This window comes from Diceros bicornis, chromosome 20, assembly GCF_020826845.1.
Source record: "Diceros bicornis minor isolate mBicDic1 chromosome 20, mDicBic1.mat.cur, whole genome shotgun sequence".
In the NCBI taxonomy this organism is placed as follows: domain Eukaryota; kingdom Metazoa; phylum Chordata; class Mammalia; order Perissodactyla; family Rhinocerotidae; genus Diceros; species Diceros bicornis.
Genome location: NC_080759.1, coordinates 34076512 through 34147605, shown reverse-complemented (window position 1 = coordinate 34147605; position 71094 = coordinate 34076512). Strand labels below are relative to the sequence as shown.

At 38.9% G+C, this 71094-nt stretch overlaps 4 protein-coding genes across 5 annotated transcripts in view; 3 read left to right on the top strand and 1 right to left on the bottom strand.

Annotated features, from left to right (window-relative positions):
• TTC23L (tetratricopeptide repeat domain 23 like) overlaps positions 1–8887 on the top strand; it is a 50843-nt gene extending 41956 nt beyond the window's left edge. The window contains exon 9 of the mRNA XM_058564262.1: positions 8768–8887. Coding sequence (XP_058420245.1) covers positions 8768–8854 — 87 coding nt within the window. The 3' untranslated portion in view covers positions 8855–8887. The remainder of the gene's footprint in view (positions 1–8767) is intronic.
• A 14222-nt stretch (positions 8888–23109) lies between these two features.
• RAD1 (RAD1 checkpoint DNA exonuclease) lies at positions 23110–30888 on the bottom strand. 2 transcript variants are annotated; one of them, XM_058564260.1, is made up of 6 exons: positions 30799–30888; positions 29551–29815; positions 28468–28576; positions 26855–27113; positions 24586–24684; positions 23110–24248 (listed from the first exon to the last, which is right to left on the bottom strand). In XM_058564260.1, the coding sequence occupies exons 2-6, from the start codon at positions 29743–29745 to the stop codon at positions 24065–24067; spliced, it is 846 nt and encodes a 281-aa protein (XP_058420243.1). In that variant the 5' UTR covers positions 29746–29815; positions 30799–30888; the 3' UTR covers positions 23110–24064. The 2 variants fall into 2 exon arrangements, with proteins under 2 accessions (XP_058420243.1, XP_058420242.1); XM_058564259.1 differs by lacking the exon at positions 30799–30888 and adding an exon at positions 30301–30501.
• Positions 30570–40140, top strand: BRIX1 (biogenesis of ribosomes BRX1). Its single transcript, XM_058564258.1, has 10 exons — positions 30570–30771; positions 33688–33799; positions 34899–34942; positions 36983–37053; positions 37336–37385; positions 37486–37559; positions 37724–37774; positions 37917–38018; positions 39311–39439; positions 39685–40140. Exons 1-10 carry the CDS (start codon positions 30613–30615, stop codon positions 39952–39954), a joined length of 1062 nt encoding a protein of 353 aa, XP_058420241.1. The 5' UTR covers positions 30570–30612; the 3' UTR covers positions 39955–40140.
• Positions 40141–43596: 3456 nt separating this feature from the next.
• Positions 43597–68821, top strand: DNAJC21 (DnaJ heat shock protein family (Hsp40) member C21). Its single transcript, XM_058564257.1, has 12 exons — positions 43597–43830; positions 51255–51348; positions 52880–53003; positions 53314–53436; positions 53812–54116; positions 54902–55053; positions 57274–57361; positions 59900–60058; positions 60467–60509; positions 64410–64582; positions 67733–67808; positions 68335–68821. Exons 1-12 carry the CDS (start codon positions 43734–43736, stop codon positions 68497–68499), a joined length of 1599 nt encoding a protein of 532 aa, XP_058420240.1. The 5' UTR covers positions 43597–43733; the 3' UTR covers positions 68500–68821.
• The last annotated feature ends 2273 nt before the right edge of the window (positions 68822–71094 follow it).

Genomic DNA, 71094 nt, shown 5'->3' with positions numbered 1-71094 from the left:
AAAGCAGCAGCAATTGACATCTTTGTTTGTTCACATGCCACATGTGAAGGATGATGATTACACATTCAACCCAGTTCCAGAGAAATGTTCTGTTTATAAATGTCAACATAGATAATCCAGGCAGAAGGTGAGGTGCAGTTCTTGAGGATGCCAGCATAACTACATCTCTTCACTCCCTCTAAAGAAAGCACATTGGAAAGTCAAATGAGTATAGCAATGTTGTTCTATGAATAACTTCCAACATATACTTAATTTTTCTCTAAATCATATGCTGTATAGTAAGTAGTTAAGAGTGAGAGCTGGGCTCAAAGACAAGTGGCCTGGATTTTAAAAAATGTCAGTGTTATGAAAGAGAAAGGGCAGGAGAACTGTTACAGATAAAAAAGACTAAAGAATCATGAAAACTTAATGCAATATGTGATTTTTGACTGGATATTAGATTTTTAAAAGTTATAAATAACATTATGGGGACAATTGGGAAATCTGAATATGGAGCATATATTAGTTAGTAGTAGTATATCACTGTAAAATTTATTGAGAGTGCTAATGTTATTGTAGTTATATAGGATATGTCCTTGTTCTAAGAAGATACATGCTTAATTATTTAGGGGTAAAGTATCTTAACTACAACTTATTTTCAACTAAAATATATATGTGTATGTATTTATATATATGTAAAATATTATCTATAATATAGATAATATTATATACATATAATTTTTTAGAGAGACAGTGCAATAAAGCAAATGTGGCAAAATGATAGGCATTGGTGAATCTAGGTAAAAATATTAGGGGTATTCATTCTACTATTCTTTTAGTTTCTCTGAATGTTTGAAATTTTTAAAAATAAAAAGTAGTTTTAAAAAAAAGAGCAAGGGCTGTGGAATTCAGACTGTCTGGTTTGAATCCTATCACTGCCAACTATAGGCTGTGTGATCTTGAGCCAGATGCTTAGCTTTTATTAGTCTCCATTCTTTCATCTATAAAAAGAGTATAATAATAGTTCCTGTCTCACAGGGTAGCCATAAAGATTAAATAATATTATACATATGAATTAACTATTATTATTAATTATAAGCTTGGAATTTTAACTCCTCATAGAAACAAATTACTTAGGCGACCCATCACAACCGACTGATCCTGGTGGGTTATGTCAGTGTGCTGTAGGACGCCTCCTACATAGAGCTCATGGAGTAGCACTGGCATGCTCCTTCAGAATTGCCAGCATGATTTAATTCTTTTTTTCAATCCCCTAGGAGGCTTACAGACTGCTAAAGTCTTCATTGAAGTCTCAGGTCATCAGCTATGGTGACTGTAGTGAAAAAGTGGCTGATACTTTTTATAACATGGGCATGATTTGCTTTGCCAAAGGAGAGCTCAGAAAGGCAATTCAGCTGCTAAGGAAGGTGAATACTGGCTGGTTTTGTAATATTTTCTCCTGGGCCTGTAAGCACAATGTGAAGAGTGATGTATGTGTGTGTATGCATGTATGTACAGTATGTATGTATGTATATGTGTGTGTATTTTCCCTTCCCTTCCCTCTCTTCTTTTTTTCTTTTCTTTTTTGGTGAGGAAGATTAGCCCTAAGCTAACATCTGTTGCCAGTCCTCCTCTTTTTTTTGCTGAGGAAGATTGGCCCTGGGCTAACATCCGTGCCCATCCTCCCCTACTTTACATGTGGGACACCTGCTGCAGCATGGCTTGATAAGTGGGACGTAGGTCTGTGCCTGGGATCTGAACCCACGAACCCTGGGCCACCTAAGCAGAGTGCACGAACTTAACCACTACACCACCAGACCGGCCCCTCTTTTTTTTTTTTAAAGTCTTCTATTTTGAAAATTCTTTGCTTTCTTAGATGTGCTGAGGGAGAACATGATATAGAAACTTTTGTTGCATCCATGCCTGGGCCAGAGTCTTAAAAGAGTAACACTGTCATCTTGGAATCTAGGTATGGCAATGGCAGAATCTTGTGAAAGTACCCAAGGTTTCATGGAATCAGGAACATCTTATATAGCCATCCTTACCCAAGTACTGATTCCCCTTCCAGGGAGCTCAGACAACCCTGGAAGTTCATTCCCTAGCAGCAGGATGTGGCAAGAGGTGTGACCAAACAGTTGTTCAACCAGTCAGTATACTGACAGACCAAAGCTAAAGACTTGGTAAGATCCATAGTGATGTTTCTACATAAAATCCAAGTTTGTTCAACATCAGAGGAAAAGTTGGTAAAGATCAACCAATGTTCAAATGAAGAGTCAAAAGCAAACCACACATGTACATTGGCAAACATCAGGTCTGAGAAGAGATTTTATCTCACTTCAAGTTAACTAAATGTAATCAGAAAATAAGTATGAAAATAGTAAATAACAGGAGAAAGGGGACTTCATTTTGAAGATTCAGAGAAAAAGAAAACCTTATGAAAATAAGGTACAGTCATGTGTCACTTAATGACGGGGATACATTCTGAGAAATGTGTTGTTAGGTGATTTCATCATTGTGCAAACATCATAGAGTGTACTTACACAAACCTAAATGGTATAGCCTACTACACACCTAGGCCATACAGTACTAATCTTATGGGACCACCATCTTATATGTTGGTCCATCATTGACCGAAAGGTCATTACGTGGCACATGACTGTATAGGGATCAGAATAGCATCTTCAAGGGAAGCATGAACATATGCATGGCATCTATGTAATAGGATCAGAAATCTATAAGGAGAGAAAACTTTAAAATGAAAGGATGACAGTCAGAGGCCAAAAGATGAGATGAAATTAAAATGCTAAGAGTGAAATAAGAAAGAATTTCAGGGAAACAACAAATCTAATAAAACTCAAATCCACATTGAAAATAGCGAAGAGAGTCTTAACATGTCGTAGTGATGTTTTTTTTGTTTGTTTGTTTTTTGTGTGTGTGAGAAAGATCAGCTCTGAGCTAACATCCATGCCAATCCTCCTCTTTTTGCTGAGGAAGACTGGCCCTGGACCAACATCTGTGCCCATCTTCCTCCACTTTATATGGGACGCCACCACAGCACGGCCTGACAAGTGGTGCATCGGTGCATACCTGGGATCCGAACCCTGGCCACCAGCAGCGGAGCACGTGCACTTAACCACTATGCCATGGGGCCAGCCCCAATGTTGTAGTGATGTTGAGCAATATTTCCCAAATCTAGAATTGCAAGAGTCAGTAAAACACAAAACAAAAAATAAAGCCAACAAAAAAGATTCCTGAGTCCTACCCCAGATCATCAAATCAGAAGTTCTAAGAGTTGTGTCCAGAATCTATATTTTTAATACTTCTAGAGGTGTAATATCCTGCCAGTTTTAAGAATCAGTGATTTATATGACAAACTTGAAAAGCTCTCCTAGAATGCAGAGGAAAAGGAGAGAGGGATATAATGAGAAAGTAGTTGATGTGGAGGACAGAGCAGAGATTCAGCCAAAGAATTGTATGTATTTTTGAAGAGGAACTATAATACTTGGAATAGAAACAGTAATCAAAGAGATCATTAAAGATAGCTTTTCTGAAATGAAAAAAGACCCCAGCATACACATTGTAAGGGCTTCCTCAAAATCAATGAAAGGAGAGCCCTATCTAGATTTTATCTAGCAATGAACGTTTGATGGCATGGCTACATCCTCCATTTGGAATAGGGAGTCAACTTGGAGATTTAGGATACTGTAAGGGTAGGGAGGGGCTGCATCTTTGTAATCAGCTTTTATCCTTGGGGCTTTAAACATGGCCCAACTCCAATGTCCCAGCCCAGAAAGGAGGAGAGGAATAGAAAGGCATTCTGACAGTAGGGCTGTTGTTTGGAGGTTTGAAAACCATCCTCATGCTGGATATCCACTAGCAATGGGACGCTGGTGATGAAGTTTCTGAAATAGACTATGCAAATGGATGCCCTTCTAGGGGTAGGAAACTGCTCCTGGAACTAAAAAGAAGTAAGAGACCTCAACAAAAGTTGATGCTGAGGGGAAACCCCTTTGGCAGTCAGAATACAGCATAAAGAAGGTCATGCATGCATAATCCCAGTGACATGTTTGGCTTTTTCTCTTGGGTAGTTCAGGTTTCATGTAAAAAGAATCAAAGTTAAATGTAGTAGGGTGGGGGTGAGAAGATATAGAAAAGACAAACATTAAAAAGGGATAATCTGGCCGGCCCCGTGGCTTAGCGGTTAAGTGCGCACGCTCCGCTGCTGGCGGCCCGGGTTTGGATCCCGGGCGCGCACCGACGCACTGCTTCTCTGGCCATGCTGAGGCCACGTCCCACATACAGCAACTAGAAGGATGTGCAGCTATGACATACAACTATCTACTGGGGCTTTGGGGGAAAAAAATAAATAAAATTATTAAAAAAAAGTGATAATCTGTGATGAAATAATTTTTATTGGCATACAATAAACTGCACACATTTTGAAGTGTGCAATTTGATCAGTTGTGACATCTCTATTCTATTCACCTGTGAAACCATTACCACAGTCAAGATAATGATTATATCAGTCACCCCCAAAAGTTTCATCATGCCCCTTTGTAATTAATTAATTCCAATCCCTCCCCCAACCCCACCGCCCAGGCCACAACTGATCTGTTTTTGTCATTATAGATACATTTGCATTTTCTAGAATCTTTTATAGGTAGAATCATATAATTATATGGTTACAATGGTTCTTTCACTCAGCATAATTATTTTGAGATTCATCCATGTTATTGTGTATCAGTGGTTCATTCATTTTTATTGCTGAGTATTACATTGTATGGACACCATAATTTGTTTATCCATTCACCTGATGATGGACATCTGGCTGTTTCCAGTTCAGCTTTATTACAGATAAAAGTGCTATGAATGTTCATGTGTAAGTCTTTGTATGGATACATGCCCTTTTTTTTTTTTTCTTCGGTAAATCCTTAGGATTGAAATGGCTGAATCAGGGGCCAGCCGCATGGCTTAGTGGTTAAGTACGCGTGCTCCACTACTGGCGGCCTGGGTTCGGATCCCGGGCGTGCACCGACGCACCGCTTCTCCAGCCATGCTGAGGCCGCGTCCCACATACAGCAACTAGAAGGACGTGCAACTATGACATACAACTATCTACTGGGGCTTTGGGGGAAAAAAAAAGGAGGAGGATTGTCAATAGATGTTAGCTCAGAGCCGGTCTTCCTCAGCAAAAAGAGGAGGATTAGCATGGATGTTAGCCCAGGGCTGATCTTCCTCACAAAAAAAAAAAAAAAGAAAGAAAGAAATGGCTGAACCATATGATAGGTTATGTTTACCTTTATAAGAAACTGCCAAAGTTTTCCAAAATAGTTGTATTATGTTATAGAATCCCACCAGCACGACATGAGAATTCCAGTTCCTCCACTTCTTCACCAATATTTAGTGTGGGCAGTGTTTTTCATTTTAGCCATCCTAATAGGTTTCTAGTGGTATCTCATTGTGGTTTTAATTTGTGTTTTCCTTGAATGTCTTTTCATGTACTTATTTTTCATCTGTGTATTTTCTTTGGTGAAGCATCTGTCTAAATCGCATGCCCATTTTTTATTAGTTGTTTGTTTTCTTATGACTGACTTTTAAAAGTTCTTTATATATTCTAGATACAAGTTCTTTATCAGATATATGATGTGCAAATATATTTTTTATATTTGAAAATATATAAATGATTTCTCTCAGTCTGTAATTTGTCTTTGCATTTTCTCAACAGTCTTTTTTGAAGAGCAGAAGTTTTAGAATTTAATTAAGTCCAGTTTATCAATTTGTTCTTTTATGGATTGCACTTTTGGTGTTGTATCTTAGAAATCTTTGCCTAACCCAAGTTAGAAAGATTTTTCTCCTATGTTTTCTTCTGGATTTTTCATAATTTTAGGTTTAACATTTAGGTCTATGATCCATTTGAATCAATTTTCCTATATGGTATGAGGAATGGATCCTAGTTGATTGTTTTTGCATATGGGTGTCCAGTTGTTCCAGAACCATTTTTATTGAAAAAACATTCCTTTTTCTACTGAATTATCTTTGTGCCTTTGTCAAAAATCAGTTTTGTTTGTGGGTGTATGTTGGTTTATTTCTAGACTCTCTTCTGTTTGTCTCTCTTTATGCCAATACCATGCTGTCTGGACTACTGTAGCTTTAAAACAAGTCTTGAAATGAGGTTTTGTTAGTTCTTTGACTTTGTTCTTTTTCAAAGCTGTTCTGAGTATTCTAGGTTCTTTGCATTTCCATAGGAATTTTAGAATCATCATATCAATTTATACACAAAACCTTGCTGGGATTTTGATTGAGATTGGATTGAATGTATAGATTAGTTTGGGGAGAACTGACATCTTAACAATATTGCGTCTTCACTCATGAACACATTGTGTCACTCCATTTGTGTAGATCTTCTTTAATTTCTCCCAGTAATATTTTGTAGTTTTCAATGTACAGGTCTTGTGCATCTTTTCTTAGATTTATCCTTAAGTATTTCATATTTTAATGCTATCTTGAATGTATTATTTTTGACTTTCAATTTCTGATTGATTGTTGCTAGTATACAGTAATACAACTTGATTTGTGTGTGTGTGTGTGTGTGTGAGGAAGATTAGCCCTGAGCTAACATCTGTTGCCAATCCTCCTCTTTTTACTGAGGAAGACTGGCCCTGGGCTAACATCCAGGCCTATCTTCCTCTACTTTATATGGGATGCCACCACAGCATGGCTTGACAAGTGGTGCATCGGTCTGTACCCTGGAGCCAAACCAGCGAACCCCAGGCTACCAAAGCGGAGCGCACAAACTTAACCACTATGCCACCAGGCCAGCCCCACAACTTGATTTTTTAATATAATAATCTTGTATCTCATGACCTTGCTAAACTCATTTGTTAGTTCCAGTGGCTGTTTTGTAGATTCCACCATATTTTCTACATAGATGATCATGTCATCTGTGAATAAACAGTTTTACTTCTTTCATTCCGATTTCAATACCTTTTATTTCTTTTTCTTGCCTTATTGCACTGGCTAGAACATCTAGTACAATGTTGAATAGAAGTGATGAGAACAGGCATCCTTGTGTAATTCCTGATTTCAGGGGAAAAGAATTTAGTCTTTTATAATTAGGTTTGATGTTAGCTGTGGATTTTTCATAGATATTCTTTATCAGGTTGAGAAAGTTCCCTTCTACTGGTTTTCTGAGAGTTTTTGTTTATTTCTTTCTTTTATCAGTATTGGATGTTGGATTTTGTAAAATTGGATGTTTGATATTATAAAATTATTTTTCTGTACCTGTTGAAATAATCCGTGATTTTTCTTTATGGATAGTTCCTATTACTGTGTCTTCATTCATTTTTTCTTCTTCAATGCCAAACCTGCTGTTAATCTCATTCAGTGTGTTCTTCCTATCAGATTGTGATTTTTATCTCCAGAAGTTTGATTTGGGTCTTTTTAAAAAATATATTTTCCATGTCCCCACTTAACTTTTTTAACACATGGAATAAAGTTACAATAACAGTTTTAATATAGTTCTCTGCTAATTCTAACATCTGTTTCAGTTCTGGATTGGTTTTGATTGATTTTTCTCATTATGGATCACACTTTTCTGCTTCTTTTTATGCTTTGTAATCTTTGGACACCTTGTTGGGTGTTGAATATTTTGTATTCCTATAAGTATTCTTGAACTTTGTTCTGGAACTCAGTTAAATTACAGTTTGGTCCTTTTAGGTCTTGCTTTTAAGATTTGTTAGATGGAACTAGAGCAGCATTTAGTCAAGGGCTAATTATCACCCATTGCTGAGGCAAAAACCTTCTGAGGAACCCACCTGAAGCTCCATGAATGAACAATGAGGCTTTCCAGTTTGGCTGGTGGAAATAAGCACTACACCTGGCCCTGTATAAAGGCCAGGCACTGTTCCCTCCATCTTTCAGATAATTCTTTCCCCAGCCTTGAGCAGTTTTCGCACATGTGTTAATCAATACTCTGCTGAATATCTGAAGGGGATGCACTGAAGATATTCCTGTACTTTTTCTGTGCAGCTGTCTCCTGTTACTCTGCCCTGAGAGTCTCCTCAGCTCCATATTCTTAATTCAGGGAGTCTGCTGAGCTCCACTTTGTCCCCTTCCCTACATCATGGCCTAGAAATGCTCTCAAAGCAGTAACTCTGGGGCAATTGTAGGGTTTATCTCACTTGTTTTTCCTTTCTCAGGGATCATGGTCCTTTGTTGCCTGAGCTTCAGTGTCTGGAAGATCATTTCATATATTTGGTCTACTTTTTCTTTTTTCGGTTGTTTCAGGTGGGAGGGTAAATCTGGTCCCTATAATTCCATCTTGATTGGAGAGAGAGGTCAGCAACAAAATTTTAAATGGAAAACTGCCTAATAAAGTGATGTAGCATGAGAATGCAATGCAAATTTGGGACACATATATAGATTTCATTTCTATCCATCCATTTGGTTACAGCTATTTAGAAAATCCTGATGGAAACCACTATGGCACCATGTTTTAAATAGGGATGCTGTCAGCTTTCGCCCCAGTTACTTTGGTTATCCATAGCCATGGGGCAGTGGTAGGTGCAGTGAAGTGGAATGATACACATACAGCATGAAGGGTACAGAGCCTTCACTTCAGACTCCTTTTCCTCCTTGGTAGGGAACCAGGAAGAAATGTAGTTCAGGCATTTAAAATGTAAACTTGTGATGTCTCAGTTCCATTGGTGCTCTCCTGAGTCTGGTTTATAATTAAGGTGCTTACTACCTGATTCTCATTAACCTGTTATGTTTCTCAACTCTCCTACAGTGTCTGATGATTCAAATCCTTTTATATGGAAGTGAGTACAGTAGAAGCAGAGACACAAAAAACCTCCTTACTCTATTGCAGAGGTGAGTTCTGGCCCTGACCATCAACCAGGTCATCAGTGTGGATATGTGGATAGCATGGCCTCTCCCAGATTCATTCAATTAGGGGTGCTTCACCTCTGTTATTCTTGCTAGTAAGGCAAAATGCCAACCTGTACTATGATTTGGCCAAATCCTATATGGGAGGTAACTAGTCGATTTCTAGTAGTGTCTCAGAACCCAATATTATAGGGGTCTGCTTCAATAATAGTTAATATTTATAATATTTCTTTCCATGCTGAGCATTATAACCAAATCCTACAAGACAGTGTCTCAGCTGACAGCCTGTGATAGATACAATATGGATTTACACAAAGTAAATGAATACATTAAACTTATTTTTCTTACTGAATATATAAAAGCTAGGTTCCTAAACATGAGGCAAGTTTTTTTGGGATACAGTTGACTCCAAAGTTAGTAATAAAAGAGCCTCTTCAGATTCTTTGTTTAAATGTTTAGAATTTAAGCCAAAGAGAGTGTTTTGTGCAGACTTGCCCCCTTCTTTATCCTTGCTCTTTGTTCATCTCAGAATGATGTTGACCTTGAACTATACTCTTCTAAAAAAGAAGAGAATTAAAATTTGTTGAGTGTATACTAAATCCCTAAAACTGAGCTAGGTCCTATTCTTAAAGTGTTTAATCCTCACAAATACTCAATAAGATAGCTCTTATATGACAGAAGGGAGCCCAATGTTCTGTAAGGGAACTTGCCTAAATTCACATAGTCTTGGAGGTTTGGACCCAAGCAAGTGTGACTCTAAAGGCCATGTACTCTTCCCCTAGCACCCTCTGACAGAGAGGGACATCATGATGGGGTGAGAGTTAGGACTGTGATTGCAGTTCCCTGGAGGTGGCTCACAAACAGTACCTTTCTCGCCAGGCTGGACAAGTGGGGGACAAGATGAGCATAGAGAATACATTCAGCCCATCCTATCCCCACCCCCCTCAGAGCCACACCTGAAGTAGGCCCAACAGAAGACTGTCGCCTGCTCTATCATTATCCAGGAGAGGAGGTTCTCTAGCCTCTCTCAGTAATGACCGTGTTAGAAGGGTATATGGGGAACTTCGCCTCCTGCCTGCTAGTGTATACAAAAGTATATTCTCTTAATCAATAACCATAACAATATTAATAATAACTACAATGTACAACTCATTCTAATTCCCTGGCACTGTAAAATACAAATACTGTTTTTGATCCATAAATAACCCTATTAGGTAAGTATTTTTATCTCCCAAGTTCAAGTGATGAAACTGATATTCAAAGTTTGAGTGTCTTGTTTAAAATCACCTAGCTGGGTAGATGTAGTAAGATCAGCAGGTAAGTTTCCAGAGCCTCATTTTACATATGGGGAAACTGAGGACTGATATATTCAAGTTAATTTACCCAGGAAGAGGCAGAGTTGGGATTTGAACCTAGGTCTTTCTAACTCCAGAATGTGCTCTCTGTAGGCAATGTAGCTTGCATTCTGAAGGCAGACTATCTAGATTTAAAACTCAGGCTCCAACACTCGGCTCTCTGACCTAGGTGAAGTTACTTAACCTCTCTCAGTCTCTATTTATTCATCAATAAAATAATAGTACCTTCCTCAAAAGTGGGCTTTCTGAGAATTAGTAAGATCATATATAATATAGCACTTAGATCGGGGCCTGGCAGGTCCTAAACACTCAATGAATGTTGGCATAATAATAATAATCACCTTTCTGAGACGCTGGAGATAATAGGTCAGAATGTTAAATAAGAAGCTTCTGTATATCACTCCAACTATTATTTAATATTAAGAGTAATGGATAAAGAATATACATTACTGGAGTCAACCCTGTCATCTTAACCTGCTTCTACCACTACGTGACCTTGGCCAAATCACTTAACCTCCTTCAGCCTTGGTTTCTCCATCACTAAAATGCAGATAATAGTATACCACATAGAGCTGTTGTGAGTTTTAAATAAAATAATGTATATAACACACATAGGACAGTGCCTGGCAGAGTATGTGTTCAATAAATGTCAGCAAGACACCCCTCCCCTCCTTCTCTGCAGTACCCTGCCTTTTGCTTCCAGGGCAGCAGGTGAGAATATTTGAAATCAGGGATAATTATTCAGCAGTATTACCGTATGTTTGAGAATCTGAATCTCTGAACATATCTAAAGTACATTTTGTGCTTTCAAGGTAATAATAATGAAACTAAAAGAACAAAGCATGTAATTTCAGAGAAAAAAATGCACGATGTTTCCTTTAAAATTGGAGCTAAAGCTCTACTCAGCTTGTACTTAAAAAGAGAAACTTCAGAACAGCTGGAGTGAATCTATTTCCTCAGTAGCCTGAGGTTGCTTTTCCTTCCAGTCTTTTACTGTTCCTTGTCCATGATTTGAAAAGAATCACAGGAGGAGAAATTAGGAGGCATTGGTATAACCTGATTCAGACCCCAGGTGGTATGAGTTTCTTTAGGTGCTTGGAGACTAACTCTTCTCTCTGTAAATGACAATGAGACCTGGACCTACCAAGCAAGTCCATATAAGGGGAAAAAAGGCGTCTTTCGAAGGACTTTGCTGTAGCAGAAGTTGAGTCAATAAAGGTTTTTCTTTCCCTGAAACCAGCCCGTATCTCATTCCTCAAGAACTGCTGAGCAAAGCTATCGGAGTAGCTGCCAAAGCCCAGATGTGAAAAAAACCCAGGACGAGAATTGTTCTCTTTGCTCGAGCATCTCGCTGGAATAATCAATCCCAGATGTCCTGGAACTCTGCTCGTTTTCCAGTGTGCTCTGTGCTTTTTAACCCACCTCCTCTGGAAACCCAATGACAACACTCACTGGACTTGCATTGCCAGGAGCCCAAATTCTTGGCTTTTGAAGCCCCTGCAAAGAAGTGAAAGCAGAACTGGCCCCTTGAAATAGGAGTTAATTCCAAGGTTAAATGACAGTTGCAAGGGCCTCAAATAAGATTTTAGTGTATAGAAAAGGCACAGGAAATCTCAGATTTGGAAGTAAACTTCAAGGTTGTTTAGTCCAACTTTTACCTAAATCACAAATGTACTTCAGTTTTAATCCTTTACACATCAAGCTGCTTCTAATGACTAGAAATACTAATATAAAATTTAGTCCTCTCAGGAAAACAGACACACACGAGCAGATGACAAGTTGGTCTGTAGTAAAGCTCTAATGGAAATGTAACAAAGAGGACAAGTAATAACCTGTGAGGCTGGAAATGTGGGTGGAAATGTGTGCATGCTGGGGGTCGGGTGCTGGGTTTTCAAAGAAAAGTAAAATATCAGCGGATAGAAAAGAAGCCAGAGGAGGATGTTTCAAGTAGCATGAACAAAAGCACAGAGGCATGGAGATACTTGATATTTCTGAGGAAAAGCAAGTAGCCTTGTGGTTGTAGTTTAAGGAACATAAGTTGGAACATGCTGGAGACAAGTTTGGAAAGATAAATTGGGGCCAGATTATGGAATGTTTTATGTGCCATGCTAAGGAGTTTAGAATTTATTCAGTAGACAGAAGGCTACTATCAAAGAATTTTGAGCAGGAAGTGATATGATTATTGGCTTTAAAATATTAACTCTTGACAGCAATGGGAACGATAGACGGGACTTAGGGAGATATTAGAAATAGGGAGACCAGTTAGGAGGCAGATAACAAGAGTCCAAGGGAAAGATGTTGAGAGCCTGAATTATCTAAAGCCATAGTAGAAGGCATGTGGAGAGGATGGGTTGAGAAACAATTTGGAGTCTGTAGTGACAAGACCCTGGCACCAATTAGATGTGAGGTACAACGGAGGCAGGAGTCAAAGGTGGTTTTGAAGTTTCTAACTTGGGCAACTGGGTGAATGGCAATGCTATTAAATGAAATAGTATTGGCAAGAGGAGATCATCTCAGAGGATGTCTAGGAGGTCTGAGGAAGATAATGATTTCCATTTGGGATGTGTTAAGTTTGAGGTACCCACAATACATCCACGTGGTAATTTCTAAAAGACTAATAGGTACGGACCAGAAGCTAAAGGAGATAAATTCTGAAGTTAAGGGAATGGATAAGAAACCTATGGAATATGTATATGTGAAATGAAAAGGCTTAGAAAAGAACTTTGGGGAACACATACTTATTTCAGAGAGAATATGTGTGGTGATTTGAAATCAAAACAGATGGGGCTCAAATTTGAGCTTTCTCACATAAAGTGAGACTTCCTAAGTTTTCCTTTCTTCATCTAAAAATAATGTGAATAATAAGAGCACTCTATTTTAAGTGCTTTACTTAACATATGGCACATAGTAAGCTTCTGTGAGATGTTAATTATTGTAATTATTATTGTATTTTCTAGGGGTCATGCAGGAGGAACTGGGAAGGAGACTCAAAGAGTCTTTAGAGAATTAGGAGAGTCAGGAAAGAACAGAAAGGAACTCATAGGAGGAGACAGTTTCAGAGCAGGAGTGGTCAATGTCACTATCATAAAAGACACAAAGGGGCAGTTCAAAGACGAAGAAATGCAAATGGCCAATAAACACAAAAGAGGATTTCCAGTCTTACACAGAAATCAACAAATTCAAAACATGAAATACCATTTTTAACCTATCATATTTGTGGTAATGAAAAATACAGGTAATACAAACCCAGTTCTGTCAAAGGTGTGGGGAGATCAGCCCTCTCAGTACTCTATTGATGGTACTATTTGTTGATACAAACTTTTTGGTGGACATTTTGGCAAAAGTTAATAGAATGTTTAAATGCATGTATCCTTTGACTCTGAAATAGCACTTCTAGGGATCTGTCTTTTGAAATACTTGCACAAATGCACACACACAAATATATATATACCTGTGTGTTTATAATAGCAAAATCTTTAAATCTACTTAAAGATTTGTTTATAATAAGAAGAGTAGAAAAAATTTAAATGTCCACCATGAGAAGCACTAGTCCATGTTTAGGACCATATAATATAGTCATTCAAAAGCATAAAGTAGAGCTTTGAAGAGTCATAGGAAAATATCACAGATAATTGATTGTTAGGGGTAAAAACAGGAAAAAGTACATATTAGTGAGCATTAAAAATAGTATAACCCATAAATATATGTAAATACGTAGTTAGTGAAGCTAACAGTAGTTACCTGTGAGACATGGGACTATGACTATGGAGGACTTTCAACTTTTATATATTTTTGTGTTATATGACTTTTTTTAAACAACAAATATATATTACAGGCATACCTTGTTTTATTACGCTTTGCTTTATTGCACCTTGCAGATATTGAGTTTTTTACAAGACTCTCCACCAGCAAAAAGATTACTACTCATTTAAGGTTCAGATGATGGTGTGTATTTTTTAGCAATAAAGTATTTTTTAATTAAGGTATGTACATTGTTTTTGCAGACATAATGCTATGGCACACTTAATAGACTATAGTATAGTGGAAACATAACTTTTATGTGCACTGGGAAACCAAAACATTTGTGTGACTTGCTTTATTGCGATATTTGCTTTATGGTGGTGGTCCGGAACCAAACCCACAATATCTCTGAGGTATGCCTATATATCTGTGATAATAAAAAAGATAAATTTTTTAAAAAGAGTAGGGCATATGTATCAAATATCAAGAGACAATACAATGTATTGTTAAGAGAATGAATTAGAGCCAGATGCCTGGATTATAATCCCAACTCTGTTATTAACTATGTGACATTGAAAAAGTCACTTTACTTCTCAGTTTCCTCATCTATAAAATGGAGATAATAATAATACCTACTTCACAAGGTTGTTGTGAGTAAATGAGTTAATGTAAGTGAAACTACTCAGAAGATGCCTGACACAGTACGTGCTAATTAGAAATGCTGGTGATGATGTGAAGAGGATGATTAATAAGAAGCCATTATATTGGCAAATTGAAAATCATCACTGACATTAGAGCGAGCTGTATTGGTGGAGCAGATTTTTGAGATTCCTCTTTGTGCAGTATCTGATGAAACACCTCCCCAAACCAGGAACTCACTGATTACCTGTCCAAGTGGCCCCTTCCATTACTGGACAGTTCTAATTGTTAGAAGAATATAGTCGTCAAGGTCATTGACTTGAGAGTCAGACAAATCTGTGTTTGAATCCGGACTCTGCCACTTTCTATGTATCACTGGGCAAATTATCCTAAGCCTCAGTTTTCTCCAATGAGGATTAGAATAGTATCTAGAATATGGAAACATAATGAAGAGTAAATGAGATTATCCACATAAAGCACTTAGCATGGTAGTCTATAGTAAGTGTTCAATAAATATTAGCTATTTTTACAGCTCTAGCTAGTCATCCAAACTTGCTGGAAGTATGACAGTATGGAGCATCAACTTCACCTTTGTCCTTGTTAGACGTCTCTAGGACAGCTGCATGCCACAAAGTTATTTTGGTATAACTTTTATGGGTCTTGAGCTGTAGAAGCCACCAGGAGCAAAGAAAAGCATCCTTTTTCTTTACAGGATGGGCAAGAGGGAAGGTGCTTGAAAGCCCATTAATTAGTGATCTACTGTCATTTTGGTCATGTGAACAAACAGAACAGCCTCTTCTGGGCCGAGGGGCTGGGGAGGGAAAGCTAAAGAAAAGTAGGGTGGAAATGGAGGATTTGGGGTGCTTATCTCTAGAGATAACTGCAGCAAGTAGGAGAATAGGTGATATGCTCAGTAAGTTTTGTGTTTGCCAAACCAGTCCTGGGCAAGACTTTAGTGATGAAATTCTTGCTCCATAAGGTGGATTGTTTCTAGGCTGCTGCATTCATAGTCTATTCCTATCATTTGTTAGTAAATATTCCAACACTGCCTCTACAAAATTAATGGGGAAAATATTTGGGCAAACCTTGGTGTATGAATGGGTGGGAAGCTCCATCTGCTCTAGCACCCAGGTGCCAAGGGGCAGCTGCTTTTCCAAATCAGGATTCTAGGAATAGCTGGAGGCAATGGGGCAGACAGAGAAGTGAAAGCTAGGAGCCTTTCGCTCCCTCCCTTAGGGTCTCCCTGAAGGGGAACAGAGGCTACTGAGCCACCAAGAGTCAGCTCAGGGTACCTTGTCTTTAGCAGAGCAGTGAGGGAACTCTACAATCAACAGTGACTTTGCTATGCCCACAAAAATGGATAGGAGGGTATAACGTGGAGTAGGGCAAGGAGGGCAAATATATTTCCTCTCATGGGCCCACTCTGTTAGTGGTTTCCTAGAGTTATGCTTGAAGTTCCAGAGCAAAAGTCTGGGTCTGGTGGAGCTTGATTTATTAGTATTGTCTGCCATGGGGTATGGGTCGGGGAATAGCTGAACTTCTGCCACGAATTTGCTATCTAGGCCTAATGAAAAGAGCAAGGCACCTTGTGTATGAATCCCAACTCTGCTATGAAATAGCTATGTAACCTTAAGTCACTTAAACATTCTGAGCTTCATTTTCCTCATCTTCATCCATTCCTTCAACAAACATCTGGTGAGCACTACTAAGCGCTAGGTGCAGTTAGAGCTGCAGGGGGTAATGAAGATAAATAAAACATGGTCATTACTCTTAAGGAAACAACAATAGTGCAAAAGACAAACATGAAGAAATAATGAAAACATGAGGTATAAGTTCTGTAGTAGAAGTCTCAGTGCAATGAGAGCAGAAAGGAGAGAGAATCTAAGAAAGCCAGAAGGCTTCATAGAGAGGGTTACATTTGAGCTGTTTTTTGAAGGGCGAGTAACAGTTCATCCAGATGGAGAAGAGAAGCCATTCCAGGAAGAAGTAACTCTATATGCAAAGGCGTACAGGCATGACAGAGGGCAGGGTATCGAAGGAATGGTAAGTTCCTTATGGCTGTTGTACCAGACAGCATTTCCTAAAGGGCACTGCAAGGAATGCTGATTCCAAGGGATGGAGGAGGGAGAAAGGCTCTGTGGCAGAAATCAGTATAGGAAAAAACCAAACTGGGTTATACAGTGAGACAGGTTCATTTCCTGAAGGATGTCTCAGAACTTTTAATATACTAAACTTCCCTATTGGCATGTTGGGAACAAATTAATTTTTAAAAAGCCACTGTATTTATATATACTTGAATTCTTTTTGAAATGGCCAATGATTTAAATTTTGGCAAATAAAACCTTACACTGTCTTTAAACCAAAGCAGAGAAACTGTCTAAGGTTTGGCTTTATTTAAAGCAAGGAGTGTAGCATATGCTGGAACTGAGGGTACAGGAATGCTTTTGTAGTTTGGTAAGGAATTTGGGCCCCACTTCAGGATACAATAAGGTCTTTATGAACAATGACTATCTCAGCAATGAACTATTTTGTCTGATCACAGAAACATGACTTCAACACATCCTTCAACTTCATCTCTGTGAACTAATTTTTCTTTATAATTCATAGAAGTTTAGACAAGCCTGGGCTCAAACCCTAGAACCACCACTTTCTGGCTGTGTGTAATCTTGGTTTCCTCACCTGTAGAATGGGGATGAGAATAGTACCCATTTCTTAGTGTTGCTGTGAGAATGAGATAATGTATATAAAGCAGTTATTGGGGTGCCTGGCCTCATAGTAATCATGTGATAAATAACAGCTAACAGCTATTTTTATTTTTACTGAAACCTAGGCTTTCACTTTATTACCTTCTAGTTACACTGTTGGTGCAAGAAGCAAAAGGAGATTAAGGGCTAGTAACTGTGAAAAGCTCCCACAAAGCTGGTGTGGAAAACATTTTGCTGGTTAACATCTTAAAAGTGAGCTAGAGCTTATCAGCCCCTGGAAACACAGATAATTTCATAGACAAGGCAGTCTGACACCGTTACTTACATCCAAAGAAGAGAATGTATACACCATGGAAATCAAGTGTCCTTTCAGTGACCTAAGGATTTCAGGCAAAGGGAACCCTGCCACCTTGTGGTGGGAGAATAGGAGGCCGAAGCTGATTTCTAGTTGCTCTCCCAGCAGAGATCCCTCTCAAATCTTCGCCCACCTCTGATTTTATGAGATCCCCAGGCAATTACTTAATTTGTGCCTATTTCTTCTCCAAATTTGGAATCACACTCTCTCTTGGTTTACTGAGAAGGAAGTTCAAGTGCCAGATAGCTTTCTGTAGTTTACACAGTCATCAGTAGACAGAGAATGAATCAGAGTCTTTAGTGGGATTTGCACATAAAAAAACCCTCAAGTTGCTCATAAAATTTTGTATCTCATATTTCTGTGGAACACATATTTTTTTCAGCCAAATAGAGGCTATGGAAACCACACATTTTTCAGGCTGGATGTCTAAACAGGAGGTGACTGAAGAACACTTAATAGAAATTGTGTTTTTGGATCATAGTCTTTTGGACCAGATTACTTCTAACCCCAGACCAACTCCTCCAGTATTAGGAAATCAGAGTTTGGAAATCTTTATGGCTGGAAATCGGGAAGACAGATCCTCTTTTTATCACTAATAGGGCCTCTAAATCTCTGTGCTCGTGAGAAAAAAATCACCTGAAAAATCACGAACTATATATAAAAGACCCTCAATTAGGTAAGTTTTTTCAGCTGTGATTAAAAGCAATCCAGTATCTTAGATATCCTTGACTTGCCATCTGAATCAAGGGAAGAGCTCCCCTCTCTTTAAGGAGAAAACCCAAGACACTAGTACCATTTTGGAGGCCTATTAGGAGAGTCAGCATTCCAGTGGTATGGTCACATGGTGAAATGGTCAGTTGCCTCAGACTGAGTTCAGCCTTCTAGCTCAATAAGGCAGTGATTTGGTGCTGGAAGGAGGAAGAGAAGGCAAGAACCAAGAAAAATGCACAAATGGTTTTCTCCTTTCCTCTAGGTCTTCTGTTATCACTAAAGAGAAAACCTCTATACAAGATAGCCAACAATAAAGCCAACCTTGTTGACAAAAATTCTGGGCCACAAAATATATTTATCAACACATAGCCATGGTAGATCAAAAGCAGAAGAACTAAAGACTCTGGGGAAAAAAGGTCCACTTAGCAGCAGCATCACAGGTAAAATACCCAAGGGCCACTAGAAACCAGGATCCTCATCTGTAACCTGGGGGGAAGAAATCTTTTTTTCAGACTCATGCTTCGAGTTAGTTTCTTCTGTTACTGGAACTCCATTACCTTCCATTTCCCTTTTTCTAACTCTAATTTCATTCTTTTCAGTTCTGATTTTTTAAAAAAATTCTGCAATACCTAAGTAGTTTATTGGTGAACACTTGAATATACTATTTGGAAGTATTTTTAATCATAACTTGTTTGAGGTCACTAAAACTGCTTTGTGAGAAAATGTTTGATCTTCTGAAACATTTGCCCTGATCTGATTTACTAAAGTCAGACCATGTTAGGGTCAGAAAGGGCTTTTTCATTCTTATAAATGAAGAAACTAGGGACAAGAGAGATTGATTTGTTCAAGGTCAGTCTGGTGATTATAAAGCAGACTTCCTGAATCACAGATCATCATACTCTTTCCATCCCACTATGCTGCCCCCACCAAACTGGATTACAAAGGCTTGTTTTAGGAAAGGAATACTCACCAAGGTTGTTAAAAAAAAAAATCCTTAGCAGCTGAACAAATGTATATCTAGGAAAAGAAACGGGCAATCTTGAATTATATTTCTTTCTCCTTTGTGTATTCAGAGACAAAAGAGAAATAAGATTTGTTTGAGTTTACACTATAAAAAACTTTTATTTTTCCTTTTTCATTGCTTCTCAGTTACCTGAGCTCATTTAACGGAGCTCAAAGACCTTATGTCTTGGGGATCCATGTCTCTCTTTCAACATCTCCGTCTCTCACTCAGTGCTTATAGAACCACATTTTTGTTCTTTATTCAAGAAATTATTTCCTTTCAGTCACCTGCTCAATGTGTAAGACCTAATAATCAACCAGTACCCACAGTATAGTAGTGAGTAGTGTTCTGCTGTGGCAGAAGTACATATATATCAATTAATCCAATGGCTTGTCCATAGACTGGTAGCCTTTCTCCTGGCAGCTGCCGCTATCCCTTAGCTAATTCCCAGAATGCTTTAGGCTTGGCACTCAGGACTAAGGTCTCACGTTGCATCCCTGGCTGAAGGCAGCTATATTCCACTGACCTTTTCTGCAGTGCTTATTAACTGGTCACCCAGTCTGTCACTGTTAATTTTAGCCCTGTCTGGAGATGAGATTGCTGTTCTTAGCCAGAATATGCTGAATTGACTAAAGTTGCCTTAGAAGAGTTGCTTCTATTTTCATATATCCAGTTGAAAATGGATATTTAACAGTGACTGTAATAAATACAAAGTACTAGAAAGAAGTGGCCAATCAGACTCCATTTTGGGTGGCACTAAGATTTTTAAAATTTTACTGTTTTAAACAGTAAAATTTGGCAGATCTCCAAACCGACAAACCTGTATCGATAAAACAGCATAAAGTGTAACATTGTAAAATAAAATTTTATGGTGTAACCCTGTTCTTGCATTTGAAATTTGTTTTTAATATTTCATTTTTCTTTATTGTCAGTGTAAAGTTGCTAACTATCCATTTTCTGAGATTTTGATGTTAAATGGTGGTGATAATGAATGGTATAGTTTTAACAGCCTCATACCTGACAAGATAAGTTGGCACCTATGTTGGTCCTAAAAGTTTTAAAATTTTACTATTTTGTAAAGTCCCCAAATTTTTTTAAGAAACCACATTAGAATGTTCAGCACAATACCACCTAATATAAAGTTGCATTCTCACTGGGAAAACAGTAGATGAGAACCTAGCTACTTTCTAAATTCATAGCTGGGAACCAGCAATCTGGATAATCCAATCCAATCAAATATTTGATGTTTCTAAGGGACCTGAGCCAATATTGTCATAAACAATTCTTACATTATTTTTAATTAGCTAACAAACAGGCATTGACATTTTTGAGGTGAATGAGGGTTTGCTATTTTCCTACAATCTCAGTACCAAGTTAGGGGGAAAAAAAAATCAAGCCCAGATCAAACTGTCCCATATACAGGTTTTAATAAACATTTATTAGTAAGCATGCAAAAAAATGTATGCAACCTGTTCTGTAAGCTCAGTGAAGCCCTTCTTCTGTTTTGGTAGTTCACCTGCCACTTTCTATGGAAGGTCCACTTAAGGTGAACTTGACAATATTCCAGGGATGGGATTGTCCTAATCCAGCAACACGCAAACAGAAATCCTTGGACACAATGGCAGGAAGCAAGATCATTTAGGGGTCAAGCCTCAGACACCAGGCCTAAGGGTACAGACTATAGGCCTCACTAGATTCTTATATCATTTTCATGCAAGGATGGGGAACTACTATAAAATAATTTAGCGCATATATGCTGAATACCTCTAGTTTTACCAATGAGAAACACTACTAATATCTACTATATTGATCGACAAGCTACTAATTTAAAAAGGAAAACCTACTTCAAACATTTACTCTGCCAATTATTAAAACCTCTGGCAGTGACTAAGGTATGGATCCCAGAAGCACCTGTAACAGCTGCCTGTGGGCTTTCTGATCAGAGCACTAGCTGTCCACTCCCGGAGTGGGAAATCCATGTTGGAGCTGCCAACTGCTGCTGGGGTGCATGTAACCTGACACACGTATAAAAACACTACCGAACACATAATTGGGAAAAGAAAAAATACTACACAATTTCCCCAATTTCTCAGGACTCAACAGATTTTTGTTTCAGGCGGGGCAGAGCTGGCAGTGTGAAGACAGGGAAGGGGAGAGGGGCTCTATGTTATTCTGAAAAACTCCCCACGCTCAGCTGTTGAGAAGACATGCTGCCCTTTCAGCAGCAGTAACTAACCCTTCCTAGGACTGCTTGACAACACCACAGACACTCTGTGGCTTCTTAGAAAATGATGGTGTTACCAGACTTATTTTTATTATAAAAGTAGAATTTAACAAATCATTTCTTATTATTTTGGACCATTTCATCAATTCTAGGTGAAAGCACATGATCATCAAATAGGGGGTAAACAAATTAAAAATGGAAAAAGGGATTACCTACCCATTCATGCTAAGTACAATTTTACTGAAAAGAAACTGAGAAAACTTCAACAAGGCAAAACTAAAGGTCTTAAAAATAAGATTATAGTCTTTTATATGCAACGTATGAAACCAATTTGTAGTCACCAAAGCGCCTGGTCTGCCTGAGGAAGTGCTCCCCCTAGTGGTCTTTCATAGGATCTAGAACAAAATTAAACTAGGAAATTCCTAGGTCAAATAGGCACACACACAAATAGGAAATTATTAAATCAGTACCTTGATGTTAGGGTGATTTAGAAAGAATCAAATTCATTAGCTTCTGAATTCTAAATAGTTAAAGATACGTGCAGCTAAAATGAAAGTCTTAAATGTGCAAAAATGTCAGTGTTTCCTTATTAAATCCATATATTTTAAATTCTTCATAGGTTCAACTTTTAAAAAATACATTAGATCAAAATAAATTCAGAGCTAAATAGTTGGAATTAAGTAGTGACTAATAAGATGCTAGAAGATAATCTGAAAGTGGAGGTTCTTTCATCTAACAAATATTTATTGAACGTCTATAATATACTAGATACTGTTTTGTTCACATACCAATGAACAAAACCCAAAAATAACTGCACTATGTTAAGTTTAAAGGAAAATTGTAGTCCTTGAAATGTGGACTGAATCAATATTTTATAACTATGTTTTAGATTTTTTCTGTTTTTGGTGTTTATCTAAACAAAAAATATTTGGACAACTTTAAGTAGATCTATTCATTTCCTTCTCGACAATATATTGCACTTTACAAAACTCCAACTTATTTTGTACCAGCTGGGCATCCAGAGATTGCTGGGGAGACTTATTAGTTATCAGGCACTCACCCTGGGCTAGACACCCAGAATTGCACACGTGCCTGGGAGCAGTGCCCACCACTGTGGTGCCGGAGCTTTTCTCTGAAGTGCTTTGTTGCAATACTCTCCAAACCGAGTTCCTCTAATGCTGTGTGGCCTATTTTACAGCAGGGCATTCCAAATACACCCGCAAACTTTGGTGAATATCATTCAACGGTTCTCAACTATCAATAATAGCATGGGGGCACTTTTATTTGGGGGAGGGGTAGTCACAATGACTGGCATTAGTGGGTAAGCGCCAGGGGGCTAAATGAATCCTGCAGTGGGATGACAATTTCTTCCCACCTACAAGGTCAACAAGAACTGTCCCACCTACAAGGTCAACAGTGCCCGCCCACCTAGAGACACTGAGCTGTTGTCACCTGGTACTGAAACTTCATTTACGTTATATATTTTTTCTGCTAAAAAATAAGTCAGATAATTTTAGTATTATATTTTATTAAATATCTACACGCCACAAAAACTATTTCATTAAACGTTACCCAAGAAAGTGCAAAATCACTTAATAACTGGTTTTCTACACCTTGGTTTGGTTGAGAAACTCTTAAAGGCAAATAGAAGGCATCTAACAAGTACTTACTGCACTCAACAGTTTTGAGAACAAAAAGAAAATCTGTAATCTGAAGACTACTTTGTATCTTATTCATAGACTTCTTCAAAATTTATACTTTAAAAATAAATCATATAATTATTCAAACTTGTGTGGTGATGCCTAAACTTCAGAAGGTTTGTGAAGAAATCAGATGTAAAGCAATTACTTCAAGGCAATTAAATGCTATTTAAAAAAAAGTACGCTTTAAAACAGTGGTTCTTAAACTTTAGTATGCATCAGAATTTCCTGGAGGGAAGCTTTTTAAACTCCTGATCTCTGGGCCACCCTCAGAGCTTCTGACAAGTTCCCAGGTGATGCTGATGCTGCTGGTCTGGCCACCACACTTGGAGAATTACTGCTTTAAGATATAGTCTCTGGAATTCAAATGAATAAGCAATCCCCATTTGCCTTTGCTTTTTCTAATAGTAAATAAATAAAAGAACATCTCAGATATGGCTTCATCAAACTTCAAACTTTAGACTCTTGAAATGTCCTACTTCAATAGAATAGAGCATATAGTTTATTCATCTTGACTCATAATGATTCCCGTGAGTAGAAAAGACAGAACCACAGGATAGTCCAGTACTGGATAATCTACAACTACATGAAAACATTTACTTACAAAATACACAGCAACTATTAGGGTACAGGGACCTTGCTCCTATCTCCGCCATGCTGCTTCCCTTTAGAAAATCCAGTAAGAAATCATGGAGAGGACTATACCCAGAATGAAAACATGGCCTATCACGAATGTATACAGAAATACCACAGTGAGTTGTCATACTTAAGGCTCAGATTCAGGAAGTTCTTCATCAGGGCAGCAGTAATATTCCACAAAACATATTTGTCCATCTTCATTTCTAATCATATACTGTAGCGAGAGGAATCCTCGGTTATCTGTCCGAATAGATACCTTACAAGATAGGACTAATGCCTTTGTAGAGGGTTTCAGTAAAGAAATCTTGTATCTGCAGAAGAGTAAATGAAAAGCTGTTATTTGGACGACTTAAAGCAGTGCTCACAACTCCAAGTAAAGGACAAAAATTAGCCAAGAACTACCAAGTAGCAAATAGAAGAATAAAACTAAATTCTTGTTCAATTTGCTAATATTTTCTCTTTATTTTAAAAATTTCATCCACTATTACAACCCCAATCCCCAAGTAAACCCAGCACCCTACTGTTCATTTTTTTAAAATGCTACACTGTTTTCAACAGATTGAAAATTTTTTTTTAATATATTTAATAGAAATTTGGTATTTAACCTCACCTTCATCATCAGTGGCAACCTCTATATTAAGAACTGACCTGTTGACCTGAGTCTGATTACAATGAAATGATTCCATCAAATCAGAATCTTTGGGATAGTCAAGGTGGGAGCTTCCTGCATTTCCAAAAGTCGATAACCTATAGTAGAAAATGAGAAACTCATTTATTCATTGGTGCAACAATAAGCCACATTAGGATCCAAATAAAGAAAACACTTCCTAAGAAGCCCATTCTGGTCAGTGAAACAGATATGTAAAAACGTTGACAATGCACCATAACAATTACTATAATGATTCCCACAGGATGCTGTCGGAGTACAAGGGAAGTAGCAACTAACAGCTTTGAAAAAAAATCAGTTACAAAAGGAATCCAGGAGGTTTTGCCTCAATTTCATTACCTTAATCCTACTCTGATATTGACCTTTCCTCATCCTTAAATCAGAAATATATAACAGAGGAGAGAGAGTTGAGGAGTGATGGAAGACCCTGATCTACATCAGCCGCAAGCCTGGGGTCCTGTTCCCTATCTTCACTGCCACACCAATACGGCTTTTCCGTATCTTAGACTGCCTTCAGGCTGTTTTATGGTTTTCCTTGCTTGGTAATATCAGCAGTTTGTGTGTAGACATTTATATATGTTTATATGTTTACTTAATCTGCAAGAACTTATTGATCATTTGCTATGGGGTTAGCATACTGGTAAGTACTATATGAGCACAGTGATAGAAACTAGGTGCTGGTTTTCCCCAGGATCCATCTTTTCTCTTCTAACATGACCTCTTTGAGCCATCTCATCTGTGCCCAGCCATGATGTTTCCCAAACCTAAATTTCCAGTTGAGACTATTCTCCTGAGCTCCATATCTATATATCTAACTACTCCCCAGTGTCACAGGCACCTCAAATTTAACTTATTTGGAAAAAAATTTCAACTCTCAGTTCCCCACCACCAAATCATTTCCCATACTGGAGATGAAAGATACCATGATCCATCTAGTTACCCAGGCTGAGAAAGATCATTTAGATGAGGATCCTCTGAAATACTCTGTTTAAGTGCCTGTAACTTTTATTCATATCCCTGCTTAAGTAGGGTTCCACTGATTTCCATTTTGGCTAACATTTTATCCAATCTTGAGACAAATTTTTAACTGCCTAATGCCATGAGAAGGGCCTGCAGTTCTTCGAAAGTAGACATAAAAAGAACAACTTACACCTCTCATTCCATATGTATTTAGCTCCTTTACTCTTTAATATTTTGAAACATTTCAAAAGAGAAGAGATGTTTAAATCCTCTCTCCAAATTGATTCTAATCCTGAAAAGAGACTTGCCATTTCATAATTTGTTGGGTCAGAACATCAGGAGCAGCTTGATGGTTTCTGACGTTGTATTCTTGCTGAAAACTGCCCTCCCTTAGGAAGCTTACTTTGACCAATCCTCCCTAAGTACTCACCTGCTGGTTCCCTAAGTATCTATGTATATTATTTCGGTATTTAACGGCATGCAATTTTGTTCCTTCTATGCTGTTTCACATATCTCGTCCTTGCCTTGATTTTAAGGTGTTCCTTCCTTAAAAGGTAGTTACCAAGGTAGCTATGGACAAAGCAGGTCCTAGTGGTACTAGTGAATGGACCATGTATACAAAACATCTACTTCCTTTTGCATCCTATACTAACCTGAAAGGAAAGAAAAAGAGATACGGGGCCGGCCTGGTGGAACAGCAGTTAAGTGCGCACACCCCACTTTGGGGGCCCAGAGTTCACAGGTTCAGATCCTGGATGTGCACAGACGCACCGCTTGTCAAGCCATGCTGTGGCGGCATGCCATATAAAGTAGAGGAAGATGGGCATGGATGTTAGTCCAGGGCCAATCTTCCTCAGCATTAAACAAAAGGGAGGATTGGCATCGGATATTAGCACAGGGCTGATCTTCCTCACAAAAAAGAAAAAGAAAAAGAAAAAGAAAAAGAAAAAGAGATACATACCACATAATACAAACAACTTTTCCAAAAGTTTAAGCCCAGTTTTCCTCATGACATAACCTGATCTACAATAGTAAGTAATACAACAATGAAAAGACCACTGGTTTCTGAATCAGGAGCCTGGGCTACTCATCTACACTACCTGATGATGAAGCTTTAAATAGTGAGTTAATCTTCCTGGGTCCTAAGTTTCCTGATCTGTAAAAGTAGGAGGTAAGAGTAAAAGCTCTCTAATGTTCTGAAAATTCCAGGAACCTGGATAATAAAAGTTCCGCATCCTAAGCAAATGTGTAAGTAGTACATTAACTATAATTGCTCTGCGTTCAAATTACCTGAAATAAGGCTTGTCAGGAGACATGGTGATCTGCAGGACCTCACTCGTCATATCCAATTCGGAAAATGCTTCACGGAGCCCCTCTGACTGCAGGATAACTTTATTGATGACATTAGTGCTGCAGAAATCAAAATCCAGAGTCTCTTCAGGCTCCTGAGTATTGATTTTACAGACTGTCACCACTCCTCCTTCCTCCAGAAATAGCATCAAAGGGTAACCATAACCTTGGTAACACATCCGAAGTGCAGTAAAAGTCCCTGCGATGGAAATAAATCATACTCTGGGCTTAACTTTACAGCTCTGGGTTCACCTTCTCCTCAAACGATATATAAAAGTCCTCCAGAATATTTTATTCTGCCCAATTTCTAGCATATACGTATGTATCTCCTTATAAGAAGGGTCACATCTTCCCTGATGACACCGTGTGTAGATAATTCCAAAAATAACTGCAAGAAAATTGGGAACCAAAACAAAATGTAATCTTTGAAATCATTTTCCAGCTTGCCAAAAACACCTCAGAAATAGCTTATTGATTTTATATATATACAATTTAGGATAAACAATCTACATGGACCATTACTGCAAGTAATGGAATTGGTGCAGAATAGGCTATGCTACTTCTGGAAGGCTCAATTTGTGCAACAGTCGATTGCTCTGATATTGTCTGTACTTTAATGTCAGTATATTCACCATGATAAGGATCCTTCCAACCTTTTCTATTGGAAGATATTCTTTACATTTCCTCAAATTTTAAGATCAAATTGGGAGAAAAAGAGAGGGTGATTAAGGGTGGTGTGGGTTTTAACATTGCAGACCACTAGAGAGGAGGAGGAATATGACAGGATAGTCTAGATCTTTTCCCTTCCTGGATGGAGAGCTACAGTGACGAATGGGGGAAGAAAGATGCTTTTATGAAAAACTAGTTGGGGAACACTGCATTAGAAAATGTATAATTAATAAGAATGGAATCGTAATATTTTCTAGAGAACAAAAACTGAATTTTCCCTAGCTAATTTCCAGCTTTCTTTCCTATGAAGTAAAATCACTCTCCTGGGGATTCCTTGTAGTTTTATATCAATAGCAACTGAATTCACTATTCAAAAAAATCCCTAAACAAATATATAAATATTTTAAAGGAAAGCATTTAGGAAAATACCTATAATTTATAAACAGGGCTTAAAAAAAAAGCAAACAAATTTTGAACACAGTAAACTGCAAGTCAGGAGAACTGGTTTCAATTTTTCTCTGTCACTAACTGTGTAATTCTGGACAAGTCAGGAAAAAGAAGCAATTTAAAACATATTTCACATTCTTAAAGATATTTACATGTTCAAAGTCTTCTTTTGGTCAGTTTAAATTTAAAAATCCCAAAAGCTTTGTAAATTAAAAAAAGATGAATGTAAATATTTTTGCAAATATGAAAAGAGCCACAAGCACACTTTCTACTAACATTGTGAAAAGTCAGAATCCGTGATTTTGACCAATGAAAAATGAATTGACAATTTTCTAAACAATTGTTTAGATTACTTATTTCCAATAACTTTTCCTGTATTTTTCTGACCATTCTGTATAATGCTTTTATATCATTATAATGATAATAAAATGGTTCACCTGGCGTAGGATTTGATCCAAAAATAGATAAGCAGTCTAAAAGGACAGTTAAATTAATTCGAAAAGTAACAGACTCTTCCTGAACCGTAAACTCTTGAAATATTCCAGCCTATGAAAAAAAGGAAACATGAAAATGTAGTTATAGATATTAAAGAATGAAAACTCAAAGTTCTAGATTTCACTTGATATGTTTTAAAAATAACAATATTGTGCTAACCCTGTGAAAGTCATTTCTGATTACCAGTCAAAACATCTTAAGCCTTTTCAACCATTATCCATTAGAATATGTACTACTACTCAATAGTTAGAGATGTAACAGTGGTTTAGGTCTCATGTAAAACTTTATGAGGGGTCCTTCACCTAGCTTCTCGGATCTCAACCATTGCCCACATGACTCTCCTTTTTGTGCCCATCAGTATGGCTAAGGTCACTTGGTAAATAGCCAAACAATTTGATAACGCATGAGTGATATTAGTTTTCAATTTCTTTTAAGGACAGGAACCATATCTTATTTATCCCTCTATACCCAAGGTCATACTGTGCACTTAAGTATTCAAAAAAATGCTGAATTAAATCTGAAATCCATCTGAACCATACAAATCTTTGTTTGTAAGAACAGATTGTATTATAACCAATAAAAGGAAAAATTTTTTGATAATAGGGAGGTAGTGCTAAAGAGTATATACTCTGGAAACAAATGTTCTGGGTTCTCATCCCAACCCAGTCACTTGCTAGCTGTGAGACTGTTGGCAAATCATTTAATCTGTGCCTAAGTTTCCACATATGCAAAATGGGAATTATAACGGAACCTACCTCATAGGACTATTATTGAGAATTAAATGAGTTAAACATATAAAACACTCAGAAGGGTGCCTGGCCTATAGTTTAGCTTAATACATTTTAGACATAATAACCATTATCTCTGTAAAACAGGATGGGAAATGAATTTGTTACCAGGAGAGAAAAAGATTCAAATGATATATTGTTCTCTAACTTAAATGATGTCCAGTAAGACCTTTGGAATTCATTAAACTGGGTGAAGAATATCATATGTCACAGGCTTACAGGTGCCTCCTTCCATACCTGAATAAAAGCATTTGCTTGCACACACTTTGCATTTTCCACTGTAACCTTGATTCCATTTTTAGTAGCGAAACAGGTGGCATGGTCCCGGAAATGAATAGCCTTCAAGATAGTGGAGAGATTCCTAACGTTGTCAAGGCTGGCCACTAAGCTGTAGTCATTCTCATCTTGGATCTGTTGCGTTAGGAGGGGCATCGTCCACTGTACATTCGGGCCCGAGGGATGCTCCTGGTGCCAACACCTGCTCCCGCAGATCACGAAACACCTGATGAGATTCGACAATAAAACCCCCATGAAGGCTGGCGAGGCCCGCGATTGCAACCTGCGCTGAGGCCAAGTGGGAGAGGTCTGAACGTTGAACTCGGCCGACCAGAGATTGAACCCCACCTCTGCCACCTAACTGCCCCTGTTAACTTTGGGGCAAGTTACTTATCTCTCTAAGCTACAGTGTCCTCGTCTTTAGTAAGGGGACAATAACACATGAAAAGTTGTGAACAATGGAAATAGGCAACTAATACGGTAGTTCTACTTGGGGCCAGTTTCGCCACGCCAAACTGGGGCTACGTATCCCCCCGAGTCGGTTTTGAGCTGTCCGGCGCCCCCAACCTCGCCTCTAACAGAATACGCGATGGGGGGGCGGGCCCCGATTACACAGAAGATCCTCCTTGAGTCCCAGACAACCCTGCTCAAGAGCCCGCTGCAAGGCGGCATGTTTACTGGTCCCGGGATCCCGGGGCACGGAGACCCTACCTTTGCGGTGGAGTCTGGATGCCTGAAAGCCCTTCCGGGCCAGGTCACCGAGAAACCGAGCTCCCGGGAAACCCAGGAGGAAGTGCAGCGCCTCCCGCCACTCTTTTCAGATCGGCCAGCCACCTCGGCCACCGTCACCATAGAGCTAGACGAGGCCTAGAGAGCCGAGCGTACAGCACCACAGAGACCGGAAAGAGACACCATAGAGCTGAAGGACGACCGCAGAGCCGAGCGTACGGTGCCATAGAGATCGGGAAGGGGAGCGAGCGGCAGAGCCGGAAGGAAGGCCCGGAGAGAAGGGCTTGAGGCAAGATGGCGGCGGCCAAGAGGAAGCGGCGTGGAGGCCTGGCGGTTCAGGCGAAGAAGCCAAAAAGAAACGAAAAAGATGCCACGCCGCCAGCTAAGCGGCGCGATATGGCAGAGGAGACGGAGGAGGAAGACAGAGACCGTTTCCCAGGCCCCGTTTGCAAGGTAGAGAGGGCCACCCTCGGGTTACACCTGCGGCCGCGGCTCCACGCGCCTTGCCTGGGGCCCCATGCCTGATTACGGCTCTGCTGATTTCGGAGTTGCCTCAGTGTTAGGGAGCTCGGTCTCAGTTCTCCTAGTTGGATTGGCCCCCGCGTTTACATCCAATCTTCGTGCACGTGGCCGCTTTCCTGGAGGCGGCTGGCTGAGCAACGGGGCGGGCTTCAGAGCGCTTATCGGCTCACAGGGAAGCAACGTAGGGGGTACTCAGTTCCAGTGTTCTGTCTTCTAGTTACCTTTTTTTTTCCTTTTGAGGGCATTACTTTTCCTTAAAGTTATTTCTCGCTATTGGATATATTTCTTCCAGTGATTAGTATCGTCAGTCAGGGATCTTGAAGCTTTGTTAGGCGGTTCTTTAAAAAGTTGCTGTCCTTGGGACAGTGACTTCGGCTTGTTTGAGCAGGTCTTTAACTCTCAAGTGATAATGAAAGCTAGACTAGATAGCACGAGCTCTCGTTGTAGTCAACAAACTTTTAATGTGCCAGGCACTATACGAAGTTAGGTTTGCTCTGGCTCTGGGATTGCAAACTAGAACGTCACCTTTTCCTTCTGAAATGTCGGAGTTTAGAAGGAAGCTAAGAATTCACATAAGTCGATGGTTTTTATTCAAGAGAAGGTGGACGCAAGTTACTGTACCTAAGTTTCATTCAACTGAAAGCACCTTAAGCTAGATCGAATACGGTGGAGACAAGGATGACCTTAATTTGTTAATTTCTGTGTGCCCCGCGCTTGGCATAGTACTGTAGCACATAGTAGATGGTAAATCAATGACCCTGTGTGGTGTGGTGGCAAGCACTAGGAAAGGAGCCAGTTCTGAGGATTGAAAGATGAGTTTAAATTCTAGCCCTGCTGTTAATTAACAGTGATATTTCGAGCTCTTTTCTCATCTGCAAATTAAGAGAAAAACGTGATTTACTTTTTGTGAAGAAGAAGCTGGACTTCTAGTAAATTTTCAGTAAGTGTTAGTGCTCTCACTCTTCCCATAAGGAGTTAGAAAGAAATATGATAGTATCCATGATTTGAGTCTTAATATGAGAAATTCTATGGAAGTGCAGAAGATGGAGATTACTTTTACCCTAGAATAATCAGGTAAGGGATCATGAGGGATTTACCCTTTGAACTGGATCTCAAAGTAAGGGCAGAATTTCGATATTCAGAAATGAGAGAGAACAATACAAGGGAGAGGGAAAAAAAACGAGTAGAATGTGTTGGAGTGGAGGAAGTGCTGACAATCTAAAAAATAGAGCCAGATTGGCTCAAGTGTAGGGTTGATTTGGGGCAATGGCGAGGTAAAAACATAAATGTATTTTAGAATCCATTGTTAAAGCTATGTCATTTTGGAGTTTGTTTAGAAAACCCTGGCAGGTTAAGGATGTGATTGGAGCAGTGCTGTAAAAAGATTAAGCTGGTGCTAGTCTGCCATATCTATTGGAGGAGTTCCTGTTTGGGAAGGCTAGCTATTTAGGAGATTTAAGATTATATGGATCTGAGGGAGGGCACTGCGAGTATGAAAGGATTAAGAGTTGTTGCAAAGAGGGGCCGGCCAGGTGGCGCAGGCGGTTAAGTGTGCGCGCTCTGCTGTGGGGGCCCGGGGTTCGCTGGCCCGGATCCCGGGCGCGCAGCGACGCACCGCTTGGCAAGCTATGCTGTGGTGGCGTCCCATATAAAGTGGAGGAAGATGGGCACAGACGTTAGCCCAGAGCCAGTCTTCCTCAGCAAAAAGGAGGATTATCAGATGTTAGCTCAGGGCTGATCTTCCTCACCAAAAAAAAAAAAAAAGAGTTCTTGCAAAGAGAAATTGACACATTGACACAATGATATGGGAGAACAAGGGCAAATGAAAGATTCAACGCCTGGGGGCCTGAAATGAGGAAATGAGGGTAACATCTTCAGAAAAAGAAATAGTAAACAAATTTACTGGATTTAAGGTTTGGTATTCTAGAATTGAATTTGAGGTGTTAAGTCAAATACTTGGATTATTAGTGCTGGAGGGAGTTCCTTACCTTTCTGTAGAGTTATTTGAAGCTATGGAAATGATTGTGAGAACTGTCCTGGAGAGAACAGAAATAAAAGAAGGCTCAGAAAGAATCTTTAGAGTCAGAAGGAGGAATTGGAGAGATTGAAGAAGAAAAACCAAAAAGGAAGGAAGTCAAGGAGAGCATTTCTGGGTGGCAGCCATGGTCAGTGAATACTACTGAGAGTTTAAAGGGGTCAGGATTGTTTGGCTTGCTACCTGGAGGCTTTTTATGAAGCTATTGTGTCTCTCTGCTTACCTTATATAAAAGGAGTTAATTTTTCCATAGGTGGTGTTATTTCATTAGAACCAAGAGCTATTTTTAGCTTGCTGCTTCTTTAGATAAGGAATCTAAATTTTGTCTATAACATAAGATAAAATGGAGACTTTTAAAAGTTTCCTTCCTTGCGTCATCACATGATATTTTGCCACTTATGTCCTATGTGACAGACATGTTGTGGTTGTCTAAATAAAGGTTTCATGCTGTTCATGCCTCCATGTCTGTATTGATTTGCTTGTTTGTTGACTATCTTCCCACATAAGGACAGTGCCTGGCTCCTGTAGGAACCTAGTAAATATTAAATTAATATTAAAGTTCTGTTGTGCAAGGATTATTGAATGAGTAGTCCATTCTGATTTCAGGAGTGGAAAGATTCTCTGTAGAGTGAAACATCTCAGTTCCCCGAATTACACCATGGGGGAAGAGGCAGAGTTATAGCTATGGTCTTGATACACTAGAGGGTGGTGGGGGTATTTAAAAAGCTAGATACTTTTAAAACTATCTTTAAAAAAACAAGATAGGTTCAATATGAGATTTTAAAATCTTTTAACATTTTCTTTTTCTTTAGGGCAAGTGGAAAAATAAGGAACGGATTCTCATCTTTTCTTCTAGAGGAATAAATTTCAGAACAAGACATTTAATGCAAGACTTGAGAACCTTGATGCCTCATTCTAAAGCAGGTGCCTTTATATCTTATACTTTAAACATTTATATTTATAAACTTGCCTATTTATATATTTCCACTTCACATCATACTTTATTTGTTCAACTTTGTCAGGCAAAGAACCACGATGCCTCAGAAATTTATCTTTTCAGTGCCAAGATTTTTCCAATTAACATTTTGTTAGGAATTCTTTGCAAAATTGATTAAAATTCTCTTCACTTCCTTAAACAGATATCCTAATATTATCGAAACATTTCTTGAAGGTCTAGGAATGCCTTGGTTGTAATGCTTTTGGAGATCGTGAACTGGTTTGTCCTTCTAAATGATTCAGGACTGCCGTGTATTGCTTTCTGCATTTTTTTTAAAAAGTGTTCTTGTTAGAAAATTAATGGACCTGGAGTAGGATTTGAAGTATCTTTAAGTTGGGGCCTCAGCCTACTTCTAAATGCCAAGCTATTCTTAGCAATGAGGTATCTTACAGGCAAGTGAGGAACGTCTAGTTGGAAGTGTAGAACTGTGGCGTTGCTCTCATGCAGCTGTTTTTGTGCTTTGTTGGGAGGTGCTTGTGGTTTTAATTCTAGGTGATAGCTTAGTTCTTTAGACCAGTGTTTCTCAAACTGGGGTCTGCTTTTATATCTTCACATCTCTGAAACTAATAAGAGAAATCTTAATATATCATTTTTTTCTGTGATAGTCTAAAACTAATTTTTTATCAGTTTTCTTTGACAACTATGATTCAGAATTGAAAGAAATATTCCTCAATTCAAATTTTAGTTTCTTCAGTGAGTGTTCCTTAAACTGGAGTCCTAGAACATAGTCTTTGGTTTGTGAGAATGTTTCCATTTTTGAAAGGGATTCATGGAATATGTGAAGTCTGAGAAACACTGCTTAGATCATAGTTTATAATTCTTGAGGACTATTTTTTAATCACTCATTTTTACATTTAAAAAGAAGAGGTCATGTTTTTTCAGGTCTAACCATTTTGAAGATTAATAAAATCTCATTTATACTAAAGATTATAAAAACACTTAATTTGCTAGAAAGGTTGTGTGATTTGATTGAAGTAGCTTTGAAATCTTTTGTTTACTTGCTTTTTCTTTTTTTTCTTTTTGTAGATACTAAAATGGATCGTAAAGATAAGTTGTTTGTGATTAACGAGGTAATTTTAGAAAGTAATTAAAGTAAAATATTCTAGGAACACTATTTAGAAACAAAATATTTTGGAACACTAAAGATAGTTTATATAAAAAATAAGTCAGTTATTCAGTGACTTTTATATTGCTTTGTAAAACATACTCAGACAAATTTTATTAACTCTTCAATAATCTGCCTTCTAAATTTTTATAGTACTCACTGTTTGTATCTCATAGTTTAGTGCTTCAGTATATATTATTTCTTGATCATTCTTATATTTGTCTTGTCTCAACAAGCATATTGAAATTTCCTGATGACGGATTATATCTCATTCGTTTTCTCAGTATGTCTAGTACAGTGATAAATTCATAGTAGGTACTCATAAAAAACTATTAATGTGTATAAAATAAGATAAAGAAAACCTGTTACATATTCCCCAAACCCCACATTGTAAAGTATTTTGCCAGTATTAAAAGTGATGTATGTGGTATTTGCTCTTAAGGTATTACAAACTAGGAATAGGTTAAATTTTCAAAGTATTGTTGAAGGTACTAAACTTACACGTTAAAGCAAATTTTTAAAAACTTAGAATTGTTTTAAGATAATTCTCTTTAGAACTGTTTGGTGGTTACCAGGGGCAAGGGGGTTGAGGGTTGGGCACAAGGGGTGAAGGGAGGCATTTATATGGTGACTGACAAACAATAATGTACAACTAAAATTTCACCATGTTATTAACTATTAAGACATCAGTTTAAAAAAAAGATAATTCTCTTTAGCTATATATGAAAGGCTTCTTTTATTCATTTAGCACAAATTTTTGAACCTGAGCTATATGATGTCATTATTCTATATGGTGTGGAAGTGGTGTTTAACAAAGCAATGCCCCATTATCATGGAGCTTACATTCTAATGGGGGAGACAGGCCACAAACAAGTATTGTAATTTCAAGTGAGGATAGGAGAAATAAAACAGGGTATGGGTTTCCACAACTGAGGCTCCACTGGAAAACAACCTACTTAGTGTTGTTGTGTTTAGTCTAAGACCAGTAAGAAATAAAACATTGGACCTAAGAATTTTTTAACTTATTAGGTTTCAAGTCTCAAGTAGTTTAGAGTTTATGAATACTATATTAGATAGTTTATGAATACTATAGCAATACAGGTCTTCATTCCTATATTGCTTTGTATATTTCTCAAGTATGAGGTTTAAACTTTCAAGACGTTGAAGTTTAATTCACCTTGAAATGGGTTTTGTATACTTCTGCCTTTCACCAATTTCTTAGTGATTTTGTAGAACCAAATCACAGAAATGATAATACAGATGAGGAGGAAAAGACTTAAATTTTTTGAGCTTAAAATCAAAAAGCCAAAGAGTTAAAAATCATAACTGTTATAAAGATATCTTTGGTTCTATAAGGACTATATTTTCCTAAGATTGGTGAGGCTAATTGTAGTGTGCTTTATCCCTAGGGCATTTATTTTCAGCCTTTATAGTTTGTACACGGGACTGATCAGAAGAGGTTCCCAGTAATAAGAAGTGAGGCCCGTTACTTTCAAATGCTAGGCCAAGGGGCTGGCCCGGTGGCATAGCAGTTAAGTTTGCGCACTCCACTTCAGCAGCCTGGGGTTCGCAGGTTCGATCCTGGGCGCGGACTGACGCACCACTTGTCAAGCCATGCTGTGGCGGTATCCCATATAAAGTAAAGGAAGATGGGCACGGGTGTTAGCCCAGGGCCAATCTTCCTCGACAAAAAGAGGACGATTGGCATTGGATGTTAGCTCAGGGCTAATCTTCCTCACACAAAAAAAAAAAAAATACTAGGCCAAAAAGAATAGATACTTCCACCAAAGATGTGGGCAGAGCATCTAGTTTACCTTGGGCAGAATACCTAAGAGGAATTGAAAGTTTTTTTTCTGTGAATAAATAAACTTACCTAGATTTAGACCTTTGTAGCCTATTAACCTACTTAAGTATTTTTAGAGGAATCTAGATATTAATTGCATTGAATTGCTATAGTTCTCATTTTTGTTATCAATTTCATTTGTCTATACTTTGCTTCATTTAGGTTTGTGAAATGAAAAACTGCAATAAGTGTATTTATTTTGAAGCTAAGAAAAAGCAGGATCTCTATATGTGGTAAGAGAATGTATTAAGATTTGGGTGGAAATTGTTCTTTTAAATGGATTTATTCTTTGTACGTCTTAGGTTATAGACTCCTTTCAGTCTTTTATGTAAAGAGATAGGGCCAGAGAATGAAGCAAACTCACTTGGTTTCACAAAAGTTGAAACCTTTAAAGAAAATTAAATATATGAATATTATGAGCATATGATGGTGTCTTTTAAACTGTGAAAAGGTAGTAAGCATTTACTATGTTCTAAATTCTAATTAGTTGAAAAACCTTCCTTCATATTTTTCAGGCTTTCAAATTCACCTCATGGACCATCTGCTAAATTCCTTGTTCAAAATAGTAAGTTGACTCAACTTAAAATTTTTTTATGAGAAAATTGAAGTAATCTTTTGGGATAATTGTGCCAAAGTTATAACTATTTTTGTTGTTATTTTTCTAGTTCATACCCTAGCTGAGCTAAAGATGACTGGAAACTGTTTGAGAGGTTCTCGGCCCCTTTTGTCTTTTGACCCTGTAAGTTTCTCATTTAATGTATGAGATCTAACTTTCTTAGTCTGCATGGTTGTTTTTTAGTGGATATGGTTATATAATTCAATTTAGTTAACATTAAAAAAACAAATAATTTTAAACAAAACAGTCTGCTGTTGTCAAATAATGTGTTCGCTTTATTTTTATAGGCTTTTAATGAATTACCACATTATGCTTTGTTAAAAGAACTCTTAATTCAGGTAAATATTTTTTCTGGAAAAGACTTTTGGTAATATGTTATAAATGAATGTCTTCCTTTGGACTTTTTGTTAATTTAGCTATCTAAAACACATGTGATATGCTGTGGAATAAGGAACTAATGTATTTTCTTTTTTTAACCAGATCTTTAGTACACCACGGTATCATCCCAAAAGCCAACCATTTGTGGACCATGTGTTTACTTTCACCATTTTGGATAATAGGATATGGTTTCGGAATTTTCAGGTTAGCATTAATTAATTTTTAATTATACTTTGAAATAAATTAGGATATATAAGTGTTTGTAGAAACAGAGTAATAAGTCCTTTTGTTTTAAGTACCTTTCTTTTCCCCACAGACTGGCAGTAAATAACTACTATCTCATGTCTTAAGTGATCTCTGCCTACTTCTTTTCATGGCTATCAGTTGATACCGAGTGTGAGTTTTCTAACATGCCACTATATATAGTCAGTAAAATATGTTTCTCTCCTAAGAGGTTAGAATCTGTCGGCGGCGAGAGGAGGTTAAGACTTAGAAAAACATAACCCCTGTAGGAGGCATTCAGTAAGGACTATTAGATGAGTCATAATAGTGACTCATTCAGGAGGAGAGGTGATTCTGGAAATCTTGAAGCAGGAGTTTGGCAGAATAATAAGTCTGCAGAGAAGTGGTGAGGTGGAAGAGAACAGCAAGATAAAATTTCAGACAGTGTATGAAGTAAACTGGGCTCTTTTCTGTATGTTATATTGGATACCTTGTAATGTGAGTTAAACATGCCTTCTTCTTAACCTCTGAGGGCAGATACACCTGAACCAACAGGTTAATATTTGTAGTTCAGAAGTGCCACAATCAGCATCTATTAAAAAATAAATTTGGTCATGTATCCTTTTATATACCTTTTAATCTAATTTGAATTAGATTTATAAAAACAATTTAGGGGTTGATTTAAATTTTAAAAGGGTTCCTCATAGGGCACTTTAATACAATTTGTTGTAGTGGTGACAGTTTAAAAAATTCATTTAACCACAGCTTTTCAAGAATATGTGCATTGTGAGAGGCAGATACGGACCAAATTGGAATTACTCAAATTTATTTTATTTTTATGCTGAGGAAGAGTCGCCCTGAGCTAACATCTGTTGCCAATCTTCCTCTTTTTTGTATGTGAGCCACTGCCACAGCATGGCCACTGACATATGAGTGGTGTAGGTCCATTCCTGGGAACTGAACCTGGGCTGCCGAAGCAGAGCTCACCAAACTTAACCCCTAGACCACTGAACTTAACCACTAGGCCACGGGGGCTGGCCCAAGATTACTCGATTTTAAAAGAACACACTGGAAAACCATTTGTATTTTCCCATGACAACTACCTGTAACTAGTAATATATTTCAAAAAATATTGATGATTTGGCACTTGCCAAGTTTCACTTCCACCTTTATTGATTATCAGTTCTTTTAAACACATTTGTAATGAGGTTATAGCTAGTATACCTTTTAGGAATAGTATATCCAAACCAAAATGAAATTATTTTTTATTAAAGATCATAGAAGAAGATGCTGCTCTTGTAGAAATAGGACCTCGTTTTGTCTTAAATCTCATAAAGATTTTCCAGGGAAGTTTTGGAGGACCAACTTTATATGAAAATCCTCACTACCAGTCACCAAACATGGTAAGCTGTTTTTGTTGTTGGGTCGTCCTTTATATCTTGGAACTCGTTGCCAAAATAACTGTCAAGTAATTATTGTTCTGTTAACTGTGAAACTGAATTTGGTTTTTGCCCTGTACAGTCTTGCAAATTACTACTTTTTTAAATGACACAGGGTGAAGGTAAATAGGGTTCCTAAGTGAATGTCCTTGCGATATATAAAATGTTTACTTTTATTTCAAAAGCATTGAATATTTTTTTGTTTCTAGCATCGGCGTATCATAAGATCCATCACAGCTACAAAATACAGAGAGAAACAGCAAGTGAAAGATGTGCAGAAACTGAGAAAGAAAGAACCAAAGACTATTCTTCCACATGATCCCACTGCAGATGTTTTTGTTACACCAGCTGAGGAAAAACCGATAGAAATACAGTGGGTAAAACCAGAGCCAAAAGTCGACTTGAAAGCAAGAAAGAAAAGGATTTACAAAAGGCAAAGAAAAATGAGACAGAAGATGAGCAGTGGGAATACAAAATGAATCAATGGATAACTAACTTGTTTTCAGTTATTTTATATTTATTTTGTATTACATGTGTAAATACTTTTATTATCTAGGACTGTCTTATATTTCATTAGTGTGGCATTTAAAAGAAAGAAAAATTAAAATCTTGTGGCTTCAGTGGTATCTATGTTTTTCTAAATAAAATATCACCAGAACTCGTCAGTTAATTTCTGTTTTTCTCTTCAAAGCTTGTATGGTATTACTAAAAATTTAGCACATTTAAAGTTTAGGCTTGCCCTCTTGGATTAAAATTTGGGGTTTAGAAAACTGATGTTTGAACACATTTATTGGGTCATTATTACTCGTAAGACAAAGCATCAGGCACTTGGAGAGCGTAGTTTGGGGTGGTGACGTGGGTAGACTGGTGGATGGGAAACCATCTTGGTGTGGGTCCTTGAGTCACCAGTTAATGAGGCCTCAGAACAGTGAATCTCTGATCTTGTTTTCTCACCTGGAAAAAGACTACAATAAAAATTCTTAGGTTTTGAGAATCCAATGAGTTAATGTGTTGAAAGCATTTTGTAGATTACAAATTAAATTTAGAAACGGTGGGTATAAATTACTGATTAAATTCATAGTAAAAGGAAGAAAAGTAGGATAGTTCTTAGCCCCAGAACATTTGAATTTCTCCCCTTACAAAAGAACTTTATTTGAAGCAAATGTCCTGGGGGTGGATTAGTAACAAGGAAGGACAAGATTCTGGGTGCCAGTGGCACCCAGACAGGTAGGTGGCTGCTGAGGAGATGGGCAGGTAGATATACCATACATACATAACTAATAAAATTGGATCATGGGTGTGGTGATTTGTCATCACTTTATTTCATATTAATCATTTTCCTATGTCTTTGTTATATATATTATATGATTAATTACACAGTATTCCACTCTATACCATAGCTATATAATCAGTCTCGGATATTTCAGTTTTATTTTTTTTTCTGGTATAGGTGTTGCAGCAAACGTTTTTATAAGTAAATTATTTTGTACACTAGTGGTTTCCTATAAGTGGAACTCAGGTCAAAAGTTATGAACATTAAGACATTTTGTTTATTCCTTTAAATAATTGTACCTCTTGGGTCGGCCCCGTGGCTTAGCGGTTAAGTGTGTGCACTCCCTTGCTGGCGGCCTGGGTTCGGAGGCACCGCTTCTCCGGCCATGCTGGGGCCGCGTCCCACGTACAGCAACTAGAAGGCTGTGCAACTATGACATACAACTATCTGCTGGGGCTTTGGGGGAAAATAAATAATTAAAATAAAACCTTTAAAAAAATAAATAAATATTGTACCTCAGAGGTTAGAGTGTTCATTTCCTTGTACCCCTGTCAATGGTGAAATATGTTAGTTTGATAGGTAAAAAAATGAGTACTCTTTTTTGGCTAGGTATTGGTTTTTCTTTTGTGACTGATGCAAAGTATCAAAGATATCAAAGGTATCAAAAGATACCATCGTAGATATCTTTTACTAATTTGTAAGAGCTCTTTTATATAGAAAGGTGATTCTAGATGTCTTTTTTAGTTTATCACTTGCATTTTATGTCTCTAAGTTTATGTAGGCGGGATAAATTTCTATTTCATTTTTTCTTAGTTTTTTGCTAAGAAAGGCCTTGAGTGTATAATTAGGCTACTTTATCTTGAAATAGTCTAAATTAGGATAGTTGAAATCATCTAAATTATGCAGGTAATTCAGGTCAAAGTTTCACTTGAAATACTTGTATGTGGCTAATGAAAGCCAAATCTGGTTAAGTGTGGAAAAAAGAAAGCCATTACTTAAGCAATTGAATATAACCTTGGATGAAAATAAGACAGCTGTATTTAGGATTTGTTTTTAAATGCCCACATCTCAAGAGGTTAATTATAGGTTATAAACATGAACTGGATCAACAAGTTGTGAGTTTGAATGAAGACCTAAACTTTTAATAGTTTTTGCTGTGTCCAGCCTAACAACTTAAAGGTCCAATCCACAGTGTGGAGTTTTAGTGGGATTTCCATTTAACAATTTTGATTATCAGTTTCCATGTATAGATATTTTCTATCCCAAATTACTTCCCTTTCATAGTCATTTATATGGATACTTCATTTGAATGAGAATTTCTCATTTCCCAAGTCCATGTTCATTTAGAAGTCAACCTGTTTAATGAAGATGTTCCTTTAGATAGAAATTTATAGACAATGTAATTGTCTATAAATCTTATAGGCAAAAATAAATCCCTCTTCCCTCAGGAGGAAAACGAGGCAAGTGACTCGAGGTTGTAAGCAAAACCAGATGTAGTTGGAGGAAGAAAAAAGTCCTTTTCTTGGTCACTTTTTGCCTTTTCCCTCCCGCCCCCCATTCCATTCTCAGATGGGGAAAGGTCCCATTTTTCCCTACACTCAAATTTCTCAGTCCCTATTCATCACCAATTTACAAATGAATTAAGGCCATATAGCATCTTCCTTCTTTGGAAAAAAGGCAGGTGTATGAATTTTGAGTAGCCAGTTGGTTGGACAGTGGTGTGTGGAGAAACTTGAGGTTTAGAATTGGTTTGTTTTGATTGTGCAGGGGGCAGGATGTTAGGGAAGAAAGGGACAACCTTCCTAAACTTTGAGTACCCCAACCCCATACGATAGAGGTTTGTTACCAACAGAGCCAAACTTTCTCTCTTTGACAATACATGGTTGGCAAATATAACCTACACCTAACTGATATATGTAAACATTCCACAGTACAGTGAAATATACTGGTGTATTGATGCATTTTAACAATTAGGATACTATTTTGATACCTTATCAAATTGTTTGGAACAGTTCTATAGATCATCCTTCCTGTAATACAGTGTATTGGTTAGATCAAAAGAAACCTACTGGTTAAATACTATGCCTTAATTGCATTCTTAACCTAAACCAATCTTAGAAATGTAGGATTAGAGGCCAGAAAGTTAGAATTAAAGAACGTTGGACAAATGGGTCAGCACAATTTCACCCACATTGGTGGTAAAACATTTAGTATGTCGTTTTAAAATGTGTCGGTGCTTCCCTCAAATCGTTTCAGTTTATCTGATTTACTGTTATTTCTCATGCATATTGGTCAAGATGAGCAATAACACAGATCTCATTAAGCGGCAGCTGAAGAGAATTGAAAAGAGTTGAAAAACCTGGTGTTCGTCCAACGGAATCCTGCCATTGGTTAGTTGGGGAGGCTTGAGCAAACCACTTGACTACTTCGAGCCTGAGTTGCCTCATCTGTAAAAACGGGGCTGAACTGAGAAATTATGATCAGAACCACAAGATGTCTTCCAGAATCTTCTCTCATCAAACTCCTACCACAGCCCTCGGGTGGGCTGCCCAGTTGGTGCTACGCTCACTGACCGCCCTCTGTGCCCCTCACAATGAAACCCACCGCGGCCCCGCCTCCCACCTGCCTTGGCCCCGCCGCGGTCCCGCCTCCCACCCGCCGCGGTCCCGCCTCCCACCCGCGCGGCCCCGCCTCCCTCCCGCGCGGCTTTTCCGGAACTGAGCCCTCCCCCCGCCCATGCGGAGCCGCGGCCGCCGGCCCCGCCCCCTCCGCGCGCCCGCGTGCCGCAGCCCTCGCCGCTTGTCGCCGCCGCGCGCCTCCGCTGCCCCGCGCCGCCGCCGCCGCCGCCGCCGCGCTCGCTGGCTGGCCCGGAGCGGGCGCCAGGCTCCCGCCGCAGGAGAGGACCATCAGTGCCGCCACCACCACTTCGGCCCGGGCCCCGGCCCCGCCCCGGGCCCCGGCCCCAGCCCCCTGCCTGGCCGGGCGATGAAGTGTCACTACGAGGCGCTGGGGGTGCGGCGCGACGCCAGCGAGGAGGAGCTCAAGAAGGCCTATCGGAAGCTGGCCCTGAAATGGCACCCGGGTAACTACTCCGCCACCGCCGGCCCCTCTCCAAACCCGTGGCCTCGCGACCTTTCCCACTCCTCTCCCCGGAATAACTCTGGGAACCTGGCTGTGCCTCGACCTACCCGCCCTGTAACTCCCCTCGCCCTGGAAACCGTGCCCGCGCCCGGCCCCCGGCCAGGTGGCCCCTGCGCGGTCCTTCTGCGGATGAGCGTCCTCTCCACCCCCGGGCTTCACTCGCTCCGGGCATCCCATCCGTTCCCAGACCTCTCTCCCACCTCGCCCTCCGCTTCCCGCATTGCCACTTGATGGAGAAAGACAACATTCTAGCGACTTCACCTGCTCCTCCCACCCCTTCGTAGACACCGCCGAGTGGGGAGGAGTTGAGCTCTCAACCCAGTTCTTCCTCAGGCTCGTCCCCTGCCGCTCCGCTTCCTCGGGTTTTTCCTCGGCTGTCCGTAACTTCATCACGCAATCCAGCTGCTTAAGTGTAATTTATGGCTTCTTTCTTATGAAAATTACGACAAAAGACCTAGCAAAAAGTCTTTTCAATACCTATGCCTTTTTTTGTCTTTTAGTAGGCTGTTTGAGCAGACCCTGTTCTTCGGATTTTCCGCCGATGAAAAGTTTTAATTGGGTGTCTCCCCTAGTGAAGTTTGTATGTTTACTTAGAACTATGCTTCTAAGTTTGGATGTTTTATTTGATTGTGGTCCAGGCCTGTGTGACTTTTGTGAAGTCATCTGATCTTCCAGACTGGGAAACTAAGACGGTAGTTGAATCTCAGCTTTTGAGGTTTAGAAGAGGCTTGCATATTAGCACTGACCAATAGGCACGTTTATAAAGTGTCCAGTACATGCGAGTCACTACTCTGTAGGTTCTGAAATGCTAAGACAGAGACCTCAGAGTCTTGCTGGGAAACCACGTTGTGCACACACGAAGAGTTAAATACAAGTGCAAACGAAATAGCACAACGTATATAATTGGTGGTTGGATTAATAGAACAAGTAATGAATGCCCCAGGAATTCACGGGAGGGAGTTTTCCCTGTGTACTCAGAGGTGGTGAGGCTTCCGCTTGGTAGAGGAGCCTGGGCTTTAGCTGGATCCTAGGGAAATGGAATTGGGAAAAGTGAACTTAACAGTATGGGGAGGAGCACCGTGAGGGACAAGAGATGTCTCATGGGACAGTTTAACTGAAGGCAGTGCTTATTGGAAGTCTGAAAACAGGGGTTGGGAGAAGAGCTGAAGGAAAGCAAAGTCAGCAAGTCAGAAGGTGATGTCTACAGTTGATGGGACAAGAAATAAAGGTATGAGTTTGTTACTTAAGGAACTAAAAAAATCTGATATATATTGGAAAGGAAGAGGTAAATGAGCTAAATGTTCATCACAGCAGGAAGTCAGTGACTATATCCAAAATTAATCCAAAAATAGTGTAGAAGCATATTCTTGGAATAAGAGGGGTTACCATTAGAAATCGAGTTAGGAATTAGAAGGAAGTTAGGAATTCGTTGACTCTCTGGGTGGAAAAATGTGAGGAAGAGCATTAGTGCTTGTGACCAAATGCATGTATAATTTTGATGACAATATTAAAACGTTTTGAGTAGTAGTTTTGAGGTTAGATTGTAAAGGGCCTTGAATGTTAGGCTAAGGACTGTGAAATTTGTTTTTCCAGTAATGGAGAGTTGAGGCTGGCTTTCTTAAGATGTCTTGGGAAGGTTCTATGAAGGCAACTGAGTGGATTGAAGAGGGGCGGAGACAGAAGTCAGGTAGAGTCCACTGTGGGAAGGTAAGGGACAAAGCCAGGCCTGGGGTCAGTGGGTGGGCTAAGGCTGGGTTGAAGCGATATTGCAAAGGAAAAATGACCAGATTTGGTGATTAATTGGAAATCAGTGCAGGGAAGAAAGGAAGAAGTATGCAAATGTTACTAAAATATCAGTTAACTACTTTGAAACCAAATCTGTTAGGAACTAAATGTGAATATCTTCACTGAATGTCATTATAATTCGTAGCATCCTCAATATCTTTTGGTTTGAAGATGCCTATACATTTAAACGATAAATATTTCCGCGGGAGACTCATGGTTTTCATATGCATTGCTTTACTGGCTCATTAATTTAAGTCTGTCACTAAACAAATGCTTAATTTCATTCTGTGTGCAAGGTACTGTGTTAGATGTTTCTGAGGTTAACATATGGGCTTTCCTTCAAAGAATAATATGTACCTCAAATGGAAAGGCTGCCCGTTTCATTGTTAAAAAAAAAAATTACCTTCATTTCTTTTATTGAGGAACTGAGAATAATTTCCAGTAGGGCCAACAGTACTGCCTAGTGAGATCATTCCTTGTGAAGGGCAGGCTTTCAATAATTCACCTGATGGATATTCCCTGAGCACTTTACTGTGTGAATGAGACAGGAATGGTGTCTGCTCTGCTGGCATGTACAGTCTTCGGGGAGACAGAGAGGAAAACAGGCAGTTTCAATCCAGGGAACTCAGGACGGTATGAGGGCAAATACAAGGTGGTTATGAGCACATGCACCCAGCCTGGACTGGGTTTATGTGTGGGTGGGATAGATGTGCGTCCCTGAAGAAGTGACATCTAGTTTGAGACCTAAAGCGGGAATGCAGGGAATACATGTGGAGGGAGGCAAGAGGAAGCATGGCAGAGCCCAGGAAGGGGAAAGAGGGGAGCATGGCCAGGTCAGCAGGGGCCAGGTCTTAAAGGTGTGGTAACCTGGATTAGGTAGGTTGACTTGTAACCTAAGGGCAGGCATTGGGAAGCCGGTGACGAGTTGGAAGCAGGGGAAATGATAGGTTTATGTTTTTCACAAATCTCTCTGGCTGTAGTGGGGAGATGGATTGGAGCAGGTGAGACCAGAGGTAGGGAGACCAGGAGGTCAAGGTACACTGAAGTCACCCAGGGTGGTGTTGGGACCTGGAGATGGAAACTGAATCAAGTGCCAGAATTCTCAGTTTGGGTAAAGCAGAGTGGCTGGGAGGTGAGTAGACAGTGAGAAGGAGGGGAAGAAGGTGGGATTGCCAAATGGTCTGAATCTGGAAGGAATGCTTGTTCGTCCTCAGGGCTGAGTAAAGGATTAGTGACCAGGAGGATGCCAGCTCCAGCACCAGGCCCACCGGATGAGGGCTGTGGCTGGTTCTCAGGGAGCCTGGCGTCAAGGCAGGGCTTATAAGGCATGATCAATGAAATTTTCCAGAAGGCACTGGAAAAAGGTTTGGGAAGGAGTTGAAGAGGGTGAGAGTGGATCAAGAGAAAAGCACTAAGAACAGTGTGAGAATGCCCTTTAAACTTTGATGAATGGATTTACAATACCTGTGGCTTTTGCATTTGGCTAATAATAAATGTGGGCTTTCCATTTTTTTTTTTTTTTTATTTTTTCTCCCCAAAGCCCCAGTAGATAGTTGTATGTCATAGCTGCACATCCTTCCAGTTGCTGTATGTGGGACACGGCCTCGGCACGGCTGGAGAAGCGGTGCGTTGGTGCACGCCCGGGATCCGAACCCAGGCCGCCAGCAGCGGAGCACGCACACTTAACCGCTAAGCCACGGGGCCGGTCCATCCATTTTTTTTTAATTATTGCTTTTTAACTTATTGCACTCATGCTTTTAGATCTCAGTTCCACCTTATAGTCAGCCAGTTCAAGTATATTTAAGTGAAATAAAAAGCCACATGACAGATTGAAAAAATTATTTAAGAAAGTAGCTTCAGTAAGAGATTAGATCTTATTTTCAGGTGGTACATTGATGGGTTTTATGTGTTTAAAATTTTTGGCTTTCTCCAGACTTCTTTGGAGGAGGAAAGAAGGGAGTGGGAAGAAACAGGACAACAGAGTACAGTACTGATTAAAAGTTGAAGAACCACCTACCTACCACCCCCGGACAGTCACCTTTTTTGTTTTATGTGGGAAGATTTATTTGCTGACACTTTCTGCCATTCTCCTTTAATTTGAACTCTGCTTTTTTATTTGTCTGACAAAAATTTTATGAATGATTTGATGAAGTTGTAGAAATCATGACTATGTTTAGCTGGACTCGCACCTTGAAGGCATAATAGAATTGTGTTCAGCTGCATGTGACAGGAAGCTGGCTATGGTAGCTAAACCAAATAGTCATTTTATTTTTCTCACATAACAAGAAATCCAGAGGTGGCCCATCTTGATAGCTCTGGCTGCTTGATGAAACTGTCAAAGACCTGCTCCATCATCCTGACGATAGGGCTCGAGTCCTTGCAATTAAGCCTCAGAGGTAGATGGCTGTTGCTCTCTCATGTAGAGGTGCGGAGATAGACGAGCCCCATATAACAGTTCTCCCCCGTGAGGTCCTTGGATTCTCTGCTCAGCGTCCTCAGATGGGCCCTCACTCATCGTCCAGGCAGCAGAATGGAGGAATGGAGGAGGAAAGGGTATAGCACGGACAGAGAGTGTGTACTGGCTGCCTTTTAAGGAAGATTCTTAAAAGCTATCATAGAAGACTTTTACAGATGTTATTGATCAGAGGTTAGTCATGTGATCACGCCTAAGCTTCAGAGGAGACTGAGAAATGGAGTCTTTATTCTGGGACCAGGTGCCCACCATAAAATCAGGATTTGCTTGTTACTAAAAGAAGGGGATGAACTAGCAGTCTCTGTCTCAATCCTCATAATCCACCTGCAGGCATTGTACCCGGCTTTGAGCAGGACACAGGGGCTGGGTTAAGAGCATAAGGTGAGTGCCACCAAAGCGCATCCCTTTCATCTGGAAAACAGAGTCTTTCCTGTGATGCTTCACTTAGTAAATGTGCATTTATATCTGTTTGGCTAAAACTGGGTCACCTGATAACCCCAACTTCAAGACAGTCTGGGGAGGTGAAGTTTTTAACTGAGTACATTATCGCTGTGAACAAATTGGGGTTTTGTTAGGTCGAAGAGGAGAACAGATACTGGATAGGCAACTAGTAGTTTGTCACTAAGTGGTAATCAAAATGTAAAATAATTACAGCAGGGCACTGAGTGTCCTGTACTACCTAGAACCTGATTTCAACAGGGCCACAACAAGATGGAATTGGGTATTAGTTGGAAATAACGGAAGACCTGATCACAACGGCTTAAATAAATTAAGCCATTAAGCCGTTTTTTCCCCTCCCTACAAGAAGGCGTGGAGGTAGATGCCTGTTGGCAGTGTGTCAGTGGTTCAGTGATGTCACTGTGAATCTCTTGGCTTTTCCTTCATTGTCTTAAGGTAGCTGCTGAAGCTCCAGCCATCATGTTCACATACAAGGCAAGAAGAAAGAGGGAAGAAAAAAAATATACTAATAGACTTCTGCTTTCATCTCATTGGTCAGAACTGTATCATATGGCCATTCCCAACAGCAAGTATTGTAGCTTATCCAGCCTCCATAATAAAGGATGCAAGAGAAAAGGGGGAGGGGTGTTGGATGACCTAACCTGTAGTGTCTGCCACAGAATGGATTCAGTGCTATATTTGAGTTAAGAAAAAATCCATTATACAATTATCACTTGGCTTGTCAGTAATATGAAAAATACTTGTAACTTTGTCAGCTATGAATTCAGAATGATGTGTGATGTTGCTAAAAACTAATGTAATTAGCTATAGTCATTAAGAGTAGAGTGTTAAGAAAGGGAAGTAGTGAATGGCTGCTTGATTGTCAGTGCCTGTCTTTGCCCACATGGGAGGTAGAGGATTATGGTGTGCATAAGAAATTGGCGTATTTAGTCCGAAGAAGAGGTGGACTAGGAGGTGACCCGTTGGCTGTCTTCAGATGGGCTGCACCATGGAAGGGGATTTAGATTGGTACGTATTACTTCTCACATACAGCTAGGCTACAGGGATGGAGATTTTGTTTACTTCTTTCAATTTCAAGGGACCATGACTCTGAAATAATATTGCAAGTTTTTTATGTTAAAGCATCTTAGCAAAAAGAGCTATGGCAAATTGCTGCACTTGAGAAAGTGTTAGTTGTTGAGCAGAGACCACCTGAAGGATTTTGGCCCCGTGTGATGGTGCCTGAGAAGAGGAGGCAGGATGCCCTCGAGGGCCTTGTTCTAAGGCTGCAAGACTATTTGTAGGGGATACATTTCTGTCATATTTTCTTCTAGCCTCTTAGAGGGCAAGTATTGAGTTGTAGCTTAACGAACTTTGGTGTGCTCCATAGTAGATTCAAAATATTTTACTTTCTGAGTGTATTAGCTATCTATTGCTGTGGAACAAATTACCAAAAACTTAAGGCTTACACAACCAACACAGCACACGTTCATTATATGGACTCACACAGTTTCTGAGGGTCAGAATCTGGGAACAGCTTAGGTAGGTTTTTTTGGCTCAAGGTTTCTCATGAGGTTGTATCTTCACTGTCTGGGAAAACCCACTTTGCAGCTCACTCACATGGTATTGGCAGACCTCAGTTTCTTTCTGGCTGTGGGCTGGAGGCCTCCATTCTTCGCCACGTGGGCTTCTCCTAAGCGTCTTCATGCTGTGGTAGCTGACTACTCCCAGAGTGATCCGAGAGAACAAGAGCCCAAGAGGGAAACCAGTCTTTTATAATCTCTTCTCAGAAGTAATGTACTGTGCCATCATCACTTCTGCCTGCTGGTGGTCACACAGACCCTGGTGACCTGGGAGGGGACTACGCATGCCAGGAGGTGGGGATCTTTGAGGGCCGTCTTGGAAGTTGCCTACCACCCTGAGGCTAAGATGCTTTCTGAACTCCATGGTTAAGGAAGCACAGTGAAAGGAAGAATAATTAGTACATATTTTCATTAGTATATATTTTTTAAACTTTATGAGATTTATTTCAGTATATGTTGATAAGAAAGAAAAACTTAAAGACAGTATGAACAATAAACATAATCTATCACTAAATAATAGTCTTTCTATAACTGATTTGATATATATATTTTGTTCCTTCTGAAAATAAAATGTATACTATTCAGGATTTTCCATTTGTGGATATCCGGATTGAGTGCTCGGTCATAACCTGAGATTTCCAGAAAAGCATGAAATTTCTACTCAAGTAGATAATTACAACAGATCCTGATTATCATCTGTCACTGAGTATCTCTTTGCTTTTCCCCAGTTGTTTTTCTTTGTTTGGTACACTCCTCATCTTTTTACGGCATTTGTGATGGAAGAGATCCCTTGTAGATTCTGTCCTCTACTTTTTTTTGAGGAGATCGGCCCTAAGCTAACATCTGCCAATCCTCCTCTTTTTTTTGCTGGGGAAGACTGGCCCTGGGCAAACATCCGTGCCCATCTTCCTCCACTTTATATGGGACGCTGCCACAGCATGGCCTGACAAGCAGTACATTGGTGTGCGCCCGGGATCCGAACATGTGGGGCCGCCGCAGCGGAGCGCGCGCACTTAACTGCTTGTGCCACCGGGCTGGCCCATCTACTTTTTTGATGACTAAATTTCTGTGATTTTATTTCAACAGATAAAAATCTGGATAATGCCGCAGAAGCAGCTGAACAATTTAAATTAATCCAAGCAGCATATGACGTGTTGAGTGACCCTCAGGAAAGAGCATGGTGAGCATCACGCTGTCCCTCCTATCCTAGTGTGTTGTGTTGGGAACAGTTGTCAGTAGAGGGTTTTTTTTTTTTTTTAATTTAATATGTTAAGTGGGTTTTGGTGTGTTCTGAAGCATCTGTCACCTATTCATGATATAAAATACAGTATTTGGGTAGGGAGGAACCGTAGAGATGATTACGCCAGCTATCTGATTTTATGGGTGATGAAACAAAGTTTGGCAATATTAGCTTTAATTTTGATGCTTATAAAGTGACTTCTCATTAAATGGTGTCCCTTTGGTGTGTGACAGATTCACTGATGTCAGACAAGGAAGAATGTTGACTTGTCCTTAGAGAACAGATATAGTGTTTTAATACCAGAATTGTAATATTTTCCAAAGAACTACTTTATATGAGGAAATTAAGTTAAGCTTCTGCATCTGTGACAGATACTTTTATTAATGATGACCTGATAATTGAATACTGTTTTCCAAACAAAAATTTCCATGTTTGAAGTTCTGAGTTTTCAGATTCTAGATGAACTTTTTGCTACAAAGGAGTAGGTTTTAAGTCCTGACATAACTGTGCAAGATCCTGCTGTTAGAAAGAGCAGGTGGGTGTTCACTGCTACTGTGCAAGTCTTCTGTGTGTTAAGCAGTGTATAGCCTGGCTGGCGTCAAGAGAAAAAGACTGTAAAGAAACTTCTTGTCAAATTGTCTTTTATATGAAAGCCAGAGCATCCTAAATTTTTCTCCTCCCAAGGAATTTGGAGGTCTGGCCTTAGAAACGCTTTTGCCTTCCTTTTGGAACTTTGAAATTCTTTTCTGACTTCCCCTTTTGCTCTAGCCTCTTGTCTAGATGTTAGGTGGTTTTCCTATCCCAAGGATTCTCTGTCCTTTTATGTAAAGCTCTTAGCTAGTGACTCTGCTGTTCTCTGGAGGCAGTACTGTACAGTGGCGAGGAGCATGGTCCTGCCAGTGCAGGAGACCTGGTCTGCTTTGCTGCTTATTGGCTCTATGATTATGGCAACAGGTTATTTAATATCACTGAGCTTCAATTTCTCGTGATATCTTTGGGGATAATAACTAAGTTATTATGAGGAGTGATTTTGTTTGTGTGAAGCTCCTAGATTGTTTACATAAACATAGGAAGTCTTACTCTTGTATATGTTGGTAAATTTCCAGATCACAGATGTATGATTAGTCTGTGGACCAGATGATGTCCTGTACTGTCCTATTTAGTAATGTTTCTTTTCTGTGAAAATGCTTCTGGAAGAGTCATGGAAATTTCCAGGCTTATTAAATTCCCCTGTTCATATGGGCTGTTACTGTAGAATGCCTATAATGTATTAGAAGTTGGTCATGGTTTTAATCAGCAGTTCTGTGGAAGATTAAGTCTTTCTTGTTGATATTTTTCTTAAAAATTTTTGATTGTGGATTGGACACATTAAATTGTACAATAATAACATTTTGCCTCTTTCAGAGTAAGGAGTCCTTTTGAGTTCTCATTTATTCAGCCTTCACTGACGACGCTAATTTTTTTTGTTTAGGTATGATAATCATAGAGAAGCTCTACTGAAAGGTGGGCTTGATGGAGAATATCAAGATGACAGCTTAGACTTGCTTCACTATTTCACTGTTACCTGTTACTCTGGTTATGGAGATGATGAAAAGGTAAGATAAATGAACTCACTCGTAATTTCTTGTCAGGCACAAGACTTTCAATCACAAGGAGAGTCGTTAAAATTATTCTATAATAGAAAGTTGAAACAACGTTCATTTTGAAAACTGAAAAAGCATTGATTTGTATTGAAACTGTCAGCAGATAAAAACCTCCAGTTGAAACCTAAATGTACTTTCAGGGACAGAGCTCGGGCCTGTAGTTCTTTAACTTCAAAGTTTCCCCATGTTATGTTTTAAAATCTTATTCTGCGGTTAGACTACAAAAGTGCTAAGAATTTGTGTTTCTGTTACTGTGTTTTAGGGCTTTTATACGGTGTATCGTAATGCTTTTGAAATGATTGCAAAGGAAGAACTAGAATCAGTGTTAGAAGAAGATGTTGAGGATTTCCCAACTTTTGGAGATTCCCAGAGTGACTATGATACGGTAAAAGCAGAATGCACTGCCATTTTATAATTAACATTTATTGGTGTGTCTTTTCCCCATTCCTTTATTTTAAAAAGTAGATTCTAGTTCTCGGTCCTATCTTGTGACTTTCTTCCTCTCTCTTCTTTCCTGGTGGCCTCCCTGCTTTACTTTTCCCTATTTATTGACCATGGTCCCATCCCATTAATTTCCTCTGACGAGTGATTTATTCCCTAAAGCCTTAAAAGGACTGTCTTTTCCATTGATTAATAGCAGTGTTATATATATATATAAAAAGAAGGTTAGAAGATGTTCTGCATCACTAATATTTGCTGCCTTACTAAAAAAAAAATCTAAGTAAAAAACTAGCATTTTACTTATTTTCTGTGTCACTAGGTAGTCCATCCTTTCTACGCTTATTGGCAGAGTTTCTGTACTCAAAAGAACTTTGCTTGGAAGGAAGAATATGATACACGACAAGCTTCAAACCGCTGGGAGAAACGAGCCATGGAAAAAGAAAACAAAAAGATGCGAGACAAAGCAAGGAAAGAGAAGAACGAGCTTGTGCGGCAGCTGGTAGCTTTCATTCGGAAAAGAGATAAAAGAGTGCAGGCTCATCGGAAGCTTGTGGAGGAGCAGAACGCGGAGAAGGCGAGGAGGGCTGAGGAGATGAGGCGGCAGCAGCAGCTAAAGCAGGCGAAGTACGTAGTGCCTGCAGCCTTTTCTGAATACAGGTGTGGGGGTCCGAGGAAACCACTAGACACCTGACGTGGTGCTTTCGTGTTGGGTTAAAGCCTTCCTGGCTTCGTCCTTTCTTGTTCTCAATCCTGGCATTGGACGGTGTTTTTTCATCTACTGCAAAGTACTGTTTCTTGTCAATTGGATGTTTTCCTTCAGAGGCCCTTTATGCTTGAGATCCTTTACAGACTCGTGTAAAATTTAATAACTAGTAACGTTAATTCTTACTCGGTACAAGGCCCTGTTCTGAGTGCTTTTCTCACAACAATTCTGTGAAGTAAGTTCGGGTTTTTATCCTCATTCTTTTGAGGAAACAAGACAGCCAGGCCCAAGATCACATAGCTGGTACATCGCAGAGGCGAGAATTGGACCCCGGAAGTCAGTCCAGTGGCCTTGCTTTACCCACCAGAGAGTACCGCCTCTCTGTCGGTCTGCTTTTAGATATTTGGTTCATTTTAATGCCTTTAAAGTTTTTAAACTGCTCTAAAGACTTTTAATAAGTTGCTAAGAGTTATATGTTTCAAAACCCATTCTCTAGTAGAGCCATTAAAATCAACCACATAACACATAATAGATTAAGTGACTTTGCCCCAGTTTTAACTAAGCACAGGTTTGAAGTTGTAAACATCGGCAACTTGGGAGGCAGAAGCTCTCTAGGGGATGGGTTTTAAGCCTAAAGAGTAAGTAAAACCAATGCATGCGGAGACATGCTTCTCAGTGTCAGTGAGACTGTGCTATTTCTGTCTAGATTGGCAGATCAGTACAAAGAACAGAGCTGGATGACAGTGGCCGATTTGGAAAAGGAGCTCAGGGAGATGGAGGCGCAGTATGAAAAGGAGTTTGGAGATGGATCAGACGAAGATGAACTGGAAGAACATGAGCTCAAAGACAGACAGGATGGTAACTTCCTCCATTCGTTAAGAAATTTAAGAAAATATAAGTTTTTATGAGCAAGCGTTGTGCACTCAGGATGCTTACAGATGCCAATAAAGGGGCTCAGGTATAAGACAGCGGGAATGGGAGAGAGGAAGAAAACCCAGAGAACACCTGAGTATCAGCTGATTGGTGCAAGGACCAGGGTTGCCAGGGTTTTTCTTGTTTGTGTGTTTTTTATTTTATTTTATTTATTTTTGCTGAGGAAGATTTGCCCTGAGCTAACATCTGTCGCCAATCTTCCTCTTTTTGCTTGAGGAAGATTCACCCTGAGCTAACATCTGTTGCCGGTCTGGTATGTGGGCTGCCACCAAAGCATGGCCAGTAGCAAGTGGTGTAGGTCCGTGCCTGGGGAACCGAAGCTGAGTACACTGAACTTAACCACTAGGCCCCCAGGGCTGTCCGTTTGTTTGGTTTTTAAGTAGAGCTGGAAATCTGGATTTTTATGTGACATCTCCCAATTTTTAAATGTGGCAGATAATTAAAATGAAGAACAATATTGTAGAGCCAGGCAAAGGTAGTCTACTGAAGTAGTCTAATTCCAGTAATTTGAGTAACAAACTCTCTTCTGACCATATTTCAAACAACTTTTGCTTCTGGCTGCGTAAATGTATTGACAAGTGCAACTGACTGGTTATTTAAAAAAATGCAATTCAGCAGTAGGTGAAGTTTCAATAGCAACTCTTTCCAGAAAAGCTGATATTGTGCCGAAAGGAGTCCATGTGGTGTATATAAATTCTTCCTCATTTCTGACTTTGTAAGGGGCTCTCCTGGGTGTGCCGAAATGTGTCTTTTCTCTGCCTCTGTCGTTAGAGCACAGGCATGTGACGACCTTAAAAGGCGAGGATTAGGCATTGTCGAGAATAGCGATATACTTGATTTTCCCCACTGTCTCTAGCTATTCCCTGGGAAACAAAATTGAATGATCTAAACATAGTTTAATCAGTTTTACCTTATGTACAAATGTGGTTTTTCAGACTAGTAGCCCAAATGATAAAATGACAGACTGTTATTCATTCAAAATGATTAGGAAATGAAGTGTTCTATTAATGAATTAGAAGTAGTATATGTGAAAGTGCTTTGAAAACTATAAAGCGCTCTACAAATGTGAGGGGGCATAATTATGTAGAGTTTTACAATTTATAAAGTGCTTTCACATACAAGATCTTGCTTGATCTTCACACGATACCCATTAAATGCGGATTTCACTCATAAAATTATCTCCATTTTACCGATGAGCAAACTAAGACTCTGAGAAGCTATAGCATATGGCTGAGAACATGTGACCATTTTTAGATCTAGATTTTGACTTCAAATCCAGCATTCTTGTGTATGATATATTGGAAGTGTACACACAATTGGAAAAGAACACCATATACTAAACATTGGATGCATTTTGATCTTTTATGATTTCAGTGAAAATGTCCCTCAGAATCATATTAACATCTCTTATTATAAAGAACCAGAATGTAGAATATAGAATAGATATCTTGGGATCTTTATTGATCCCATAATAAATCCCAAATGGCAGTTTACTTGTTTGTTTCTTATAAAGATAGAATATGAGATTGTGCAAAGACTTTCAATTGAGCTTTTTAGTTGCTTAGATTTTGTGGACTTATCGATAGTAATTATTTTGTTGTAATAAAGCTTCAAGCTTATAAAAAAAGTCTGTAAAGACAAAATTAAACTTTACATGTAACATGCCATTTTATGACCTGTCTGTCTAATAATGATGAAATGTCATAAGCTAAGTTTATTGAAGCATTTAAGAATAGATTACAGTTATAAATGTGTTTGCACCAAATCTTGTCCATGAGGTAAGCTAAAACACCTCTGTTGATAAACCTGCTTCGTGGTAGAACCATGAAAGTGACATTTGATTTTCTGTGTTTACCTCACACCCGGGACTTTGAGAATATTTTGAATCTTCTAAGTAGACTTATGAAAAGAACTTGAAAGATAAAGTGATTTATTTGGAAGCCTTCCCTTGTAATTCAGTGCTGCTTTTAAAAGGTCAACTCAAATCCTGGAGACATTATTTGTTTTTTATAAGGAAATACAAACGTTTGAGTTTCTGATTTGTGTGCGGTGTTAGATCATCACTAAAGAGATGTAATTTGTTGACATGTTTTAGGTTTGTGTTCTGCTCACGCAGGAGTCTCACTGTGGGCTTCCCTCTTGTAGGTAAAGGCAGTGATGAGGCCGAGGATGCTGAGCTTTATGACGGCCTTTACTGCCCAGCGTGTGACAAATCTTTCAAGACGGAAAAGGCGTAAGTTGAATCTCTTTGAACTGACCTTTTCTTCCGGGGGGAAGTGTAACACTTTGAAAATCCTAAAAAGAAAGTGCTTGTAGCGGTTGATTACTAGCCCTCAGATGCTGCCCTGGGGGATTTCTGTCCAGCAGGGGAGGAAGAGGGATTTGTACCAGCAGTTTAAGCCTGTTGTGCTGTTTCTCATTCACACCATTATTCCCATGTAATAGCTGCTTTTAGAATATGTACACTGTCTCCAGAAGGAAATGTTGTTTGTTTTGGCAAAGAAGGTATAGTCACAGAGGCAAGGAGGCTAGACCAAAGCTAATCGTCTCTCTGTTGTTGGTGGCAAACTCACCTCCCGCCGTCATGCTCTCGGGCAGGCTGTCGCTGCCAACCTAGGAACTTCAGGCATACCGCCTAAAGTGTGTTTGCTGAAGTGGAAGGACTTTATCTTATGGGAACAGTGATGAAGAGAGGAGTATTAAAAAGGATACTGTTACAAAGAGGTGAGAAAGAATAGGGGAGAAAATGAGAGAGGACTCAGCAAGGGAAAAAGAGGCAAAACATGTACAGTAAAGAAGGAGGAAGCCAAAGGATGACAGTGGGGTGGTGGGAGTGGTAGGTGATATTACTGTATAGCCTCCGAGGGAAGAATAACAGAGGAACAAGAGAAGTGGCGAGAGGCAGAAAGATTAGAAACTAGCAAGAAAACAAAAGCAACAATGAAGGAGATTTAAAAGCTTATTTTTTATTTGTAAATGATGTGAAACTTGCAGACAAGTTGCAAGAATAGAATATAGAGCACCCTATTCACCTGTGGCTCACATTTTGCCCCATTTGCATTTTCATTCTTTATGTGCACATGTGTGCACACACACAGTTTTTTCCTGAATAATTTGACAGTAAGTTACATACACAATACTCCTTTACCTCTAAATCCTTCAGTGTATATTCCTTAAGAACAAGGACATCCTCTTACTTGATCACAATACAGCTGTCAACTTCAGGAAATTTATGACACTGATACTGTACTTTTATCTCATTTACTGCCCATATTCCACTTTTGTCAGTTCATCCTTTAATGTCCTGTAGAGCATTTTTCCAGTCTAGGATCATGTATTGCATTTATTTATTTAGTCTCATTTAATCTGAACCAGTTCCCTTGTCTATGCCATAGATATTCTCGAATACTGGCCCTTTCAAATATTTTTTTAATAGAGTGTTGATCAATTTAGTTTTGTCCATTTCCTCCTGATTAGATTCAAGTTACGCATCCCCAGCTGGAACACTCCATAACGTGTTGTGTTGCCCTTGGGGTTCGTATCTGGAGGCACATAATGTCCTCCTGCCACTCGTTGGTGGTGATAATTTTGATCACCCAATCAAGGCATTGTCCAGTTTTTCCACTGTAGAGTTAGTGTTCTTTCCCTTGCAACACGTTTTACCTTATCGCATGTTTATTCTGTGGGGAGACACTTTAAAACTATGCAAATGTTTTGCTTCTCATCAAACTTTCCTTCTTAGATTTAGCATCCATTGATCATTTCAGCTTGTACCAGTCTTCACTATAATGGTCCCAAAATGAGGCTTTTCTGGGGCCTCATTTTGGAGCCAGTGCTCCTTCTACATTATTAGTCATCATTTGGCCTTCTGTGCTAAACAGGAGCCCTCCCTTTCACCCACTGATCTGTCTGTTGTAAGTATGAATTTATGAATTTTTCAGTGTTTTATAATTCATTACTGCCCTTTTCATGCTCAAATGTTTCCAGATGTGGTTAGTGAGAGTTCCTTCAGGCTGGCTCCTATGCACTTTTGACTTGTCCCAATCATTTTTTTGAGCACTTACTTTCTGCCACAAGATGTTCCAATTTCTCCAAGGAACCTTGATCTGAAGGAGTATTTTGGGGAAGGAAGAGTAGCAACCCAAACTAGAAAACCCAAATCTGAGCAGCTGAGATGAAGTTGATAGGAACACAAGTTCCCTACTTTGTCGTTTATGTAACTCTCGTAGCTTCAGCGTTTCACCTGAGGTGAAAGACAGCTGTTGAAAAAAGCAAAAGGTGGTAAACTACTCTGGTTCTTCAAATCCTCCCATCATCATTTCTCAAATCCAAGGGGTCTTCCTTTTCAAGTTAGAATGTTGTCTTGTAATTTCTAGGTGATCCTCGAAGCCCACAGCACGACCTGGAACATATAAGCATTTAACAAATACTTGGTGATTAAGAGGAAACCATGGAGAAGGCTTGAATTTTAAGAATTAGAAAATAAAAATAATAGAGAATTTGACCCCCCAAAATAGGAAGAAAATATGTAGAGAAAAGGACAGAGGGAGGGAGAATGCTGGGGTACAGGAAACAAGAACGTAGTGTGAGCCGTCCAGCATACTTACTGCCTGAGAAGTCCTGACAGCGTTCTGTTGCTCTTTGTCGCATCATAACATTTTGCTTAGTTAGTGGGAAAAAAGCAAATTTTAACTTGGTTGCACTCATCCAGCAACATTGTGACACATGAGTTAATCCTGTTGCGGTTGCTCACATCAAGTTGTTCTTTCAGCATGAGGAATCATGAGAAATCAAAGAAGCATCGGGAAATGGTCGCCTTGTTAAAACAACAGTTGGAAGAGGAGGAAGAAAATTTCTCAGGACCTCAGACTGATGAACATTTGTTGAATGCCAATTCTGAGGAAGAAATGGAGGATGCACCAAAACAAAGGTACTTTTAAAAATGTCACTTATCACATTTAGAGATTGCATTTGAATGCTGTTTTATCTCAAAGAAATTACTCAGTCATGCTAATATTTTCTCCATTTCTTCTAGTTAAGGGAACTTTATAATATTGAAGTGGGTAAAGATGTGATGTCAAATATAATTTTTACAGAATATATTATGACTATATTAAAAGCAGTTTTATACCTAGGCAATTGATATGCTAATTACTGTCAATTGAACCGTTATTATAATTTTCCAAAATGATATTTCTTTTCCTTTTAATGTCTTATATTAAATATTTTTAATATTTTACTTTTGTCTGTATCACTAGTGTTTCAGTATTTTTCCTTTTCACTTAGTAAGTCTTCACAAAGTTAAGTATTTGACATTTTGATTTATATTTGTTCTTAGGCTTTCTAAAAAACAGAAAAAAAAGAAACAGAAACCAACACAGGTATGTTGAAAAAGTTTTATTAACATTAAATATCAAATATAAAGTTGGAGTGCTTTATTCAGGGTAGTCTGTATTGAGCAGAGGGACTTGCACTCTGTAATTTTATGTTTAGTGTAAAATAGATTAAAAGGAGTTAAAAATATTTTCTTTTTCAGCACTTTTCCCCTGTTATGTGTATGTAGCTAATTTACCTAATTACTATTGTCTGTGTGTTTAAAAATTTTGCGTGTGGAATTCCCCTAATACTAATTAGCTGAGTGACCATATTAAAAAAAATATCTGGACACGTGTGATGACAGTTTTTAAGTCAATATAATTAAAATCAGGAAAATATGAAAATCTAGGGGTTGGTCATTGTATATCTAAGTTTATTCTGCCAACAACATAAGTGAAATTTTGCAAGAGGAATATTTGGTTAGAAACTTGTAATGATTGTGATTCTTAAAAAAAATATTTAATTACTCAGAAATTTAAGTAGGTTAAATATTTCACACTTGGGGTCCAAATTCAGTCTCTGTCTTAAGAATTATTTTTAAATAAAAGGATATAGTGTTGTTATATATGTATAACACAATCCTGTGGATGTTTTTGAACCTATAAAAACAAATTCAGCTTGTCCATTTTACTAAGGATATTAGGTGGTTTTAAAGAGAATAGGATTGATTTCTGTGCCATTGTAATATAATCTAATTATATTAGCTTATATTAAGTGTTAAATATAGTTCTTTTTAAAAACTGAAAATGTTTTTAAGAAAATTTAGGGGTAACACTAATAATTTTTCATAAAACTTTAGATTTGGCTTATTTATCCAAATGGTTATAATATATTTGATAATTTTTATCTGTTTCATGTTCTAAAAATGATAAGTGACACACGAGTTAATCACTGTTAAAATTGTGACTTGCAACTTTTTGCTTCAATTATGAAACCACTTAGCAAGTTGTATGTTCCTTTTATAAAATGACTCATGCCATCTTCTACCCAAAGACTCTGCAGAACACTTTCTCTCTCCTTTGTGTGTGCCAGAACCACTAGAACAAGGACAAAATGAAATGGGGAGGGATTTATACCGAACCCAAGCCTATCTCATCTTGAGTCATGAAGGATAGGTCATACAGACTGCGATAATAAATGTGTATTTGTATTTTCTTACCAACAAAATGCTTCAGTTTACCACCCTGTTTTTTACCCCCAAAGCTATATTCTTTTATAATATCTCTTATTTGTGATTTCTGATTATATCAAGGAGAGACCTCCAGTTCAGACCTAGGTTTATGTATCACTTTTCCTGATATTTTCTAAGTTCTTTTTGAAGAGGAAGGAAGTGTGGAGACATGTACTGGTAGATTAACAAGCAGGAGGCAGCAAACACTGAGAAGCGTGAAATTTCAGATTGGGAGAGTTTTCTGTATGGTCAAAAAAAATTTGCATAAGCCAACAAAGATTGTAAAAGAAAACCCAAAAAACTGAAATTGAATGTAAACAAATGAATGATCCTGGCTGACAGAAAGGAAGAATTAATCCAAGCAACTCTTGAACACAGTACTCTGAACACCCTCCATGGGACGTGTTCTAAAGACAAAATTAACTGCAAAAAAATAAATCTTGAACTTTACTTAGTAGATATTTTGGTGATATTGGTGTGCTATTTCTGAAACTATTTTGTATGTATTGTAGGATAGAGCAAATGAGTAAATATATTAATGTTACTGGGAAACAGATTCTCTTGTGGGAGAAGGGAAATACAGACATAGATTAAGAGAACGAGAGAAAGAGCAGTGTAGTGTTAGATTGGAATTGGAGATATCAGTGTGAGCTCATGATTTAAAAAAATAAATAATAAATGCCTTAGCAATGTATACTGTGAGGGCCTAGAAGCAGTGACACCCAGTAGCAATGAGCATACCTGGTACACACATCTTGGTTTCTAAATCCCCTTCACCATTGAAAGGAATCAGGGCTTGGTCCTTGGAGAAATGGCTGATTTCAGGACTGGGATGGGGAAAGTGTGAGGTGAGCCTGGATCATCTTATCCTGGAGACTAAGGAAGTATTCAGAAATTGATGTGGATACTTCAGAAGTACCCAGGAGCCAGCTTAAGGGGCTGCCAAACTTGGGAAAGTTTGAGTCATCAAGAGGATAATGGTGATAGATTTTTACATGTTGATTTTAAGAAAAAAATCATGTATCTTTATTGAGCCTAAAAAAAGAATTGGAGAAAGGAGACGGAGGGGAAAGCTTCATTACAGAAGAATATGAATTAGTACAAATGCAAATGGCAGGAGTAATAGAAGTAGAAAAATCACTGTTCTGCATCCACTAATGTAATAAATGGTCCACGCAAGCATCATCGGTAGATGCCAGATCCATTAGTGAATAGTTATTGGGGAATGAGATATTCACACAATCTCAGAGTAACACTCTGTATGTTACTTGTTAATTAACAAAGGAAAAAGGTACTTTATAGTAGAAAAATCTGGCATTACCACCTTAACCAAATGATCAGACTTGAATCACACTTGAATCACTGAGAAATGGGACAGACTGACATTTTGCCTCCTGATGTAATATACTGAGAAGGACACAGCTTTATCTATACAATATTTTTGCTAGAAATGTATAACCTGAATCTAATCATGAAGAAATAATCAAAATCAAAATTGGAAGAATGTCCCCAAACTGTGAGACGTTCTACAAAACAGTCTCATCAGATTGTCAATATCATGAAAGACAAAAAAAGCAGGGCTGCTATTCTGGAATAAAGCAGATTAAAGAGAGATGACAACTAAATGCAACGTGTGATCTTGGATTGTATCCACTATCAGGGGTTACAAAAAAGGACATTATTGGGATGTGGCTGTGGATTGTGTCACAGATAATATCAGTGTAAACTCTTGAGTATGAGGAGGATACTGTGGAGATGGAGGGGAGTGTTCGTGTTCTTAGGAGAGACGTGGTGAAGTGTCATGCTATCTGCCTGTTCCATAGTTCAGGGGAGAGTGCATGCATGGGCAGAGAGCACAGGGAGGGAGGGAGAGAAAGCAACTGTGGCAGCATGTTACCCAAAACAAAACAGTCGCACTTAGTGATGATGTGTTTGCCAGGCATGTTTCTTTTATAATGCCTGTTTGTTATTGTGGGTTTTTCTTTTTTTCCTCACTGTAAAAGTAACAGTTGCTCATTGCAGATCATTTGGAAAATATAGAAAAGTATAAATATCATCTTTAATTCTGCCTATAGATATTAATTAATGTTGAATTAAATGTTCAGATGTTATGTATAATTTTCTCTTTTCCTTTTTTTTTGTTTTTTTTTTTTTTGCTAAGGAAGATTTGCCCTGAGCTGACATCTGTTGCCAATCTTTCTCTTTTTTTGGTTGAGGACTATTAGCCCTGAGCTAACATCTGTGCCAGTCTTCCTCTATTTTGTGGGTCACTGCCACAGTGTGGCTGACGAGTGGTGTAGATCCGTGCCCGGGACCTGAACCTGCAAACCCGGGCTGCTGAAGCAGAATGTGCCAGACTTAACCACTATGCCACGGGGCTGGCCCCTCTCTCTTCTATTTTTGATAATATGTTGTATTTTTTCACATAATTGAATCAATATCTTTGGAAACATGATTTTTAAGAGCTTCATAATTTTCATTCATATATTCAACTGTTCACTTATTGAATATTTGTTTATTTTTTATTTGTTTTTCCCTAATTTAGTATTTCTGTAGTGAGCATTCATAGTCTTAAATTATCATTTGCTTCTCCTTTGTATTTCCTGAAGGTTTAGTCCTACTAGAGTATACATGACATTATCAGTGTTTATTATGTCTATTTGGCAACATAACATAAGAAGCTAGTATTATTATAGTATTTATTTTGTAATGGTGTACATGTTTTATTGCCTAGAATTATGATGATAATTTCAATGAAAATGGAACTGGAGAAGGAGTAAAGGTTGATCCAAAAGATATCAACTTAAATCAGGACAGTGCCAAAGAATTGGAAGATAGTCCCCAAGGACGTGTCAGTGTCACAGAGACTATCGAACTGTGTGATGACCCAAAAAGTGAAGCTAAAAGGTAAGTCAGAGTTGCGTGTTGTTTTCCAGTTACTTAATATTGGTAGTAAGGGTATCTTTTTATATATCAAATAAAATCTCTTTTCCCATGCTTGGTGAAGTAAATTAGATGTATCTGTGACATATATATATCCAGACATATACATATGTGTACAGATGAAGCGTGTTGGAAAGAGAGTGCTAGAGGAGGGTGCTCACAGACATTTCAGCAACATGGCCACAATCAGAAAGAAGTAACTTTGATCCAGTTTTTGTTTCTCTCATCCTGCTGAGTTCTTCTTTTGTCCTGGATCAGTAACCCTTGACATGTCATGGGAAGAAGACTACTGATGAGGCCGTGCCCCACTCTCCTGGAGCATCTCCAGGAGATGCTGTGCTCCGGAGTGACGGCATCTTACCGAATCTCCGTGCTTGTGATAGTCACCCTGTGTTCAGCCCCACAGAGCAGGTCGTCAGGATATATGTCCGCAGCCTGGAGTCTTCCTCCCGAAGGAGCCTACAATCCCGGTGCTGCGCCAGGCCGGAGTGGTGGGCTGAGGGAAGTCTTGCTCAGGGAAGACTGCATTCCTTTTCCTCTCTGTCCTCTCCTTGTCTGACCTTCTTGTCCCCATCCTCCTCTGTTGCTCTAGAGCAGAGTAATTTCTTATTTCTTGAGGAAAGATCCGAGCAGTAAGTAGCCTCGGGTTCCTGATGTAGGACCATGAAGAAGAGTTCAAATGACAGAGTAGAGTGGGAGCCTGAGTTGAAAATGCTTAACACTGGAGCAGCAGTGAAGGGGCGGTGGGGTGTACTTGGGGTTTAGGGAATTGAGGTGGCGTAAACGAGGGAAGGTGTGGCGGAGACCTAGAGTAGGGCTGTAGCTGCGGGAAAAGGAAGAGGAGGAACTACACAAACTGGCAATGTGGGCGTGGAAGCCTGGAAGGGGAAGTTACACACTACTCTGATGTGAGGTGTTCGTTCCCATTTTACAAATGGGGATGCTGAGTCTCAGGGTGAGGGACTTGCTGGGGGACAAAAGCTGGTAAGTGGAGAAGCTGTCGTGTAATCCTGTCTGCCTACTCCTTGGGAGGCACCCATATCAGGTAGCTCCGTGGGGCCTAAGTGTCCTGTAAAGGTCCCTTGGGGGCTGTTGGGTGGGCGTGAGAGGTGGGCAAAAGGCCAGGCTCTAGGCCCCTGACCACCTCTTTCATTTAGAGCTAAAATTTTTTCATTTATTTTTCATGGTACCTCTACATGGGAGTTCATTTGGGGAGGGAAAAGTGTTGTTATTATTAAAAGTCAGACTTGGGCAACCACTGAGAAAATAAAACCACTCATTTTACTGATGTGGGAAAAGGATTCAGAGAATTCAAGTGACTTCTTCGCTGCTGAGGGGCAGCAGGGTTGGGATAGACAGCACGCCCTACCCCCTGTCCTGAGGTCCAGTGCCTTTCTGTGGGCCCCTCTGCTGCTTCTCTGCAGTGCGCAGACGCTGGCTACCTAGTGAGAAGTTCTTCATTAAAAATATGTGTGTGTCTAGAGTACCTTTTAAAAATAAAGGTCTTAAATATTAACTTCAGAGATGTAGCTACTGTCTTTCATAATATGGTAACTTGTTCTCCAGGAATATTATCCTAACTTTTCTTGGATATGTTTGTGGCATATCTGTGATGATATTTTGCAAATTAGTAATGTTAATCTGTTGCCTTTCACGCCATTGTGTCCTTTTCTTGATGCCTTCAAAGCTGGCTGAAAACTGCATAACATGTTACATTCCTAATCAGCATCTTTTAAATGTGTAGGCCATTTAACTTAATACAGACTCTTGGTTTCTGCTTGAAGAATAGTATACTTATGACATGTTCGGCAGTGTCATCATAATTCATTCATTATAACCCATCCTGTCTGTTCTGTAAATACAGTTGCACTCACATTTTACCCTAAGAATTTGATTATCACAAATGAGGGAAAGTATGAAATGACTAAGGAAAATTAAAATTTATATGGAAGATTGAATAGAAGAATGTTCAGGAGTTAAAGTGGAATAGGAGGAAACTGACTATACTGGCTGGCAGTTTCTGGGTTAAAGGATACAAGGGGGATAACCCACCAGATCAGCAGAAAGGACATAATCTTTTAATAAAAGAAAATTCTTTTTTTTTTTGTGAGGAAGATCAGCCCTGAGCTAACATCCATGCCAATCCTCCTCTTTTTGCTGAGGAAGATTGGCCCTGGGCTAACATCCGTGCCCATCTTCCTCCACTTTATATGGGACACTGCCACAGCATGGCCTGACAAGTGGTTCCTCGGTGCGCGCCCGGGATCCGAACCCAGGCCACCAACAGCGGAGCGTGCGCACTTAACCGCTACGCCACGTGGCAGGCCCCAAAGAAAATTCTTTATGTTGAACAAATTTTATGAAAAATGCATTACGATATCTTTATTTTTCTCATCTCACTATAGAACTGTTGAAATGTTTGTCATAGACAGAATCAAGTTTAAGAAGTTGTGTTTTTGGGAAACCACACTTAATGTCGTAGATTATTTGTGAATACTACTGGTTGGCTGTGAAGGTGGTTTGCTTCAATAAGTGGAGTATTAAGTGCTTTCCTTTTTGACAAAAACACACTGTATAAAAGTTCAGAGAGAGGGCCCGCCCGGTGGCATAGTGGTTAAGTTCGTGTGCTCCACTTCTGCGGCCCAGGGTTTGCAGGTTTGGATCCTGGGCTTGGACTGATGCACCACTTATCAAGGCACGCTCTGGTGGCGTCCCATATAAAGTAGAGGAAGATGGGCACAGATGTTAGCCCAGGGCCAATCTGCCTCAGCAAAAAGAGGAGGATTGACAATGGACATTAGCTCAGGGCTAATCTTTCTCACAAAAAAAAAAAAAAGAAAAGTTCAGAGATATTTTGGGGGTCTTGTTTTAGCTTGTGTTTCAACTGTTTTAAGTAAATAGTTTAATTTTTGTGTCAAATTTGATATCTAGTATGATCTCTCAAGTTGCTCTTCACAGCTGTTCATTTGAGATGTGAAAATTAATTATCTTGGCCATTAAAATTAGTGAGCCTTTAAAGTGCATGTTACTCTTGAGTCTTCCTGGGAGCAAGATGCCAATTAAAAGGGGTACGTTATTATTGAATTATGCTGAAATGTTTTATTTATTTTCCAGTGTTCCTAAACCCAAAGAAAAGAAAGCCAAAGAGACAAAAAAGTCTGTCAAGGTACCTGCTGACCCACAGACTCTGGTAGGTCACGGTCAGGTTGACATCTCTTCAGCGGACCTTGTTGTTGAAGCAGTATAATCTAAATTTTTCATTCTAATTTGAAAGATGTGAGTGCGTATTTGGGGAGCCCTTCTGCACCTGCTGCGTAGGTGTGGCTCCATCAGCAGTTTTCCTTGATGAACGTAGAATTTCTGTATGTGCTACTGTCATTTTTTTCCTTTAAAGTAAAAAGAAGCACATTGGAAATATCAGACTGTACCAGAACAGTTACTATTCTGTTTTCCGTTCCTCTGAACTCGAGAGCCTTGGTCTAGTCCATGTAGTGCCGGCTATTGAAGGTCTCAGGACTCTTCAAGGTGATGGTGTTGGTTAATGGGACTTAACTTCGAAGAATGGCTGCCTCTGTTGAGCCTGTCTTGGTGGCTGTCTATTTTGTTAAAAGATCTTTATTTTGCGGTTGTTCGATATTTAATCTTAACATGAAAATATAAAATGCTGCTCTTAGATAATAACACCTGCTTTTATTTATGATTTTTTCCCTTCTCAGAGTGATGTTCTTATCAGCTGTACAACCTGCCACAGTGAGTTTCCATCCCGGAATAAGCTTTTTGACCATCTAAAGGCCACAGGTCATGCAAGAGCACCTTCATCATCATCTTTAAACAGTGTAACAAGTAGTCGAAGCAAGAAAGAGAAACGTAAAAACAGATAGAAATTCTGCCAATGCCTGTTCTTTTTGATTGTCTTTAGATTTTGAAACCAAAAACTGAACTGAAATCATCTAAAGAGTTAAAATTTCAGTGATCTGCAATTTATTGCATTGTGGAAGATTATTTTTTATCTTGTAAAAACATTTTTTTGTTTAATATATATTTTTTAAACATTTCGCTAGTGATTGAATTCTACTTTTGCCATCTGAATTGACTTGAATGTCTCAAAACAGGTAAATATTATAAAGTATGCATTCTTAATTTCTGTTGGCTGATGTGGACAGAAATGTACAGGGAGAATTAAACTATTTTAACACATACAAATGCCCCTTTCTGTTTTATTTTGTGAATTTCACATTAAGTATTTTTATATAATTCAATGCTTTTGTATTTTGTTATGCTTAATGATCTGTCAGAGACTCAGGATTGTTTTAAAATCGTCGTAGATTTTTTTCCACCTGATAGCATGACTCTGGTTTTGATTTTAAAATTATTTCTAAATGACCTATTGTTGATTACTGTTTTTTTCCCCCTCACGGACAAGGATAGGAAGAAACTAATTGAATAGGTATGGTTTTGTTTCAAGAATAATATCTCTTCAAGGTAAAACTATGTTGAATTAATTTGAGATTTTACTGGAAATTATCAACAAGATATATCTTTTGGTTTTTTGTTCTGATTTGAATTGTGGAGGTGGAAGCAAATTAATTTATATGGCGCTTCCTTCTTAGGCATGGTGACAGCTGTAAAGCATGATGGATCAAGGTAGCAGATGGTTCAGAATTTATACTGACTCTTTAACAAGGGTTACTCTGCCTTGGGCTTTTTCTCAACTATTTTCAGAAGATTTTTATTTAGTTTTTTTCCATCTTTCAATGGAGAAAAACTTTTTTAGTGAAAGATTTTTGAATAGGGCTGATATTTATGCCATCTATTCTGTAGCAAAGATGAATATTAAATCAAAAGCAATGTGGAGGATTGTTGTAAGTGAGCGTGGTCAAGTATGTGGATCAGTGACGAGTCAATTTCTAGGATGGATTAAATAGGCAGTTGTTTTAATTGGTCTTGAAAGTAACTTTGAACTCGCTAGCTTGAAATATATATTTTCTCTTCAGCAAAGTTATTTCTCTCCTTATGCCTTTGAATCTTCAAGTGGAGGAATCTTCAGTTACCTATAAGCTCTAAAACACAACAGTCCCTGATGGCAGGGTCTTTTCTGCAAGTCTTATGGATAGCATTGATGATGTGGGTCAGTTCTGTGTGATTTCCTGAAAATATGCATCTGTACCTTAATTTTTGATTTTTTTCTTTTTCATTTAGAGATGTGTATATTTTCTTTACCTTCTTCCCTTTCTATTTCTGTCTAATTTTTATCCTAATTCCTCCTAGTTGTTTTCCCCCCCTTTCTTGGTCTCTTCAGAGGAAATACTAGCTAGTTTCCTGTCTCTAGTCTCTTCTTCCTGGGGTTCATCTGACACTCTCCACCTTCCTCTAATTTGAACTAGATGAATTGGCTGTAATTATGAATAGGAATATTAATGAACAGGAGGGCATATTAGTCACATGTTATTGTACAGTAAAAAATCTGAAATCATCTTGAAAGGCAGAGAATGTCCTGCAAATGCCCTTCAGACCTTCCTTACTTTCCTTTGTATCAGTCATGCAGGTATTTAATTTGTTTCTGCTTCATGTGAGGATTGATTGGGGTTACTTGTCACTTTTATTCTGATTGACAAAAATCAATTTGTAATTTTTAAGGGATCTGTTGTGATTGGAAGTTAGATCTCATTTCTGATCCTATGTGTGTGATGCTGATAAATCATTTAACGTCTCTGAACTTCATTTTCCTTATCTCTAACACAGTTCTTAGCATAATATTGTCTCCATTTATCATACAGGATTATTATGAAGGTCAAATATATAGTATATATGAAAGTGGTTTTTAAATACAAAAGCTTTATACAAAATGTTGAATTTAAATAAGTTAAATCTTTTTCAGTTAAAATATTTGCAGACAGAAGTGTACATGTTGAATTGTGTGTGTCAAGTTTTATAGGAATTTCCTTCCTAATTACTTCTGAAGAGGAAAACGGAAACATATAGTATGCCATGGGTAAAACATTATTTTTGGTGAATCACAGACATTTGATTTTGTTTGAGGCAAAACAGAATATTCTCAAATACATGAGCATATATTTTACTTTGATCTCATTCAAGGTCAATGGTAATTATCATCTTGACTGAAGTTAGTTCAGGCGTGGAAGATGCATAGAATGAGGGTTCTAGGAGGAGAGAGTCAGGGGAAATCCCATTTTTCTCTCCATAATTCTTTCACTGGTACCAAAGCTGGGGTTCTCTATAGAGCCCAGTGAGGTGTTCCCTGTCTCAAAATCTCCCAGTATCCCAAGCAAAAGCACATCACTGTAGGGAAATAGGACGGCATCAAAATGAAAGCTTCTGAGAACAGCAGGCACCGTAAGTAAAAAGACAGATCTCAGACTGGGAGCAAATGTTTACAATGGTGTAACTGGCAAAGGATTGGTATCCAGAATACATTAACAAACCAAGGAACCTCCTGCAAATCAAGGAGCGAAGGG

What these genes read in the sequence shown, in the direction of transcription:
- DNAJC21 (XM_058564257.1), top strand. Translation starts at nt 43,734, where the DNA reads ATGAAGTGTCACTACGAGGCGCTGGGGGTGCGGCGCGACGCCAGCGAG. An exon ending in GACCCTCAGGAAAGAGCATG is followed by an intron (nt 51,349 to 52,879) that starts GTGAGCATCACG and finishes TTTTTTGTTTAG; the next exon opens with GTATGATAATCATAGAGAAG. An exon ending in CCCAGAGTGACTATGATACG is followed by an intron (nt 53,437 to 53,811) that starts GTAAAAGCAGAA and finishes CTGTGTCACTAG; the next exon opens with GTAGTCCATCCTTTCTACGC.
- RAD1 (XM_058564260.1), bottom strand. Translation starts at nt 29,745, where the DNA reads ATGCCCCTCCTAACGCAACAGATCCAAGATGAGAATGACTACAGCTTA. An exon ending in AAGCAAATGCTTTTATTCAG is followed by an intron (nt 28,577 to 29,550) that starts GTATGGAAGGAG and finishes TTTTTTTCATAG; the next exon opens with GCTGGAATATTTCAAGAGTT. An exon ending in AATCAGACTCAGGTCAACAG is followed by an intron (nt 24,249 to 24,585) that starts GTCAGTTCTTAA and finishes ACTCTTCTGCAG; the next exon opens with ATACAAGATTTCTTTACTGA.
- BRIX1 (XM_058564258.1), top strand. Translation starts at nt 30,613, where the DNA reads ATGGCGGCGGCCAAGAGGAAGCGGCGTGGAGGCCTGGCGGTTCAGGCG. An exon ending in GATGCCTCATTCTAAAGCAG is followed by an intron (nt 33,800 to 34,898) that starts GTGCCTTTATAT and finishes TTCTTTTTGTAG; the next exon opens with ATACTAAAATGGATCGTAAA. An exon ending in TAAAAGAACTCTTAATTCAG is followed by an intron (nt 37,775 to 37,916) that starts GTAAATATTTTT and finishes TTTTTTAACCAG; the next exon opens with ATCTTTAGTACACCACGGTA.